The 72,089-nt window shown below is 36.1% G+C and overlaps 1 protein-coding gene across 2 annotated transcripts; it reads left to right on the forward strand.

Annotated features, from left to right (window-relative positions):
* The first annotated feature begins 9,925 nt into the window (after positions 1-9,925).
* LOC121320647 (male-specific lethal 3 homolog) lies at positions 9,926-45,108 on the forward strand. Of its 2 annotated transcripts, XM_041259168.1 has the most exons (14): positions 9,926-10,174; positions 14,844-14,926; positions 15,383-15,478; positions 17,536-17,636; positions 21,604-21,701; positions 24,312-24,407; positions 24,507-24,629; positions 27,631-27,791; positions 30,015-30,173; positions 32,925-33,187; positions 34,697-34,806; positions 35,404-35,503; positions 36,826-36,910; positions 43,923-45,108. In XM_041259168.1, exons 1-14 carry the CDS (start codon positions 10,076-10,078, stop codon positions 44,020-44,022), a joined length of 1,674 nt encoding a protein of 557 aa, XP_041115102.1. In that variant the 5' UTR covers positions 9,926-10,075; the 3' UTR covers positions 44,023-45,108. The 2 variants fall into 2 exon arrangements, with proteins under 2 accessions (XP_041115102.1, XP_041115103.1); XM_041259169.1 differs by lacking the exon at positions 24,312-24,407 and having other exon boundaries at positions 9,927-10,174.
* Positions 45,109-72,089: the final 26,981 nt, after the last annotated feature.

Raw genomic sequence — 72,089 nt, forward strand, 5'->3', positions numbered from 1 at the left:
TCCTCTTTAACCTGTCAAATATGCTGTTGTGTCACACTGCGGGGTGCTGAAAGTTTAGACATCATCACAACCTTGGAAGGATCAAAGTCTGCTACCAGACATTGCATAGGGAATAGTGCTACCACTGTTTCATTGGCTATTAGTGAAACATGAAACAACAATCATAGTTTACAGCTAAATTGTTTGTAACTAAAGTGCCAGTTCATATGAATAAAGGTTGGTTTATAATTAACTACACTTCCTATGGGAATTTGTTTAATTGCGACATTGTGTTTCCTGTGGCTTTTTCTATGCCAGTACCAAATTACATTACTCTCCTTCAGCTGGATAAGCCACAACCACCCCAAGCAATGTTATGACAGTGCAGTTGATATTTACTTTGTTGGAAATATATTTTTTTATTATTAATTAAATGTCATCCCATTTCACTACTGGTGTCCTGGTTTGGATGGTTTGCATTTTGATCCCTATTACTGCTTCCTTTTAGATTACCTTCAATTATTGGTGCGTATAGTACAGTGCAGCCACCAGTAAGTGGTGGTTCTCTGGCCTCCAAATCTTTTAACTTGAGAACCACTGACTGTGGTGAATTCATTTTACTAAAAAGGAAAAAGGCATTCAAATGCTTGCTACTCATGGATTCTCCGTAAGTACCAGGTCTTACTTAGGAGGCAAGAAAAGTGCTTATTAGTAAGCCTTTTTTCCAAAGCCCTGGAATGAGGCCAGTCTTACCGTAATGGGACATTTATAAACAAATACCTCTTGATGAACTATTAAAAACAAAAAAAACAATGTACAAAATATTTCAAGGCCTTTTTAGGTGGGTATATGCAGACTGGCATTTACTGTGGTGTCATTCATATTTAGAGGATACACCAGAAAGCATTAAGCAAATGCTTGATACATATAAATTATATGGTGATACTTCAGCTGAACCAAAGCTTAGATGAGTAACTGTTTTATTGAATGTAGAAGTTTGCATTCTCTGCATTTTTGTGCTTCAGAATAGGGTTTGTTTCTGAATAGTACTGTACATGTCATTAGTTAATCAAGCTGAGGATTAATGATCTAACATTCTGGGGAACAGACTTTGATGCAGTTTAATTAGAGGTGGATGAAGAATGGTCCTTGACAGCGTTCTAGCAGATTTATTTAGATTATTTCATCCAACCCCTCTGTGTTCTGTTGAATTGTTATTTCTTTATGAAAACAAATTAATGGAAAATGACTCTAGTGGCTTGTTATTTCTCTAGTTGTGCTGGTGCTGTGCAATCCCCTAGTTTACATACATGCAGTTAGTATATTACCAAGAATGTGGTATGTTTGCACTGATCACTTCTACTTTAGAATTGTCGTCAACGATTATATTTTATTTTCAGCCTTCAATTTTTTTAAAGCTAATATTATATAATATTATATAACAACTAATGCTGCTATGAACCCTACCAAATTATTTGCCTGTGGCAATTTTCCATTAGTGTCACTTTTTACAATTAATGGGTAGGTTCTCCAAAGTAAAATATGTGGCATCATGCATCACCCCCATCAAGGAATGTCTTATAGGAGCATTCCTAAACAGAATGAACCGTATAGCCATACATTCTGCTTTCTGTTTTGCCATCAGTATCCAGTAATTGACTTTGTACTGCTATTCACAGTCAGTTTTGTCAGGAAACAATTGACCGTTATAGTGCTACTGTACTATTTCGTGTTTTCGTGGTTGAATGGGTACAGTATTTGCATTTGAATACTGTGGAGATCTTAGAAACAAACAGACCTATTACAAATAGCAGGTGACTAAGGTTGGTATTTAAGGTGACTTAAATACCAAGCTATTGCACAGAAACAGAACTTCTGTGATTTGTTACATTATTGAAGACTATTTGTGCAAAAATGTAAAATAAATGAATGAATAGATACATGAATAAATGGGTAAATCAACAAATAAATGTGTATTATTCATTGTATTGCCTTTTAAAGTTATACATAGCTGTTTACATTTTCACTGCAACTTTTTTTTATGTTCAATTATTTTGCCCTAACTGCAGCAATACCCCCCTCCGATCCCACGACCTAACCAGTTTCCTCTTTACACCCAGTAACTCAGTAGGCCTTGTGAGGAGAAGGGCCAGCCCTGCAGGTGTCTGCCGGAGTTCACTAGGCACCTGGCTGGTAGGGTCCGCTGCAGCGCAATGATGAGAAAAAATCCCTTCCAGTTTTGTCTCCCTAACCCACTGGAGCGCAAGAGTCAGTGCAGAGCAGTAGCTTCGCACAGCCAGGACGCGAACCTGCACTCCGTTATTGTAGGACTTACGCTGCCACCATGCGGCCATGCTTTTACACAGAAATATATTTATTTATTTTGATTTATATTTATTTTGGCATAAAATATCCTCCATATCATATTGTCTATATCACAGGAATTAAATAGGAAGAGTAATTCCTATTTGCAGTGTTGTGGCAGGAAAACGGACTTCAACTAGTAGAGTGAAAATTAAGTCTATAAAATTAGCACACAAGAAAAATGAACAGCAAAACAAAGCCATGTGAGAGTATTGTTAGGTTAATGAAAGGCGAGGACATTTTGTGATGCTAAGGTTTTAAATCCATGGTTTCTTAACATCCACTTCCCACCCATAACTATAAAACACTCAAATTGGGGTTGTGGCAGGCTGGCTTGAGCGGTGATGTCAGAGCCGGAAGAACACACCGTACTGAGGGTGAATCACACAGCAGACTGGGGTATGAAAAATGCTGATGCACGTATTTATAAAACAAAATAAAAGATTTAACAAAACACAAAACACATGGCACGTGGGCCAAAACAAACAAACACAGATAATAATTCTAACAAGTACCATGCTGGTACTGAACCATATTGTTGCTTTTAATTATTATTATTATTATTATTATTATTATTATTATTATTATTCCTCCTCTTACTCCCATTCTCTATTCCTGAATACACTCCACTTGTTGCAGCCAAAGCTGTAGGTTTTTACAGTGTTGACCGTGGGATTAACTAGCTATTGATTATCTTGTTAACCCCTCTGTCACATTCTGCATTGGTTCACTAATCATATTATGTAGCTGACCTGTCATGCATTTTTACAAGGTAATTTTCAAAAAAACTAAAACAATAACAAATAATGGCGGCGGCTTTTCATCCACGCCGAAACTATAATACAATAATAACGGCACCAGTTATATATATATATATATATTATATATATATATATATATATATATTATTTTTTTTTTTTTTTTTAAAGTGAGATGAGATTTTTGACTGTAAGTCTATCTCACTTTACTTTTATGGTCTGAAGGCACTGAAAAATTTGAATTGCTTCTTGCTAAATATTACAAAGTATTTCAACATTTCCGTTTCACTAGTACCTGAGTCCCCCTGGGCTTTCTAAACGTTATTTATAATAGTAAAATGTACTTTATTTTTTCTTTTAGTTGAAAATAAATACATGCATAAATATTCTAGCAACATAGATTTTAAAATAACAGCAATATAAGTGTAATTTCTGCTGTGGTCTTTAATGTTGCTCCTGAAAAAAGTTGGAGTGACCCCAAACAGATGCTTAGTTTTGGGTTTTTCTGTTGCCTTCCTCATAACTGTTTATACATCTGTAAATCCTACTGTTTCAAAGCTGACTGGGTTAAAACGGTAAGCCTTTCAGGTTATGATACATAATGCCTGGAATTCAAGACAATATTTGAAGTATTTGCATGACGTATAAATATGTCAGCTGAAATTAGGTATGTTGCCAATAACATGTGAAGGTGATTGCTGTCTTTTTTCCCTTTTGCACAGAAATTCCAGAGATGGACATTTATAGGTCATGCATTTGCAGATAGCTCTGCTCTTCTTCGTTTATTTTTGTGGTCTATTCTTGACTTTCAAGTTGAAATAATGAGTATGGTCACCAATGATTTTTAAATCGTGAATTATCTGACACTCTGCTTTTTTGTTTATTTATTGCTCTATTCTGACTTTCAAGTTGAAATAATGTGTACTGTCACCAATGCCATTGAGTTTGCTTAACCTTATTTCTGTTCTTAGTAGTGTCATATACTGTAAATCCTTGTAAAACACTTTTATTGACGTCCTGCGGCCATAGAGGTCGAGGAAGTGAACCTGACTTACCCTCAAAGGTTGGACCCTGGGCTCCCCACATAATCCCACACCCATGGGGCAAACAGTAGTTCACGTGCCAATGCATAATATTTATGAAAAGAGGAAAAAAGACACACTAGACAAACAAGATGGATTCGTTTTTTTTTTTTTTTTTGGACAACAGAATGGGTAGAGTGAAAATATGTGTTTACCTGTTGCACAGTGGAGAGGGGAAAAACTTTGGTGGACCCGGCAGATCAGATAGCTCCCACTCCAGGCTCTTAATTAGATGACGATTGATGTTGGCTTTTGCTGCTGAGATGGCTGCTCCAATTCTAAAGGAATGAGAAGTGTAGAACTGAGGAGAAAGGCCTGCTTTGAAGATGAGCGAGGCAAGGTGAGTTGGAAACCAATATGTGAATATACCAAGTTGTGAATATATAGTGGAAACGCAGGCAGACATTTTTAGGTACACCTTAGTTGGACGGCCTAGCTGAGGTATACCTAAATGCGACAAGTGCAAATGGGCATAAGATATATTCCTGTATACACAGCCATCTTAAATATTTTTTATTGTACTGGTTAGGGGATTAATAATGAATGTTTTCCTTTTTGCTACAAATAAACACTCTTTATCAGACGTGATTGCTACTTCCCTAATTTAACTGGATTGTGATCATTCTTCCCATACATGCAGTCAATGGAGTAATATATTTAAGTGATAGAGCCCGTCAGCGCAGGCTCTACCATGTGGTAGATGACCGCGACCGGAGTTATGCATCCCGAGCCGAACGTAACAAAGGTCAAGGTCATCTACCACACAATAGAGCCCATATTGAGAGGGCTCTATCAGAGAAAAAATGATTTTTTTCTTTATTTTCTCTTAAAAAAAAAACTTTAAAACCTGTATTTACCTTGAACTTCAGACATTCACATAGAGAAAACTTTATTATTAAAATTATTATTATTGCTAACATATTTTTTTTTATTGGGGTCTTGCTCTTATTATAATTTATCTGGACATGTACAATTGTTGAATAGTCTGTGTAGTAATGAGTCTGACTCGAAACTTGTTGTTGGAGGTGGGTCGTCATTCAAGCAGTCATCATTCAGCAGAGCAACAGACCGCAAATCTGTTATATTATCATGTAGAATTCTGGAACTTTTACAATTGGATAATATAGAACTGCCCTGAAATAGTCAGTGACGGATGGATTAAATGATTGTCCTACAGTATATGAAGGTTTTATAAATCAGTCCCACAAAATCTCACTGAAATGTCTTACATTGTTATTTACTATGGAAATACTGTATAGTAACAGTTTGCTGAATTATACCTTATTTACTCACTATTTGGGCTCTGGATACAATGTGTTCCTGTGCCCTTACAGCATTATTAGCCTTCAAATCAGTATATTTTAATTGTAAGAGTTCTCATTATTGGGATCATAGTAACGTTATTAAATTCAATGCAAACTGTGCTTGGTATGCAAATGTATTAGTGCAGGGGATGATGAATGGCACTTTTAGGATTATCAGGTTTTGCCCATATTAAATATTGCCCTGAGCTCGAGCAACACAGGTTTGCAGGATTGGCTGGGTTTCACTTGGACCCCTCGATATGTGGATATGAGCTAGATACAGGAGTTGTCAGCTCAAGTTTCATTTTCAAGCTGACCTCTGGTGGCCCCTGCTGGATGTAGGGAGGCTGCTTTCCCAATAAATATTTAATAGATTAATGAGAACGCTTCTGTGCGTTATCATCCCTTGATTGACTGCAATATCAATATCAAATAACATCCACCTGTAAGAAGTTTTATGTTTATATTACTACTAGAGAGCATTACTTGTCATACACCAAGACCTACAGCAAAACATCTGAACTTATAGTAGTATTGATTATTATGGCTTGGTATGACTTAAAGAACTACCTGGTACTCTTTTAGCCAAAAAAAGGTTGGACAGCTCTGGCCTGTAAGATACTGCTGAACTTGTCTTGGCATGATATTGTATATTATACAATAACAGGCCTTAGTGAGTTTCTATAACACTGACAATTTGGAAGTTGCCAGCTTAAATGACTTATACGACATTGAGTAGTAGATGTGGCAGGTTGACTGGAAATGCTTAAATATACTGTAATTTTAAAAAGCATTCCAGAGTCTAGGCAGATGCACAAAAAGAAAAAAAAAATGAATAGTGGAAATAACTAGGAACTTAAATTGCAGAATGAAATAATCTTTAGTTCATGGAATACACATTTCATAAACAAAGATCCTACACTTTGTTCTATAGAACAAGGAAAACAATCACTATCTCCCCTGGGAACCAGTTATATCTCCCCAATGAAAGTGGTTAATTTAGGTATTATTCCAGAAAACGTTTAGTTTAGCCTAGTGTATCTTGATGTAGAAATGAATGAACAACAACAAAATGACAAAACTTGTATAAAGCCAACCACACTAACATGTTCTTGCTTTGATGAAGGCCAGTAACTTAGTTCAAAAGATATTCAACATGACTATGTATTAACTAAGAGTAAACATAGATGATAAACTGACTGTATTTTTATAGAATGTTTTAAAAAAATGCAGATAGTGTTAAACCTACTTGGCAAACAACGTTGTCTATTCTAAGCGTTATTGGTCATTGCCATGATCTATAAATAAAACTGTCAGCTTTATTTAAACAGTAATTATCCTTTTCAATCTGGATGTTTTGAGCAAAGAAATGGAAGAACAGATACACCTTGGTTAGAAATATGAAATTAGTCATGTAAGACACGAAAACCTATTTTCTATGTAGCCATTTAATAAGCTACAAGGGATGGGCATTTTAGTTAAGTTTTATGAACGTTTAACATGCATTGCATGGTGTAGCTTTGATTGTGTGTTTTTTTTATTTTTTATTACTGCATCAGATAGCAAAAATGTACTTCAAGTCCTCTACGAATCTTACTGCATATTTCAAGACCATAGCTCATTTAAACAGCCAACATGCTACTATTTCAGTTCCTTGCCTGACAAAGACTACAGCCAATCAGAACTGAAACGAAGAAGAATTAATAGTACAGCTTATGACCGATTTCCCGTTTGGGATATAACCTCAAACTTCAAATGAACTCCCACTTCCTTAGATCAACAAAATAAAAATGTGGGTTACATCAAAATATATTGTGCTGATATTGCTATTGCCTGATACATTAACTGCCCTATAACCTTAATATTAAATTATACTATTTATCATATAGTAAGTTACTAAATAACATCTGAGAATAATAAAACACTGATTGTATATTGTGTGCTAAACCATTGGCTCTAAAACATCACCTCAGTTGTTTGGGATTTGAAAACTCAAAATACCATCTAATCATTTCCAAATGCTTTAGTGTTTTCTTGGCAGCAGGGATAGGGTTCTGGATTTTTCCATGGTTCATTTCAATGCAGTAATTCACAGTAGTGTTCCAGCTGACAAATAAATGCTCCATGAAAATACATAAACATATTTATAGTAATGAAAATATGTCAAAAAATGTGGCTGTTAAACACAAACAAAAGTGTATAAAATCAAGCTTATATTAAGTTAACCATTAAAAATGAGCTGTGGGGGTTTGAAGCAACTTGCCAGCACACAGGCTTTTCTTTATTAATTCTAGTTATGCTATTTACTTTATAAACTAGTTAGGTCAGTAAAGTGATTTACTGCAGTTCAAAAGGGATTTTTCTTTACTACACATCACCTGTTAGTACTGATAGCACTTTTTTTGAGGGAGTATCATGAAAGCTACATTAAATAGTTTAAAACATATTTTAATCGAATAATACTGTATAAACAGCAGGTAATGCAACAGTGCAATTAAACAAATTCTATACAGCAGACTAGTTAAACAAGAGTGGACCCTGTTCAGATTAATGATTTATCACATTCTGTCATTGACAGATTTCTTTCAAAAATTGAAATAATACTTTGAAAAAAAAATGGACAGAGTGGTATGTGCTTTACACCACACACTCATCTCAGAATTATGATACTGAAGTTTCTACAGCTTCTACTAACAGCATGCGATCTCGCAGTGCTCCTCGACCCCCTTGCCATCGGCGTCGAGGAGGAACCTGTACGCGATGACGATCCACACCCTCCACTTCCCCGCCCTCGTCTCCCGCGAGACACCGCTTGGCGGGAGACCCTCCGGCCACCGGAGGGCGTCGATCCCCAGTGGGAAGCCCTATACTCCCCGCTGGTCTCCAGGGTAGCTGGGGAACTGGGATGGAGGGTCCTGCACGGAGCACTCGCGTCAGGAGAGATCCTGCGTCACTTTACCGACACGGACGCCGCATGCCCTTTCTGCGGTCAGTCCGAGTTGGTGGCTCACATTTATTTTCAATGTGCCAGGCTGCAGCTGTTCTTCCTTCTTTTGAAGAACCTTTTGCTGCAGTTCTGGCTGCATTTCTCCCCCACCCTCCTCATATTCAGGCACTGTTCGTGGCTCCAGCAAAAAGAGAGACCTCCTCGTGAATCTGCTCCTGGCTCTTGCTAAACTGCCCATTTATAAAACCAGGAAGCATAAGATGAGCAGGGAAGGTCTCTTTGACTGTGGGGCCATGTTCAGGGCCCTCATCAGATCAAGGATTCAGTTACAGCCCGCCCACGCGGAGTCTGCTGGCGACATGGCATTGTTTGTCGACCAGTGGACTCTAGGGGGCGTGCTCTGTACCACCTCCCCTTTTGTTCTAAATATTTAATTTGCAGTCTTTTCCCACCGGTTTTTGTTTAATTAGTTAAGGTTCATTTTTTTTAGCACCCCAAGGGTGATAATTTGAATTTTCTTCCAGCTGTCTTTGGACAGCTGGTGCAGTCCCACTTAACCGACCTTAAATAGGACTAACAGCATGCGCTTCATTATGAAAGCACAGTTCGGATGACAGGTCAATTCACCTGAACCATACTGGGGTTTGGATTAGTGGGATTACCTAAAATGGTACTTAAATTTTAAAAAAAAACTGTTTGGAGTAACACAGAACACATAACATACAAAAATGTAATTCAAGTGTCGCTTCATGCATCTGAACATGTTGACCATGTGTCCATTTTAGCATTGATTGAAATAAAAAAGATATATTCATTGATTGAAGCTAAAAAAAAAAAAAAAAAAAAAAACACACAAAAAACCCCATCCACTCATTTCCTTGCCATATAAACACAGCAACCTCATAAAGGCATAAACATTACACACTAGTTTTTAGTTTAAGCCGTCATTGACTCTCCAGGCTATTAAAATAAATACATTAAAAAAATAAAATAAAAAGCAAAACAACAACTAAAAAACAGCACACTGGCATGCTCTACCCGATTTAAACCTTCACGTAAGCGTAGAGGTTTGTTACTTCGTTCACTTACGAAAGACCATTATGCATTTTGTCTCGCCCGACCCAGGTACGTGGTTTCACTCTATTCGGAATTGCGACCCGGGTGGGAGCACCAGTGAGAAATAACCTTTATATTCGTGATAATACGGTAAACCAGATCGGAAGCTACCAAATCAAAGAGTACCCAGATTATTATTAGTGATGCTGCAGACCTCAACTGGGGTTGGTGCAAAATAAACTTGGGTAAAACAAACGTCTAAAAAGTGCGCTGAGCAAACTGACATTTATTTGAGGACTACGTTATTCAAAATGATTTGCGAACAAAAAACAAGCACCATGGCCTTCCCTTTTCTTTCAGTTTCCATAGACGTCTCTCGTTAATGCCTGTTTAAAAATACGTGTTCCACTACGGAAACTCAGAAGGTCCAGTTCTTACAGTCTTTAACGCGTTTCCATGTGTACTTTTGTATCCTAACATTAGCTCCAGCTTTTAGGAGCAGGATTGATTTAATAAAGAGCGGCGCGGAATAGGTTAAAGAGCGGGGGTCCCGATTCCTCCTCTCTTGTTCGCCATGATGAACAAATGAACTCTCGGGGAATGAAATTTAAATTTCACAAAGGAGAGAAAGTCCTCTGTTTCGAACCAGATCCAACCAAGGCCAAAGTGCTTTACGATGCTAAGGTGGGGTGTGCAGACCTTTATTGTTGAATATATTTCATTTAATGAGATTACGTCTTCGATTACCAGTAACTTACAGCCATTTTACATTTTTAATTTATTCATGTTTTAAAAATAATAATGTAGAATCATACGTCGTTGTAGCCGTTGTCCAGAAAGGTGAAACTGAGTTGCGTAATTTTTATATATATATATATATATATTTTTTTTTTACAAAATGCTAGAAATGTATTTGCATTTACGTAATATCCAGTTGGTGTTCGTATTTCCTTTTACTTTTGGTTGTTATTTATTTTTATTTATTTTTTGTCCGGGCCAAGGAACAGCTTCCCCAATCGTACACTGTACTGGGCGGTAGGGAAATACTGGGCACTGGGACTGAGCGAGCTTTTTTGTTTTGTTTTGAATGTAATGGTGTAAGAAATGTTACATATAATTTCTGTTTTGTATTACAAAGCACGGTAAATATTATATTGCGTGTGTGTGTGTGTATATATATATATAGATACACACACACAAATACATCTGTCTGTTTATTTTTGTTCGCTGCCATTTTAGTGAAACAGTGCTGAATTATGTTCACGTAATTGGTTAGCGGTCTTCAGGATTCAGTCTGTGTCAACGCCCAACCAAAATAAATACGAAGAAACGCAGATTCTTCATTAGCGAAGACAGAAAAAATATGGTGTGTAAAAAAAAAAAAAAAAAAAAAAAAAAAAAAAAAGTGTATTTTCTTTCCCCGCCCCATGCTTTGGACTTGACTGTTTGTGAAACACTTATATCAGATTCGAACTTGACCAGGAGGTAATTTAAAATGCCAGCGATAGAAGTAAGATGTATGTCACATTACATTTTTCCATGTAAGAAAGCGTTTCCAATTTTGATGAAACTTATTAACAGTAACAATATGTAGCAAAAGTTATTGAGCAGATTAGATTGATTGATTGTGTGTGTGTGCGTGCAAAAATTTACAGCCGTTTCTGCTTATATCTTCAGATGAAACTTGTTAACATTTTTTAGCATAATTTATTTGGATTGTGAGTATATATTTATCTGGCCATATGTACTGTGAGCTCATTGGCTTGCATAATGACATTTAGCTATTAAATACAATTCCAATAACATTTCAATGTTCATTGCCATTTCTTTTTCTATAGTATCCTCTACATACTGTTGATATAAATCAGGGGTGTCAAACTCCAGCCCTCTCAGGATCTTCTGGTTTTCATTTCAACCTAAGCTCTCAATTATCATAATTATTAGGCTTCCAAGCCAAAGGCTGTGAAGCCTATTGTTATTGCCCTGTTTAATTATTGTTATTATTATTATTATTATTCCGCCAAAAGTTTGTCCCAGAGTCATGAAAATGCATACATAAGTAGATGCCTATATGTAGACAACCAGACTTGTGTCCCCCAAGGTGGAAAAAGTTCACAGTTTGGCCACTAGGCTAGATCTTGTGAAAATATTGGACAATTTTCAAAACTCTTGTCAACAAAAACGACTTAAGATGGAGATCTGGCAATGTCACCAGATAGTGCATGAATAGCCTTTAAAAAAAGACGTTGAAACGAAATCAATTGGACGGTTGGTTTGCCCGTCGTGTTTGATTTGTGCAAAATACTCAAAGATCTTCTTGTCTGAAACCGCAATGTTCATCGGCACCAAAATTGTCACGTTAGCTCTTGACAAGGTCGTTTTTTAAATTTTGAAAAATCCCCGCTCTTTAGTTGAAAAACGTGGATGCAGCAGATAAAACAATTATTTCACGATACACGTTGGATTTGCACAAACTATTTAAAGATCCTCTTGTCTAAAACCGCAGTGTTGATCGGCACCAAAACTGTCACGTTTGCTCAGGACAAGGTCCTTTCTAAGTTTTGTAAAATCCCTGCTTTTTTGTTAAAAAACATAGAGGCAGCGAGCAAAATAACAATTTCATGAGTGCTATATTTACATATATTAAAGTATACATCCATACTACAATACACGAGACATGAAACTGAGTAAGATAGTAGAGGGTAATTTGAAGTACTGTCGATTTTTAAAATTGCGTGTTTTGGTCACATGGTTTGACGGCCATATTAATAATTGAAAAACGACTTATGACCCATAACAAGAACAGTGTTGCATGTATGCTCTTCAATATTGGTACAGTTGTTCTGTTCATAATAAAGTAATAACTGCTAAAATTGAAAGCAGATTGGTTAAAGTTTGGTGGCCATACTGGAATTTATGTTTTATATTTTATCTCCTAGGGCGTGCTGATATGGTCAAAGTTATAATGGAACACGTATAGGAAGTCATGTGCTCTATGAAAAATGTGATCACCTGCGACCTTTGACCTCTCCAAAAGGTCAAGCTAAAAACTGGCTCCTTGCGCCTCAGGGATCAGATAGTTGTGGTTCGTATAAAACACGTATAGGAAGTCATACGTCCTCTATAAAAAATGTCATTACCCATGACCTTTGACCTCTGCTAAGGTTCAAAACCCACAAATTGGCATATAGCTCCTCAGCTGTATCTAACACAGATCAGTGCACTTAAACTGCAGCGTAAGATTATGCTCTACCCGATACAACTTGAGTAGCCCATTAATTATAGGAAACGTAGCGAGCTGTATTAGCGATTGTGATGATTGAACAATGTTTTCTTGGAAGCCTTTATAGTTGCTAGCAACTCTAGTTGATCTAATTATTTGTTGAATTTGACATATTTAAAATTTTTCACAATTGGTGGTTTAAAAATGCACTTGAGTCAAGGTATACTACCTGTGAAACATTTTGAGGCCTGAAGAGAAGTGTTAAATGTGTCCAGTTAATCGAATAATTAGATCAATTAAGTAATTGAGAGCTTGGTGGAAGGAAAGCCAGAAGACACTCCAGGGCCCTGTTCCTCATAGCTGGCTAACTGAGTTAGCCAGATAACTTGACAGAAGTTTGGCTTTTTCCATTCCTCAAAGCAAGCTTAAAGTCTAGCCGACTAAGTTACCATAGCAACACATCCTTAATCTTAAACCTGCTCCAGCGCAGGCTAATTTAAAGTTAGCCAGATCTTTGTATAAAAACTCGTACTTCTACCCTGAAAGCACTTGACACACCCCTCTAAAATAGCAACGCCCTTCCTTAGAGATCCCATAGCTCAAGGAGCAATTTTAATTAGATTAGCTTTTCGTAGGGAAAGAGTATTGAGAGATTGCCAAGATCCTTTGCGTCATTCTGATGTTTTGCATTGCCCATACCACCCGGCACAGTTGTGCTTTGACAGTAACACATACTATATGCATAGGGCTGCGCTTTTTTGCTAGTGGCGCATTCCTATACTCAGTTGGAGATGCTGAAAATATCGACAAAGCCGCTGCAGGCCGTGCAGCCCGAAGGGTCTGTCTCGCCCTAAAGATATTTCTTAATGTGTTCATCACATTTCTGGGACATACAAGGGGAAACGCCATCAAAGAGGGCTTCTATGCAGTCGCAGGTAATTTACTAGGTTATATGCAATTTAATGAATAGGTAATCCCATCATTATCGTTTAGTAAGTAGGCTACATTATTATGCAGAGTTCCCCAATGTCATTGGTGCTGTGGACTGCAGTCAGATCCCCATCAAGGCACCCTCAGACCAAATGAGGTGGATTTTGTGAACAGGAAATCTCTTCACAGCATTAATGTACAGGTACTTATGACATTAACACGTACATGAAATTAAAAATGAGCTACAATTCAGCAACTGATTCAAATAATCCAACAGTTGAATGACAGTTATACAATGCCAGTGCTAGACAGTAGGTGTCAGACTTTGCATAATACTGTACATCATCCATGACTTGACCTCAATTATTCTCAGATGATCTGTGACAGATCCTGCGACGTCATTGTTGCATGTGTGGTGCTCCACAAATTAAAAAAAAAAAAAAACGTACGCATTTAGCTTATCTGCAATTTTTTTTTATGCTTCCTCTCTGGACTTGGCAGCAGTGTTGCATTTAGTTGTGATAATGCTTTTATTTTTCGCAAAACTTTCCATTATAAGCTCTTGCTCAGTCAGGTTGAAAAAAGTTGCTCTCTTTTTCAACGTCATCTTTCGTGAAGATCATTGTTTCAGTGCTTTGCGATTCTCTCTTTGAGGTAGCACAAGCACGCGCAATTACCCGGATTTCTGAAGTTGGAATCGGGTTGACGAGACACTTGGCCTGTATTCGCTGTCGAGGAATGGAGATAGCCTGACTTCAGTTATCGGGTTAATCGAATCTGGCTAACCTAGTTAAACCAGCTACAGGAACAGGGTCAAGGAACTGAGTCAGCAACTTTATTTTGCCATTAGCTCTTAATTTGGAATTAGAGCGTGAGTTGCATGATTTGCCCTGTGTTTCATTGAAAGTCATCACTGTGTTGTTGCTAAACCTAGTACTTGTGTTCACACAAACAGTAACCAAGCCCTAAAATGACAGTTTGGTCACACAGCAACAAGGGTATTGTGACATTAGACACTTAGTACAGCAGACTAAAAGTCTGTAATGGTATGTTATTGCCTTAAGGTAAACTGGTTGTTCAGAAGCATATTCCGTGTCTTATTAAAGAGTAAAATGTTGTACTTGGTTTTGACCCTGGCAGGCATACTAAAACAGGACTTAATTTAAAAAAAGCTTAACATGTGATCTTATTTTTCAACAGGTTGTAGATGTTCTCAGTGGAAAAGATGAAAAGGGTAGGAAAGTCCCAGAGTATCTAATTCACTTTAATGGTTGGAACAGAAGGTAAGATGCATTCATTGTTTATATATATGTCAAACCCCAGTGCACAAGAGCAGCCATTTTGAAAAGATCTTTGAAACAGACTTTAAAGTTAGAAGTGTAAAAAGTTGTCAGGATGTTAACATATATATTTCGGAGCCCTGTTACTTACTCTATGGCTGAGAGTAATTTCATTGAATTTAATTGGTAAGTGAGATGCTATTTCTACACAAAAGTGTTTATTTATCAGCATACATACTATAAATCATGTATGCATTCTGCTCACTTTGCCCTGCATTTTACAATGCCACCTTGCTTAATTCAGGAGTCAAATGTTGCACCCATGGGTTTCTGTGTCTTTATACGCTTGTCTGCAATCCTACCTCGAAAGTTTAAACAACAGTAGTGTTCAGTTAGAACAGTTCGGTTTCTCCCTGTTGTATCTTTTCAATTTTATCTTCAGTTTCTTGTTCCTTTCAGTTGGGATAGATGGGCAGCAGAGGATCATGTCCTTCGTGACACGGATGAAAACCGCACATTACAACGTAAACTGGCCAGAAAAGCTGTGGCTCGCATGTAAGGAGAAAGCATAGTGCACATTATTTGACAACTTGTGATGTTTGTTTAAAAACTAAATAAGTAAAGTAGGATTTTTAGTGATTGTTTGTTGATTCTGAACTGCAGATTAGATGTTTTAGGGTATATTTTGCTTTGTAATGTGCAATGAAGTAGTGCCATCCACCTGTGGTGGCCACATCTTGTGCTCCAAATGAGTCTTATATAGGTCTGTAGAACTGTATGACTTCTTTGTTGTTTTTGGGTACCTGAAGAATAGAAAGTGCTAATTTGAAATACAAACAAATTCTCTTTGATAATAGGAGTGTGATTATTTATTTATTTATTTATTTATTTATTTATTTATTTATTGGCACAATAGTATAGCTCAACTGGATGACAGAGCAAGAAGGAGACTGATCAGAGAGTCTACCAAGAGGCCAGTGGCAACTTTGCAAGTGCTACAGGCTTTTATGGGCAAGACTGGTCAAAGTGTGCATGTGACAACAATATCCTAAGCACTCCACAAATCTGGCCTGTATGGTAGGGTGGCAAGAAGGAAGCCATTACTCAAGAAAGCCCACCTTGAATCCCATTTTGAAGTATGCAAAAAAAAAAAAAAAAAAACTCAGGAGATTCTGTAACCATGTGGCAAAAAGTTTTGTGGTCTGACGAAACTAAAATGGAACTTTTTGGCCTAAATACAAAGCGTTATGTTTAGTGCAAACCCAACACTGTGCAAATCTAGGGTGCAAAGTTGGTAGAGACTCACAGCTGTAATTGCTGCCAAAGGTGCTTCCACCAAGTAAAAAAAAAAAAAAAAAAAAAAAAACTTTGAATTATGATCTTTCAGTTTTGTATGTGTGTGTGTGTCTATATATATATATTATATATATATATATATATATATATATATATATATACATACACACACACACACACACACACACACACACACACACAGTACCAGTCAAAAGTTTGAGTACACCTGCTTGAAACCAGGTTTTTCATGATTATCTATGCTTTTAACTGTATAAACTTGTCTATAAACACTTAATATTTCATTGATACGTGTACTTATATAAGCTGATAATCATAAGTGAATTGCATTCCAAAATTTTATTTTTAAATTAAAATGTAAATCTTGTCAGTTTCAATTAAATGGTCACCCAAAGCAAGGGGATTTCAGTCTGAAACCCAAGTCGGTTAAAAGTCTGAAATGTGTATCACACGGTGTTAGAACACTGGCCTAAATATAAAAGTGTCTTTGTTAGATGTTATCTGAGTTAATTAGCATGTTACCTAATTAACCTTTTGTCACCAATTATTGTTAACAGGTGAGGGTCCATGATTACTATAAATATAGGTAGCATAGGCACAAGTTTGTCATTCCTGAATGTAAGGGAGCAGAAAATGGCCAAATGCGCTCAGTTAAGCAAAGAAAAAAGACTAATTAATTTAAGAAATGAAGGTCAATCTTTAAGACAAATCGCAAGAACTTTGCAAGTGTATGTAACTGCTGTGGCCAAGACCATCAAACAATTTGAAGAAACTGGCATTCATGAGGACCAAACAAGGTCAGGCAGGCCAAGGGTGACCTCAGAATCAGAGAACAAGTTCATTTTATTTCACACATTTTATTTGGCCTATGCTTGCTTGTTCCTTGTCACTACATTTGCCAAATTTCAAGTTAATACAACATGCAGTAATTCAGGGATACAGTAAAGTGCACAATTATGAATCCATCAACAAACACTAAAACTGCTCCCACCGATATGTCACCAGTTGCTTTGGTTGATGAAACTTATAAACGTAATGTATTGAAAGTGGGCATATGTTAAAATGATTTAAAGGTCATATTTATGGCCACTACAAGTTGTTTTTTTTTGTACTGTTTGTTAAAGTTTGAGTATTGTTTTAAATAACTGTACTGTAGTACAAATTCAGCTTTATAAGAACTTATAAGAATTTATGTAGACGTGTACGTACTTGAACTGGGACGCTGCTTTTCACTGGTCTGGGTTTGGTTATACTTGGTGCTAAAAGTGAATGGCGTTGTAATAGTTTGTTTCTTGCAGGAGGAGAAAGGGCAGAAGGAAGCGACGCTGTCGTCTGCCTGGTGTTGACTCTGTGTTAAAAACTCTTCCTGAAGAGGAAAAAGAAGAAAATGATGACAATTGTAAGTTTTTTTTTTTTTTTTCGGATCGCATGGCAGTGTCATCTGCTGCACTTCTACTACCCTACATTTCTATTGAAATCTGGCTATGACTATAACTAGAGCAATCACTAGCTCTCTGTAAGCGATGTATTGTGTGCATTAGAAAACAATGCATATTTAAAACAAATGATTAGTTCCTGGTTGAAACCGAAAAACTGGACTGTTGGATTTCTTTCTATAGCCGGAATTAAAAAACATTTGACAGTGTCTTTGTCATTGCAGGAGGTTACACTTTTTTTCATAAATGAACAGTTCAAATCATGTGCTACATAATTGGAAGGAAATGCAAACCTTGGTAGATTGCAGTGGGGAAAAAGTCATAGTGCTCACATTTTGGTTATCGCTGATTTAAAACCTCCCTCCAAGAGCTTTGAAGCATGTCAAATTGAGAATAGGTCCATGAGATTACATTTGTATTCCACTTGTGATACCCTAGGTATAGGGGGATTAATACTGTATACTTACATTATTGTTTAACCTTGAAAGTAAACAAACTCTGGAGTCCACTATTCACTTTTTAGCATCCTTATGAGAGGTCCAGTCTTTGCGATATCGTCTCGATATTCATTTGACACACAAAACCGGTGGTCTTTTCTACATGTATGAGGATGTTACCTATTGGTGGCTATAGATGTTTATGCAATGGAGCCAAATGTAGAAAAAGGTGCCATGATGGCAATAAAATGCCATATTGTACTTGCGATAATTCCTGAACCACTGTAGTTCTCCATGTTATCGAACAATAAAGAAGAATGTATATGCAATGTCAGTATTACAGGGTAATTCATGGTTACTGAGTTATGAGTAAGGCTTTCTTGTCTCTTTGTTTTTTCCACTGTTATCATGGGTGTAGCGATTTACGTGAAATGTACCCATTGCCGTATAATGTGAAGTTCCCTTTGTTCTGAAAGAATAGTGTAAATATGTATATTTTTTAGCACTTAAAATAAATACACTATGTATGTCTTTTTGACATACTACCTGTTACTGTACAATACATTTAGAAATCAGGTTTAATTTGCTTCTGATAAATAACTGAACACACTGCACACAGTTGCACAATTTCTTTAAAATGTCCTCAATGAAAAATAACTTTCTGCTAACGATCGCTCTGTCCCATAACAGAAGGGGAAATTTCACGTGTGTGCAATTTTTACGTTTATTTGTTTTCTTTTGTTTGATAATTTACTGATGGTTGTAGCAGCGTTTGTCCCCTATTCTTGCCAGTAATACTAATACCATGACTTTTAAATAGGACAACAATGATAGTTAAATCTATTGCATTTTACTACAGCAATTGCAAAAAAAAAATAAAAAATAAAAAAAATTAAGCAGTTTAGCACCTTTTGTGCTATCGCAGCGACAAAGTTTGTAATTTTAGTTGATTTAATCCCTTTTTTTGGCAAATGTGGTGCACAATGGATATCTGCTGGAGTCCAGGCAAACATTCCTGAAACATTTTAAGAAAGTAAAGAGTTTTTTTATTAATTTCATTTTCAGGAAGAAATGCTTCTCTCCCCTGACGCTATTGTAACAGGCACAGTCAAAAACAGACACAAGTCAATAATACTGAGGTTTGGATACAGGTCCAGCAAATTTCCCCTGTAGATGTAGTCGAGCATCACATTGGCTGGAAACACATTTGTTTGAATTGGTTTCTAGGTTCATTCAAACACGCAGCCCTACGTGTGTGAGACACCTATACATGGAATCCATTTAAGTTTGCAGCCCTGACGGCACGCGCGAGCAGTCTTTGTTTTCAGTGTGTCGAAATGAGTTGAAAATGAATTAATTTTTAAATGTCTTGCCGTTTTTAGGTTAAATCACGGGTGACATGATTATGCAGCACATACTGGTAAACTTAAGCATGGCTTTAAACCCCCTACCCGTCTGTTTTTTTTTTCTGTTCGTGGCTTGTAGTGTATAGGTAAAATGGCTCATTCATTCTGGTGCAGACTTGAGGTGAATATAAGTTTAATAGTAACTGGCGTCCACTTTGGGGGGTATAATTCAGTAACCATTTACCCTGTAATGCTGACGTTGCATATGTAGTGTTTGTTAGATAACCAACGTCTGTTTCTGTCTGATACAGATGCAGTTACATCACTCCAAAATGCCTCATGCTTTCCGACACTGGCCCAATTTGTTGTAAGGGAAATGTTATGTATAGGATTCATTTTTAATTTTTTTTTGCTGTTGTGATTCTATTTTGTGCTGTATGGCATGAAATAAGAGTTCAAAATGGTGTTTTTTTTTCATATTTATTTTTTGAAGGGATGTTGGAAGTGTTTATTCAAGTTAAATTTGATTGCTTGTTCAGTTCGCTTCAACAGCTACTGTAAAAAAAAAATAAATAAATAAATAAAAAGGCACAGCAATCCACAGTAATGTTATACTTTATTAAAATGTGTCTTTGGGCACTTAAATGTCTACTTTATATAGCTTGTTATTTTTCCTGAAATACACACAAGAATAATATTTAACTGTGTGGCATTCACTGTTTTGTAGTTTAATGGGGTACAAGGTACAAGACCTTCTCAACCTGTTCTTATTTGTGGGATATATATAATTTTTACTTTAATACAATATTGTATGTAATTGCTGTGCTTACATTTTGAAAATTAACACATATTTGCATACTTGTCTGAATTAGTTAGAATAAATATCTGAACATGAAAGCTCCATGCATGTCCCAGCACTTACATAACCATAAATGTGGAAAAACTCTTATCCAGGGTTGGCTAATGGCCAAAAAAAACCTAGGAGCTTATACTAAACCAACCAAATGGGTTTGTTCTTGATCCCAGGGGTCAACGCAGTATGCAAAGGAATGTTCTCATGTTGAATTAGATCCTGGTTGAAACTAAGCTGTTGCAAATGAAATATAATGAAAATAGTAATTGAACTGTTTAATCCTTAGAGGTAAGAAGCTACTCCTATAATCTACTCCTATAATCTTAAGTATTATACAGAAACTGAAATGATCCCTGTTTAGTTCCTACAGCTTTGCAGGGACAGGCTGGCTGGTTTATTTAAATGTTTTAAATGTGTTTTATATATTAAAAATATATATATATATATATATATATATATATATATATATATATATATATATATATATATATATATATATATATATATATATATATATATATATATATATATATCTACATCTACACAGAACCGCAGACTGCTGTGTAGGAAAAATTAATTCCGCTTCACACAGCAGAGCAGAAACCAGTCCTGTTCTTTGGTATGCCCTTGAGCCCAGTCAACAAATACATCCTCCCATTGCTTTTTGGTTTGCTATATAGCGCTGATGTCTACGCTATTGTATGTACCACGCATACAGAGTAGCTCCTGAAGCCATGTGGCATCTTGAAACTAATGAAAATGTAAATAAAAAAAAGCAACACCTTGAAAATATTTACACTGTAAATAGTCACAGGTCTTCAAGGACCTTTGACCTGAAGCGACTTGAGCCATAGTGACGCCCCAATTTGGTGTCAAACATAAAAGATCTTAAGAATTATTAAAATGAATGTTGTAAACGGTGCGAACTAATGTATGCAGCTCCCCCAACCGCCCATTAAGGGCAGGGATTTACTTTTGTTTTGAATACAGTTTTCAAATTTTACGGCTGTTGCTTATTTATAAAAATTCTGATGTATTGTTTTCCAGGCATTGCAGTTTCTATCATGAGAATTGGTTTGTGGCATTCATAACTGCTTCTTTGCTTTCTGATTTAATTAAATAGCTGTGCTGCTTTAACAATATTTCATGATTGGTAGTGGGAAAGACTGGGAGCCAGAAAAAAGCATACCAAGAATATAAGTAAAAAAAAAAAAAAGAGAGAGATCCAAACGCTCAATAAGAACAGAGTTCTGTCAAGTTTTAAAATCACTTTTTTCTACTTTTTCCATTGTAGCTTTAATTTCATCTTCTGAAGACAGTGATGAGGATGATTCTGATGACGACGAATCATTAAAAAGTGAGGAGAGTGATCTTGAAGAAACTGCAGAAATGGTAATGAGTGTTAAATGGTTGTGGAATTAAGAATTTCACAAAACTATGGGGAAAACAGACATTAACTTATTAATGTTAGACAGAAAGGTGATACCCTTTATTGGACTAACTAAACAAAAATTGAACACAAGCTTTCAAGATGTTGGAGGTCTCTTCAGGTGAAAGTAGAAAGTTAACAGCTTGGATTAATTGAATTTAAAGTTTTCTTCTTTTGATTTGATAAAGGGTAAAAGTGTGCTCCACAGTGGCCATTTGACCTGACATTCACAAACACATACGTTAAGTTGAGTGCCCTAGTAAAGGCACAACAGTGTGGTGTCAAGTTGTCATCGTGTTTTGTGAGTCACAGGTGGCAGGGGTCAAGTCACCTCGCCACACTGCAGTGGATCCTTCTGACCGGACATAATTGGACAGTCTAAATAATATTGGTTTTATTGTGTGCTGTTATTTTACCACATTGAATTGATTGTTGTTCCTCCACCACCATCCCAAAACGGAATGAACAGTGAAGACATTATTATGGTTTTCTAGTCCGTGAAGCAAATGCCAGATTTCACTGGGGCCCTTTGTTGAGTTTGACGACTCCTGTTCTAAACACATGGAATTTAATAGACACTTTGTCAAAACATTTGTCTACTATTACAGTATATTAAAATTTAGGAATACAGCTGTGGCCAAAAGTTTTGCGTCAACCTATAGAATTAATTTTGTTTCATAGTTGAATGAAACCTGCTGAAAATAATGTTACGTTAACATATTGAATTACATACCGCTTTGTAGCTTTCCATATACTTACAAAAAACTGATAAATTAAAATAATTGACACTTCGACTACAATTACTACTATTGTGGCATACGGGAGACTCTTGCGATTTTATAATTTTGTAGTTTCTTTGATTTACTTGATGTTAAATAAAATATCTAAATTATGTTCATATAGTCTCAATCCTAAAATTCTAGCAGATGCAAAACTTTTGGCCATAGCTACTGGTATACACTTTAGCTTTGATTTAAAATACTAGAAAGTGAATTGCTTTTTTTGGCAAGATTTATTTTATTGCCAACGATCGTTGACTTTTGAAAGTTATTTGCAAAATTGAATTTAAACAATGTGCTAGTCTACTTCAAATATGCTGATGGAGAAAACCCAGAGCAACAAAATAAATATTTAAAAATACCGTATGCAGATAAATGGAGCATAAGGGTCATACCAGTCATCTATTTTATAACTTGTTTATGGCAAATGTGATTTTCATAACAAGGTTATCTGTCCTAATACACACACATCTATAATGTATTCTTTCATATCCAGCTTTATTTTGAGGGATGTGATCAATTACTAATTGCTCTGAAATACAAGGTTGTATTTAATTGTTTAACTTTTAAAGGCTGTGTTGTGGATAATGGCTAAAATGGCTGTGGATAAATGGCTGTGTTGTGAATTATTTTCTTTGGCTGGAATTACTTGGTGACCAGCCAGCAACACGATTACGTTTCAGAGGCGCCTTCAAGAAATAGCCACAAATGGTTTCTCCATTTTATATTTCATTTTGAATAGTCACTGCATCTTATTTATTATTTATCAACTTTATTACTTTTGTAGAGTTTAACCTTTTAAATGCTGTGCCTTGTTATGGTATAATCTGCATCATTTACACATGCACACATGGTGTTATCAGTTGCAGTTTTGTATTTCTTGAATTTAGGTGAGGGAATGGTTGTGGAATTCCCAATTGTTTTCTTCATAGTGTGATAACCAGGGATCCTAGTTTTCCGCAGTAAAAAAATTATCAGATTTAAAAAAAAAAAAAGTGTCATTCTGCAATTCATATAAAAGGTTAAAATGGAGTAGTTGTCCATCCTTGTCCATCACATTATGTGATACACAAAGTACTTCTGAATAACAGTTAACACAGGAAGTATTTATTGGTACACTTTCTAATTCAAATGAAGTTACATGCTCACCAAAGTGCCATATATTAGAAACAAACGTACTATTTTAATTTTAAACATTACAAATACGTCTGTGTAGCAGTAATTAAAACCAAAAAATAGTATTCAGATAAGTTTATCTTGAGTCAGTCTTTGTCACCTGGATGGCTATTGCCAAACTCATTGACCCGATCTTTATGGGTGATTTTTTTATCGTTTTCGGCATCTTTTAAACTGCTTTTTCAGTAGTAACAATGCAATGGATATTGAAGTAAACTGCAGCTATGTTTGAACACGAATGTGACACTGACAGTGCGCCTTGTTCAACCTTCTCTTATTTACACCAGAAGCATATTTATTAAACAAGTATATTTGCTAAATTTAAAACAGAATTGCCTGTGTTGTTCATTATATATGATAGGTGTAGACAGAATAGAAAATCTGCATTATTCCACCGCAAAAGGATTCTTAGGATCCCCGATAACTGATGGTCCTGGATAGGCAGAGATAAACTGAGTTTGTATACAGTGGATTTTGTTGCTGCACTTGGTGATAAATACCCAGTTACCCTTGGAATAGACAAGAAAAAATAACATTTAGTATCTTCAGAAACTAACGCTTTTATTTTTGTGTTCCTTTTATCTAACTGAGTGTGGTGCAACTCTTTTTCCTATTAAGAACGAGGATCAGTTCATACTTGGACAGGTTAGTCCATCCATTGCCCAGCTGATCCATCTGGATCAGTCCCTCAGAAATCCATGGCAAGGGCCTATTGTAAGTGTACTTTAGTGTTTAATCGATCTTACTTTCTCCCTAGAAAGGCCAATGTCCATTTGCAGTAACTCACAACATTTCCTTCCCCTAATCCTGTAGAAAGAAGAACAAGACGTTCACCCGAAAAAGGACATGGAGGATAAAGCAATAAACATAGAAATCCCTGAGGTCTTGAAGAAGAAGCTGGAAGATGATTGTTACTACATTAACAAGAGAAAAAAGGTAATGGACCAAATGCATAGTATAGTGTTTGAAAGGGAAATGGAACTCCTGTTATAAAAATAACCTCTGCTTCTGAAAAACAGGTAAGTGTTGCCAAGGGATTAGTTTATACAGACTTCTGGAGGGGGGAGAACAAGATGGGACATTATCTATTCCTGCCTACTTCAGATGTTTGGTAAGCTCATCATCTTTTTTGTTTGGCAGCCAGTGATTTAGTAATTCAATTTCTGTTCCATTAAACATAACTTCCATTTTCAGTGCACTTTGGTGGTTTTGTATATTTCATTATACAGTCGAGGTTTCAGAAGCTCTGTGCTATTAGGCATTCACCAGGACCAAGGAGCTGTAAAATATTAGCAATTTTCAAACAATTTGTCTAGCCTTGCTTCCTCTGACTTCTTTATGTACGTCCTGAGGTTTTTGCAATTTTTGTTCCAATGTAAGTAGGAATAGTAATTTGACTATAGATATAACAATATTATTGAGAACAGTAGGAGGACAAATTTCAATTTGTCAATCCAAGTTAATTTGGAAAGCATGATGACATTGGTCCATTGTTAAAGGGAAATAACTGTAGATGATTCACAGCATAAAAATCAAGTCCTAGTTTGAAATTGCAGAAATAATGAACTATAGTTCACTACTGAAACTATTTCCGTTTCAGGTTGAGGCTAGCAATGGATGATGTCACAAAGACTTGAGAGTTGTTTCCAGCAGTTCCATCATTTCTTTCAAAAGAATGTTACCCATTTATATATCAGGCAGTACTGTAAAAAATTAACATGCTCATTGTAATACACTAACCTTTCGTTGGTTGGATAGAAGGGTGGTTTCATAAGCCTTACAAGTTGACCCTACACACTTGGTCAGAAATCAGAGTAGCTCCAGAGCAACCTAATATTTGATAACAATACACATTTTGAACATTTTTATTTAACGCTGATGTAAGTTGTGTGAACATGCCATTTTTTAATGTGTAGTATAATCAATAACAATTAGGGATGCACCAAATCCAGGATTCGGTTTCGGATTCGTCCCGAAATACCTACTTTGAGCAGGGTTCGTATTCGGCCGAATACTTAGGATTCAGTGAACCGAATCCTGTATCTGCCCAGACGCACATCCATTTTAATACATCCCTCCAATGTGTGCAGTTCTTATTTAAATAAGAGTCTGGTATTGAACATAACTGTTGTATTTAATAACAGGAACACTTTTTTGATTAACTCTGTCGCAGCTGTCAACTCCCTAAATTACATACCCCTGTATGTAACGGCACATTCACATCACCCTTTTCTGGAGTAAAGTTATGCAGTAAACCTGTAATATATAGTAACAGCAAGACTGTTGTGCTTTGTTGTTTTGTCTGTCAGAAGTGTTCTAGAGATGATACTGAGATTAAAAAAAAATAAAAAAATAAAAAAAAACTGTCAGATGCGCAAGACGTTGTGTTAGTAAACTAAATTACGCTATTGTAATGTGCCAATACAAGTTGATTTATTTGGGAACTGCTGTGTTTTAATAAAATATTTTTTAAACTATTTTGTAGCCTGTTTGATATTGCACACATGGTGCATTTAAATCAACATGGGGTCTCCTTTCACAGGGAAATTCAGGTCACTCATCACAGTAATTTTTTCCTCACTGATCTCAGATAGGGTTGTCAACAGGCTCCAGAACTTCGGAACACTTTAAGGCAGGTCAGGTTTTTTAACTGTCCTCTCTAAACTGCAGTGTATTCGACATGTAAAGTGAGTGTGAATTGATTCAGCAGATTAGTAAATGTATTGTTTAATTGTGGTGGCGAGTCTGTCCGGAGAGCCTCGTAACAACGATTAATCATATTGCATGATTTTTGTTTGTTTATTTTTTTGTACAGTAAACAATATCTATCAAAATAGCGCAGCACCATTATTATAGATAATTTTGCACTTGCCTGCACTCTTTCATTTAAGCTTGTGACAGCAGATAAAGTTTCTATTTGTTTATTACTTGCTTCACACAGTCCCGTCCAGTCAGAGACTCAGAAATTCAATCAGCTGCTGTATAGGTCTGATTGATGGAAACGATCTTAGCAGGTATGTGTATGCCTTTGGTAACAACTAAGTAAAACAATTCAATTAATTTAGCGACAGTTCGCACAATTTACATTAACTTTACTGAATACATTGCAGTTTAGAGAGATGAGCTACAAAACCTGGCTTTCCTTAGTGTCCCGAGATTTTGGAGCCTGTTGGCAACCCTACTGTCAGATCAGGTGACACAGGTTGAAATGTCATTAAAGAAAATAGTGGGTTGCGGCAAAGATGCAGCTCTCCTTTCTTGTAAAGGTAAAGTAAACGGTTCTGTATTTTGACGTTTCTGTTGTGGGGGAGGGGGCTAGCGGTAGATTGTGCAAATTTCAAACTGAAATCTTATTTCAAGGATATAGTTCCATTCGGTAATAAAAACACTATTTAACTAAAAGGGTCAAAACTATAGATTGTACGCGTCCCTTGTTAGTAGCTGCCAGTCTGTTTTTGATTCAACAGTTTCCTTCCATTTTCTTGACAGTTTTTGAAGATTCTGTATTCGGTTTGGTTTGGCCAAATCTTTTGAGATGTATTCGGCCGAATCCCAAAAACTTGGATTTGTTGCATCCCTAATAACAATTGTCAACCCAAAACTGGTAATAAGTCCATTTCATCAGGTCCTGAACAGTGAAACAGATGAGCTCTGTTTCATCACCTATGTTTGACTATAATCAATAATCACTCTACCTGTAAAAAATTTTTGTTTCCTACTATTTTTTTATTTCAAGGCTTACTCATCCTTAATCCCAGAGAATCCTGTATCAATCTCTTGTGGTCTTTAAAAATGCAAAAAGGAAGAGCAGCTCAGTGAATGCAGAATAGTCTGCAAAAGGAAAAACAACTTCGAGTCTTTTTCAACAAAATAATTTGATGTATGAAATTCATATTTATTTATTTATGCTGGGCTCTGTCTTTCTATCTTTTAACAGCTGGTGAAACTTCCTTGCCAGATGAACATTGTCAACATCTTGGAGTCCTACGTGAAACATTTTGCGATTAATGCAGCTTTTTCAGCAAATGAAAGATGCCGGCATCATCTGACCACCCTGCAGATGAATCTAAATCCTCATTATGTCCCACCAGAAAAGAAGTAAGTTCCGGTTCTGTAGTGAAGACACTCTTGGAGTGTTACGTTTTATGCATAAGGGATTGCAACAGTGCTGAAGAGTGTAGTTGAATTTATAAGGAAATAAAATAAGTCTGTCATTAAGCATTATGCACAAAATCCAGAAGGTGGCACTGCTTTTCATATAGAACGATGCCATCTATTTATTTCACAAAGCAGTTTAAGCTCAACAGCATTCTTTTTTAATAAGTTAAAAAAAAAAATAGAAAAAAAAACGTTATGTATAGGTAAACCATTTTTTTAAACAAAGTAAATAAATAAATACTTGCACTTAAACTTCTTACCGTACATTTACAGTGGTTTATAAAAGTCACTTACTTTAGACTGCGTCGAGCCTTTTTCAGGTTAAACAAGTCGACCCATATCCATCAAAGTAAGCCATTTGTGTTTATCCATTAAAATGTCTCAGATGTCCTGCAATTAACAGCATATGCCTCATTTAGGCGAGAAAACATTTGCAATGTCTTAATGTGGCAGGCTGGCGAGTGGATAGATAATTTCTTCAGCTGCTGCTTGTCCTGCCTTTGCCGCTGTCTGCTCTTCTTTCCATGTTTAAAAAAAATAAATAAATCCCCAAAATTCCAAAAAAAATAAATACTGCTCTGAGTCTCTAGGTGGCGCTATCCCACTACTGACACCAAATGTGGCAGGCTGGCGAGTGGATAGAGGCCCAGAAACAGTCTGCAGTATAGTACAGTATGCATTATAAATAAACAAAAATACAGGTGCACAAGGGCAAAACAAAAAATCTTTAAACACAAATAAAACAAAAAACAAAATTCACAAAAATAAAGGTTTCCAGGCTGGGCAATGCCTTCACTGGATTCAAAACTTTCAAACTTTCAAAAATACCACAACAAACCAACAACCTGCTTCCTCAACTCCCTCCTCTTTAATGGGAAGCAAAGGCCTCCTTTTATGTCAGGTGGCTGGGTGCTGATTGATCGTTAAACTAATCATCTAATCAACCCCAACCACCTGAACACAATGAACCCAGGCAATTTTCTTTTGCTTTGGTGTTTAAATGTAGGGTTGACTTGCCATTTTGTACTTTCTGTTTTGCTTTGGGAGCGGGAGTGTTGATGACATTGTTATTTGAATGTTCAGTTAACAACGAATTAGGAAAGCGAGTCAAAGATAAACTGCATAACTTTGTTGTTTTAATTGGCCATGATTATTTCGCTGGCGATACAATGAGGGAAACTACAATGCTTATGTTTACGTTTGCTTGGCTTGGGAAGGTGGCAGACAGCGGGGTGGCGATATAACGGGTACAGATAGCACTGTTTTTTATATTGGTGACATTTGTTCAGAGAGAATAACCGGCAGTATGTGAGCGTAGTGTTATAAAGGGGGGCGGTATAACACAGGACAATTGTATATGCAAAGCTGGAAAATTCTGTATTGGAAAAACAATTCATTGGTGCATCATGGGGAATCAGTGGGGAATGGTGTAAAGAGAATTGTATGCTTTTTAAAGTCACAGTTAATTGTGAATGAACAAAGATGGTAACAAAGGAAGCTGAATTTTAAGCAGATGTTGGGCTTTGATAATAACATTACACTTCTCAAACTGAACTTTTAGCTTTCTTTATTCCCATAGAATATTGATTGAAAATAAACAACTGTGTTCAAGTCACTCGCACAGCCATGGTGCTTTAACCTACTTTTAATTATCCTGACAGCCATGACTACACACCTGATTAGAAATTTACAACCAGTTAATCTGTATTATTAAACTGGCTTAATCCAATGCTTACTAAGCAACCACTGAAATATAATGAGCTATTCCTGTTCAGACTAATCGATCTGCAGTACATCCTTGTATTCCTCCTAAGGAAAGAACAGAAAACCTTTTTTTATTTAGCACAGAATATAGGAATACAAGAAAGTGTCAAACAACTTGGATTTTTTTTTTATATAAATATGAGAATCTAGTCTGAGTAGTGTAAGCATTTCTCAGATGTAAACTATTCTGAGAATTGACTTTTACACCTTGAACAGTTGAAAAGGAAGCACAAATTTGATTGTTAATCAATTAGTTATATATATTAGTCCAAACTGCAATATGTTTATTTACACAGTGTAAAGTTACTGTAAATTGGTGACTTTTTGTTTTTTCCCAAATTAATTTTAGATTTTAAACAAGGTCAATTGCTTTACTAAATGGCGTCTTCCCTCCTATAGTGTTGAACTTTGTAAAGAAATGGTGGATGGTTTGCGGATTACCTTTGACTTCACACTTCCAATGATCCTGCTGTACCCTTATGAACATGCCCAGTTCAAGAAGGTGACCTCTTCCAAGTTCTTTCTACCAATCAAAGACAACTCTGCCAGTTCCAGCAGGTAAACTTAAATGAACACTATGGACAATGTAACTGTCACTCTTTTGGTAGTTTGCTGTAATACAGATGTGGTTATGTCCATTGAAGGAACAGAATGACTGAAATCTGACCTTTTTTAAATTGTACAGTGTTAAAAAAAATAATCATTTTGACATTTGTAGTGTTTTAGAAATGTTGCTGAAGAGCACATGTTCAAAGCACAGACGTCCTTGAAATGTTCACAGAAATACATTAAAGGTCAGGTCTGTTCCAGACTCTAGACCTTAATTGATTTTAAAAAGGAATTCAATTGGTGGTGTTCTATTATAAACTGAGTCACACATTGATATGAAAACACTACCAGACTTGCATACATAATCCAAAAGCATATTTTTATTTTTATTTTAATGTAATTGATACAGCCCCACCCCTCACATCAGTCTGTGTGTTTATACAAGGGATGGATGGATTTCTTGTTTTTAAACCATTTGACATTCAACTGTGATCTAGAATGGAAAGGGAAAGGCTAAAGTTCCTGTCGATTTCTATGAATGCAGGACTTGTTACAGTTTTATGCGTACAGTAGATGTATATTGTCTACGTTTTCCTGATACTAATGATCTAATGTTAAATTTACAGCCATCGTCGTTGTACAGCAAATTCCCTTAAATATTAAACCATTTGAAATTTGGCCTCCTGACTTTTTTGAAGTTCTGTAAACCTCAGGTACCCACCCCCTCTCCCAGACAATACTGAAATCTAAAGCTGTTTGAGCTGGCTTCCCAGCTTAATTTCATGATATTGAGGATTAACACACTAATACTATCATGGCCTGAGCTGTGTGTCAGTCTGACCTGTCGTTTTTATCTAGGTGCTGATCAAGGCAGATGTGACCTATAGTTATCCGTGCTGCATTGTAACAGATGAGCTGTATCTCCCTGCCCTAGATGGAGAGTATACAGATTTAAAATTACAACTAATACAAATAGTCTGCTCTGAATGCATTTATTTTCCAGTTATGTTAAAAAAATGTACTTCAAATAAAGGGCTCTGATCTTGCAAATACAAACTATTACATTTAAAATCCTTTGTTTGTTAGCATCTGAAAGGCTGTGTTGCATGTAGAATTCCTGGCTTGGAAAAGTCCTTGAATTGACCCAGTTTAGATATTGACAAAAGCAATTGGCTGACTCCACAAATCATCTGTTTCTCTTATAGTCAGTCCCTGTGTAGCGCTATCGGTTTGATTAATTGCTTGAATAAATGCTGAGAGTGAATTTAAAAAAGAGAGAGACATTTTTTGTCCAGGGGGAAAGCAATTTAATAACTTAATGGGGGTAGAGGGAAGAAGGTTGTTTTTGTAAATTAAAAATATTTAGTCTGAGTATATATTTTTTTACATTGCTGTTCCATTAACAAGCACAATTATGTGATGTTTGTGACACTGGTGAGTTTCCAGATATATTAGAAGACTGGAATGGTCACTTAACTATTGCAGCACTAAATAACAGAAAGACTATGTCCCTGTCCACACTATGCCTTTAAACCATATTTGTTGTCTTTTAACCAGCTTAAAAGTGCTAAATACGGTTAGCGTCTACACTGTGCAGTGTTTCATACATACTGGAGAACCAGGCTCGGGGTAGTCTCGAGTCCAGTTCTAAATGAGATCGCATCAGGTAGTGTGGACACTGTAATACCGAACTACATTTTTTGTGTATCGTCCAATATCCCAAAATGCTTTCTGATATGTTTTGTCGCGTGGACATTAGATACAACACTCAGAACAGGCGTATAAAGGAGTTGAGAGACTATTAATACACACATGATAAATTGTTTACTTGCATGCAAGAAGCAGGCTTTGAAAGAACGTAACCAGTGCAGGAGCCTATGCAAAGCTTGCCCATGTGCGAGACCATTGCTGCCTTCTCCATCTCTGGTACCTTTTGTTTTTAAGAAATACCCATAATGTTCATGCTAAGCAGTGCTATGTCTTCCATATTTGCAAGACAGTGCATGGTGGGATTCTGTCACATTAAGCCCCACAGTCCATTACTGCTAGGAACTGTAACCAAACTATTTCAATGTTTGTACACTTCAAGCTCGACTAAACGTGAAACAGCGTTTTAGTGTGGACACTTTGAGCTGGATTAATTTAAATGTTTGAGTACGGTTCTTGATATAGGTCCTGTCCACACTGCATAACCAAAGGCCCCTTTAACGCTTTAGGACCGAGCAACTGGCTTATTAGTCAGAAGTATTATAAATTGTAAGCCATGCTTCTTTTTTACAAATTAATTATTTCTTAATTGTTTGTGGCAGTAAACAATGTAAATATCCAAGTATGCTGTAGAATAGTTTACAGACAGGGGTATGTTAACTCTCAAAGGGCTCTGTTTTATGTTCTGTTTACCTGTCTTAACTTGAGCACTTTGGGTGGCGAAGTGCAGTGCTGGCAGATTTTTATCCCTGCCAAAGACGCACTTAATTTGCTCTCCATGTGATTTTATGGTTTTCTGGCAATTTGTCAACTGTGTTTCTTTGACCTAAACTGAGAAGATGGTCTTTTTATACCAGAAGAGACCTGGGCCAGATGTATTCTTTAGATTTGACTGTGTTCCGTTTGATAAATATTCTGAGCTTGTCAAATTTGTCCATTTTAATATTATTGAGACTTCTGAACAGATGGAATATCTTATAAACTGAACATTTGGATTTGCTGAGGGGGTTTAATGATTTATGATTTTTTTTTTTTTTTTTTTTTTTTTTGCAGGAGCCTTGAAGAGCTGTCTCCCAGCCCCCCTCCTCTGCACCCCTCCACACCCCAGTCCACAGATAGCCAGCCCACAGTGAGCGAAGTCTCCACTCCCAAGCGCAAGAAAGCTGAGCCCGAAGCCCTGCAGTCACTACGGAGGTCGACGAGACACTCATCCGGGGGAGACCGGCTCTCCGAAAGCAGTGCCTCCCCACAGCCCAAGCGCCGTCATGCAGAGACCCCCGCTCCACTGCCAAAGCTCTTCCTGCATTTAGACAAGAGTAAGTATGCAAGCGAAAAGCTTAATCCTTTTTGAAATGTAATGTAAGCATGTGTCTTATTCAGCATTTACAGGAGACAAGATGTGACTTTTAAATCCATGTTTTTCTTTCTTAATTGAATATCGATCAGGTATTGATTGACAATAATAAAGCGGTGATAATATGGATATGTAGACTTCACACAACGTTCAAGTACAACTGAAAATGTGTTATTAATATAATGTATACATGTACAATAGGAAATTAGAGCAGTGAATGGTTTGAGCTCTAATTTTGAAATAGAATGCTGAGTACACTTCTGGCACATTTATCCCTGTTAAAGAATGTCATTATCATTGTTATTAACTCTTGACTTTTTATGGGTTTTTATTTTGTCTGCAAAGGAAGTTAAGCATGCATAATTTAATGAGACACACCACTGCATTCTGTACCACAAAAGGCATGGATATAAATTTGAAATTAACGTACCAGTGGTTGGTTTTAGATCTAATTATTAGGCCTTCATTGCACTAGATAAAGAAGACTGGAGAGGCCGTGGTGGGTTTTGAGTTCTGCTAGGATTGTCCACTAATGTACGTTTTAATTGAAAGCCGTTGGGCAGTTTCTTCCTGTGTCTCTCTTCAGAGACAAGTACTGTAGAGAGTAGTGTGTCCTTTAGTTATGCAAGACATTTGCCATAACCGCCAGTACAAGTCCACTGAAAATTCAGCATCTTGTCAGCCTCGCGCTGGAATAATGTTTAATAAGGTTAAAGATTAAAACCCAATGGTACTGTATACCAAAAAAGGCTATTTCTTCTGTATCTCTTTCTACATTGGATTGTACAAAGCCCTGAAATCTGACCAGCCTAAAGGATGTAGTTTGAGGTGTGTTTTAGCAACTTAAATGTATATTCTGTGTTTAAGCCATTGGGGGACACTTTCTGAATTGTAAATCTGTGGCACAAAGTTTTGCATCACCCTATAGAATTAACAATTTTTCCTTTTGAAAACTGCTGAATAATGTTACATTAACATAATAAATTACATACTGCTTTGTAGTTTTCCATATAGGCCTACTTAATGTAACTCTTAAATTAAAAAATGTAACATGAAATACTGTACTACTTTTCTGGGTAGCGGTAGACTTTTGCAATATCATTTTGTATTTTCCATGATTACATGATAAATACTGAGTGTGTATGTATGTATGTATGTATGTGTATGTATATATATATATATATATATATATATATATATATATATATATATATATATATATATATATATATATATATATATATAGGACTGCTTGGCTTGTCCAATTCTGGTAAAACTTGGTTACAACATTCTTTGGCATAGTTATTGAGTTTCAACCTGTGGATTTATGTTGGTCTCTGTCAGTTAGTAATGTCACGCTTGCCTTGTAACAGGTGGTGATTTACTTTTTCATGAGACATAGAGCTCTATCTTTGTATGTATAGTAATTCCTGGGGATGTACTGTATCTCAGGAAATTCATTTTCTTGCAGAAACTCCTGTTCACAGCGGCTCCTCTTCTCCTCTTACATTGACTCCAAGCAAAGAGGGAAGCTCAATGTTATCGGGACGGGAAGGGAGGAGAAATAATGAATTGAATGAGGTAAAGTATGGAATAAAATGAGCTAGAATTGTTTTATTTGGTCATCTGGATGTTGTCGTGCCTTTCTGCAATCACATTTAGCATCATCTGTGAATTCAATATATTGTATACATTAGGTCAAGTGCTACTGCATTTGAAAACCATGGAATAAAAGAACTGACCATGGATGAAAATGTTATAAATGCAAAATGACTCGCTGAATGTTTTTGTTCACACACCAATGTCTGGTTGGAAACTGGTTTCAACTGCTTTTTCATCCAGAGTGTGTGTACTTGTATAGTCTTTTTGGCACACTTTTTAATGCAGACACGTTGGTTGAGATTTTACGTATTTTAGGGGTCCTCACAAATTTCTGGAGAGTAACTAGCAGACCTAGATTGGAGCCCCCTAAATTACCCATGCCTCGAAATTCAAACTAGCTGAGATCTATTGTATACGCTCTTAGAAATGGTGTTGTTCTGAAAGTCTTAGTCTTGCACTGTTTACAGTTATTTTGGATTACCATGAGAAGAGGCAGCTTGGGGTATTCTTGTAATCATAAATTGATGTTGAGTGGAAGTAAATCTGTGTTTTTGTTTTGTTTTTCCTGCTGTTTAGGTGCTGTGTTGGAAACTGACCCCTGACAATTATCCACAGAGTGATCAGCCTCCTCCTCCATCATACATGTATGGATCACAACATCTGCTCCGCCTCTTTGGTGCGTACGTGTGTGTATAAAATATATGTTCTTTTCAAGGAATCCCTGTAACCATGCTTAGAATCTCCCTGGACACTTATAATTACTGCTTCTGATTTTTGGTGTTTTACCCCGACTTTTATACTCTCCTTTTAAAGAATTCAATTGACACCTGTTTAGCCATTCGTGTATCTGTCACAACTGAGAAACGTCCCCCCCCCCCTTTGAAACAACAAATGGGCTTTTAAATCTTAAGTCTTTTACTTTTTTCATTTTAAAAGCAGAAGCGACTCATCTTTTAACCCTTAGTCCAATTATTCAGCACCTGTCAGGCGCATCAAGTCCAATTTGTTTTCACATGTGCTGTTTATTTTACACACGCTGTTTAAAAGTTTTTTTTTTTTCACAGTAACAGGTTTAAAAGGTACTACATATCAACAGGACACTCAGTATTGCATCTCCAGCCAAGCCCCACCCCTTGTTTGCCGTATTTATCACATACCTCTTCATAGTAGTGCATACTGATAAATCCTCTCCTGATCGCTTTATCACCAAACTCCTCTATAATGCGATCCAAGTCATTATTTCATTACTGTAACATCTCAAAGCTCTGCAAATGTCTGTGATATTCTTTGAGTGCTGGATGCGGAAGCAGCTGCTTTTGTTTTTTTATGTCTGTGTTAGGTCTGTGGTGCAGGGCCTCTGTGTATTGTTGAGATCCCCCCCCCCCCCACACCTTTTTTTATTCCGGCTCCTATCGGTCTCACTCGGCCACTGAAAGGTTTTCTCTGCTTTTCCTGGAGAAAAAACGACTAGAGACCTGTGCTTGACGTCTTTGATGTTGGACCGGAAAGGGAAAATTGTGATGTTGGACCTGGTTCGACATAGGACCGCAAAGGGTTAATGTAACACATAACGTTTGCAGTAGTGTGTGCAGCATAAAACTGTTTTTCATTATAGCTTTAATAAAGATTAGTTGCTTATTAACATGCTGCCATCTCGTTTGTACTCTCTGCTTGTAGATACAAAATTAAGGCTTGGGTGATTTTTAAAAGCTCATTTAGTTGTTTCACAGAAAAAAAAAAAAACATGTAGGTTAAATCAGTTTTACTATTAACTTGTTTTTCAGTTGTGATCGAGGTACACACACATGCTTAATGGGTATCAATTGAATTCTTAAAGGAGAGTAAAAAAAAGTTGAGGTAAAACACCGAAAATTATAATTTTATAATGTTTTAACTTTGTTTTGTGTTGCTACTTGTCAGCTGTTGAGATCAAATTGTACCTTGTGTGGGTTTAGAAAGGGGGAAAAAAAAAAGCTTAACAAAAATGTTTGTTTTCAGTTAAGCTTCCAGAAATCCTGGGAAAGATGCACATACCTGACAAAAATCTGAAGGCTTTAGTGAAGCATCTGGAGTTGTTCCTGAGGTAACATTTAACTTGTATTAATAACACTGACTTTACGGTCCCAGTAAAAATGAGCTGTGTCTACATTTCTATATCCATCTAATCTGTCTATCTGTTCTGAGCAGTAGTGTTATACAGAAGACTGTTGCTTTTAGTCAGTTTACAGGGTGCACTACAGTTTCCACAATTCATTAAGATTCAGTTAAGCATTGGTATGAATGTTCAGTCTAATACGTTGTTACTCATAATCAATCTTGATTAATCACTCTGCAGTATAGTACTGTGCTTTGAATGATAATGTGACTTTAGTGTATCTCAGCCAAAACACGTTGCTACACAGTGAATGGTATTACTCCCATGTATGCATATGATAGTGTTGATTAGCAATGCAGTAAAGTAGCTTGTTTGCAAGGTGGTGTTTCAATTCATTGATTTGATAAATGAACAACATTAGAAGTCCCAGTCTGAGGCTTCTATAAGGTAACACCATCCACAAAAACTAAGTGAACACCCTATGGGAATCAAGTGCAGTTCTTATACCTGAATTGTTCTGTAAGATTGAGTTAATCACCAGACACCAATATGAATCAATAAACAAACAAATAAATATGTATTACTTGTCATGATGCATGTGCAACAACATGTGAAATAAACTAAATAAGAAAAGCAATAGGCAAGTGTATGTTCATAAACTGTGATAATAAAGTAACAAACTGTCAAACCAAATTAACACAACACCCCTACACATGTTAAATGCAGCAGTAACATACAAGACATGCACATTATTTAACAAAATGATGAAGCAACTCGCCAGAAAGAGAAACACGAAATTGCTCAATGCCTTGATTCGACTTTTTGTAGCAAGAGAAACCGCACCGCATTTTGCCTCTTGTTTACATGCCGTTTTGCATCAATGAGGTGCACTTGTGGAAATCAAAATACAAAATAAGTGAATGGTGTGATGGCGGTTCTGGAAATATTGAATAAACCAATCTGGGTGCCTCAAAATACTGCTCGTGATGACAAGTCACTTTTGAGAAGTCTGAATAAACCATTTTAATTTAAGTTTGAGTTATCAGGTTATGAACAGTACTGTAACCTTTGAGAACGAATTGCTATCGGTGCCAAGAAGGTGTTCTTTTAAGCGAAGTGAAAAACCTGTTTCCCCACAAGGGCGTTCCCTTAAGCGAAGTGTTCTCTTAGGAGGTGTTCCTATACACAGAGACCACTGTATCTAAATAATTTGCATATATGTTTTAAATGCATTTCAGATACCTGTAAATAAATCATTTAACATCTTAATTTCATTTTAAGATGTCTAAAAATGCAATTGAAACCTCTAATTGATTTACATATATGTTTTAAATAATGTTTTGCTTGCATGATACGCCACACTGCCATTGAGATACCTCCTAAATCACTTTTAAGATTTCTCGACCATAACTCCCTGTTCATTGAGATATCTGTAAATTATTGTAAGGTATTTAAAAAATGGCTTCCTGTTAATTTTAGAGACATATGAAAATAACTTAGATCTTAATGATTTAAAAATATCTGAAAATGCATTTTGGGTATCTCATTTAAAGCCCCGTTTAAATATATCTGGAAATCATTTGAATTTATCTGTGTTTTTTAGATATCTTCACTTGATTTAGAGATCTTAAAATAATTAGAGCTATCTATACATTTTACAGATGACAGACTTGTAGCTAGACGATGCTTCTATAACCAAGACTGCACTATTGAGTCATGAGCAGTATGTGCTTCTATTATGTATATACAAATAGAATATATCTTAGAAATTGGCGGTGAAGGCCAACAGTTCTGCATTATTTGTTGTTCTCTGTAAAACTAGTTTAATCTGAATCGGAGAATGACTCAAATCGCTCTGTGGTGTGAGCATTTCTAATGGAATGCCTCAGCTAATAAGCTTCACATCTATGCTTTCCTATTTTGATTTTTAACTAGGCCTATAATTTGAGACCAGCTAGAAAAAATGAATAAAATGCTGTTGTACACTTATTTTTTTACATGTGTTTTAATTCCAGGAGGGGAACTGTGCATGAATTTAATTTTTTTTTGGTTATTTATTTTTGTTTTGTTTTAGGAGAAAATAAAGTTATGTGCTTAGTAGGCAAAGTTGTAGTATAGTCAAATAATGCATTTCTAAAAATATACAGATAACTGGGACAGCATCACCAGTGGAGCTAGAATTGATTTTCAGAGTGATGGTTTTTAACCTTCCTAGCGGCAACTTGGAGTGTCTGAATTAAAAAGGGATCGAAGAACAACGTTACTTTTTGATGTTTTAGTTTAGAACACAATGAGAAAAATGATCCACTGGGCAATGAAACACAGCAGGCAATTGTAAACTTATCTTTTTGCGACCTAAACTTCATGTTTGCTTTGATATGTTCTACAAAAACGTGCTTGATTTGTAAATTATATGAATAATGACATCCATAGGTAATTTGTTTAAGGTTATGATGTGTGGCTATTATTTATTTATTTATTTAGGCTAACGTTAATTATTTTTCTAATCACGTTACTTCATAACAGTACGGATTGCATTATTTATTTATTTTTATCCTTTTGCAGCATTGACCCGTCGTGGTCGTGTGTCGGACCAGGTCCGACATTACAAAAAATATATATATTTTGAATAGCGCATATGAAAATAAATTGGACCTGACGTGCCTGACAAGCGCTGAATAAATGGACCGCAAAGGGTTAAATGTCAAGTTTTTTTATTTTGTGTTATTCTTCAGAAACACAAGGTCAATAAAGTGTTGACATGTATAAAAATACTGTGGTTGTGTTGAATTCTAAATCATAAAATATATTGCATTTCAAAATCTATGTTTGTTAACTAGCCTCATGTGTGATTTGTCAGGTTGGTTCTTCTGGTAAAATGACAAGTTGTAAGTGAAGTAATTTCTGAATTTCTTTTTCTACAAAGTCAAGTTTCAAATTTGCTGTGGATAGTGATTTCAAACTAATTTAAACAGCCTTAAATTGATTAAATGTTTTTATTTGCTAAGGTTTTACTCTTTTTATGCTTTTTTATAAAACTGTTTATAAAACTTATTTGACTGCCAACCTGGGTGTTCCTCATTTTGAAATGTCTTTACCAGTGAGATGCAGTTGCAATACTGACAGAGAACAATTTTTTTTTTTTTTGTTTATAAATATCTCCAGACAGATGCAGCCATTTCCAGAGATGATGATGATAATAATAAAAATAACAAATTAAAGAAGTTTTATTTTATTCCTGCACACAAAAATACATAGATAAATGCCATGGGTCACAGTGACTCAAAACATTTTATTTGCATACATGCCCTGTTCTAAAAAAATAAACATCTCCAGAGGTTCTGTTTTCTGTGTATAAGTTCATGACCCCAACTTAGGAAAAGTCATAAAATATATTATACAGAAAATGAAAAGAAAAATAGCATTTAAGATATTTGGAAACTACAGTCGGGTCAAATAGACCCAAAATGTAATAGGAGGGTTAAAAGACTAATCTAACCTATGATTGTCCATTCTTGTTACGGCTATTCATGTATTGTGATTGCTGTACTGTTATTGACTAAAGTGAACGTGCCTGTGTCACCACTAGTCTATGTTAAAACCACGTTATAGACAAGTGGTTTTCAACCCCGTTCCTGGGGACCCACTGTGTCTGCTGGTTTTCATTCATAAGAACATAAGAACATAAGAAAGTTTACAAACGAGAGGAGGCCATTCGGCCCATCTTGCTCGTTTGGTTGTTAGTAGCTTATTGATCCCAAAATCTCATCAAGCAGCTTCTTGAAGGATCCCAGGGTGTCAGCTTCAACAACATTACTGGGGAGTTGATTCCAGACCCTCACAATTCTCTGTGTAAAAAAGTGTCTCCTATTTTCTGTTCTGAATGCCCCTTTTTCTAAACTTCATTTGTGACCCCTGGTCCTTGTTTCTTTTTTCAGGCTGAAAAAGTCCCTTGGGTCGACACTGTCAATACCTTTTAGAATTTTGAATGCTTGAATTAGGTCGCCACGTAGTCTTCTTTGTTCAAGACTGAACAGATTCAATTCTTTTAGCCTGTCTGCATATGACATGCCTTTTAAGCCCGGAATAATTCTGGTCGCTCTTCTTTGCACTCTTTCTAGAGCAGCAATATCTTTTTTATAGCGAGGTGACCGGTGTTCATTCCAAATGAACTCTCAATTATTTAACTAGACCCTTAATTGAACAGACAATTTGCTTAATTAGACCTTTTTACTTGTTTTCAGCTCTTAAACAGTTGCAAAGTTCAAGTTACTTATCAAAAGCTCTCTCCTCTCTCCATTGCTGATGTCTCCAGCCTTCTGTTGAAATCAACTATTGCCAAGTGACCCCTAGACCCCTGGCTGACCTAATCTTGTCCGTCTCTGTTCTTCTGATCTTGCTCCTTCCATTATGCACTCTCTCAACGTGTCCGTGAACTCGGGCTCGGTTCCTGCTGCCCTTAAGCTTGCCCGAGTTACATCTGTACTCAAAAAAAAAAAAAAAAAAAAAAAAAACCCTCCCTCCACCCGGCTGACTTACTTAATTTCCGTCCCATCTCCAATCCTCCCTTTTCTGTCCAAAACTCTCAAAAGGTCTGTCGCTGGGTGCTCCCTGTGTGCTTGTCCTGCTTGAACTAACAGCTGCTTTTGATACCATAGAATCATAGCATTCTGCTTGACCGCCTTCAGTAGTGTGCTGGGATCTGTCTCTCCTGGATGTCCTCTTATCTGTCCTGAAGCATGCAGTCTGTTTTCTGTGTTGGGTGTAGTGGTGTCGCAAACCCATTCACTTGTGCTATCCCTCAAGGGTCTGTTCTTGGGCCTCTTCTCTTCAACATCTACATGCTTACCTTGGGTCACCTCATCCGCCAACACAACCTCATGTTTCACTCCTATGCTGATGATACCCAGCTCTACTTAAAACTCAACCCTGGAAGCCCTTCTGCCATGGTCCGGCTCTCGGCTTGCATTCAAGACATCAAGGCCTGGATGTCTGCCAATTTGCTCCAGCTTAGCACTAGCAAATCTAAACTAGTAGGATCAAAAACTCAAAAAACTTAAAAATCTCAATATAGCTGCCCTGAACCTCGGAAACTGTCTGCTGTTGCCTTCCCCCACAGTACGTGATGTCTTCTTGACAGCAACCTCTCCTTTCGTGCCCACATCTCCTCTTCCATGGTCTGGTCAAATCTTCCTTCTGTTCGAAGCATCTCAAGTCCATCCCTCCTCTCGACTCAACTACTGCAACTCTCTATGGCGGTCTCCCGGCAAGCGTCATAAACCGACTGCAGCTAGTTCAGAGTGCTGCTGCCAGGATCCTTACCGTCACCCCTCATCTTGCCTAGCTGCACTGGCTACCTGTAAAGTTCAGGATTACTTTCAGAGCTCTCCTGCTCACCTACAGTGCCCTTCATCACACAGGTCCCGAGTACCTCCTGACCCGCTATGTCCCTGCCCGCAAGCAGAGGTTCTCCGACTCTGGCTTGCTTGTTAACCCCAAGCACTTGTACACCACACTTGGAGAACGCTTGTTTAGCTTCATGGCTCCAACTCTCTCACAGCTTTGGTGCGTGATGCTCCCAATGTTGCTCGCTTTAAATCAACTCTCAAGACGCACTTGTTCTTTCATGCTTTCCATGCTCTTTAACCCTGATAACTGTTATAGCTGTTGTGTTGTTGCTACCGTTTTTCTTGCATCCACAGTGTTTTAGAATTCTTTTTACATCCTAGCCTTGTATTTAATGTATTGTGCATTGTTTTTCACTATTTCATGTATTATGCTTTTTTTTTTTTTTTTTTTTTTACACTTTCATGTATTATGCATTTTTCACTGTAGTTCATGTATTATGCATTTTTTTTTTTTTTAACACTATCTTGTAAAGCACTTTGTCGTGGTGGTCCACTATGAAAGGTGCAATATAAAATAGTTTGATTGCAACTGTAGGTGATGTAAAACTTTGCCACAACTGTACACAGTGAAAGTATCGGTATATAAATATTTAGAATCTAATGCAAGCAATCCCTGTTTTCGCAAGTACTGATGGAAATGACATAAAGCAGTACCACCACCCTACTCTGATTTTTAAATACTGTTGCATAGCTACAGGCTATAAAGGCAACCAGATTTACATTGAAAGTATTTTCTGCACTTTCTGGAAACGCACTTAGTATGCATTTTAAGTGTTTCAGGGCTGGCGCATCTGCCTGAAAGTTACTAGCATAAAAATGAAAGTTAAAGAAAGTGACCTTGAATTGATTTAATGGGATTATTATTTATCTCTAAACCACTGTGCATACATATTTCATTTTTGTGTAGCAGGTCAAAGGTTAGTATAGTTTCAAAATTAACAATTTTGTAATTTTCGATTGAGTGAATTTCCACTTCTTATGTTAGAGTGGGTGAAGCAGGCATTTCGTGATTTCTACCCATGGAGAGCTCTGCTCTGAGCCTTCTGTGACGCTCATGAACCTTGCAGTTTTCAACTAGTTATATAATTGAATACTAATCAGTGAAGCATAATCTTTTTTATGGTTGACACTGACTTTCACAAAAACAGTTGTGCATAAAGCCCTTTATTTAATTTACACTGAAAAAAAATGGCTGTATTTTCTGGTTACGCTCCAATGAGGGCATTTATCTTTTACACCGGGAAGAAGTCTGAGAGGCTTTTGGACACGTGTTGGATTATAACTTTTGGATTTCTTATGAGGATAAAGTTAAGGGCAAAGCAACTGGAAATGTAATATAATTGAAGTAAGTGGTTTAACTTTGCCACCTGGGCTTCTTTCATATATATTTTTATTTTATTTAAATTGCAAAGTGTACTGTAGACTTTGACTCCTTGCATTGGTGGACAGCGAATGCTATATTCTGTAGTTTGTAATGGTATCATGACTGTGGAAGAGTTTGAGTTCTTCAGCATTGCAAACAGAATATGTTTTATGAATCACCTGCAGAAGCTAACTAAAAACCTGTGTGGATGTTTTTTTTTTTTTTTCAGGTTTTTGGCAGAGTTTCATGAGGATTTCTTTCCCGAATCTGCGTATGTGTCTGCGTCAGAGGCCCACTACAGTATGAAACACCCACGGGCGATCTACTAATTCAAAAATCAATAGTGAAAACCGATCAGAACTTTTCACTTAATGCACGACACGTTACAGCTTTTTTGCCCTGTCGCTAACAGCTGAAGCATTAGAGGACTTTGAGCGACCTTCATAAAATCAAGAGGCCTAGTACCTTCATAACAAACCACTGCTTGGAAGTGATGTACAGTGGTGGTGAAGACTGGAACCACATTTGGTCTTTTGTTGTTTCTCTGTTGCACTTCATCCTATTTTGTCTGAGCCTTGCATTGACATTTTAATACTAAATGACTGCATTCCTCTTCATGGTGTAGCTGTTCAGTTTTGTTTTTGGGCAGAAAATGTGGACAAGCATTACTGTAAATATGCTGTTCAATGTTTCATTATTTATTGTTTTCGGTGAAAGTTTTACTTTGTTTTTTAATATAGTTCCATGAAGTAGAACCATTTGTTCGTAATGGTTTAATGTAAAGAAACTATTTCATTTTCAATAGGAACTTGAATATAATATGAAAAAAAATCTTGTTCCAGAAGTATGTACCTTTCTTAAATAAACTCTCCTTCACATTGGTTGTTTACAGTACAACATCTCTTCTGTAAGACTTATAAAAACAAATAAGCAAGAGTCACAATTGATAATTTGAATGACTTCTAGTATGTGAATAAATACAACAGACTACAGGGCAGGTACTTCTTGATTACATAACTGGCCTTTTTTGTTTCTCTAAAATATTTACGTATTTGTTAGAACAAATATGTCTACAAAATGGTTGGACTTGGCTGGTCTGTGATGTTGCCCTCTCACATCAGTGCTGATTTTCAAACTGGCGTTGAAGTGCTTGGATTCTCTTGCAGCTCTGCTGAGCACATGGAAGACATGAGTGCATGAGGTACAAAATATAGAGGAACAGAGTGGCATTGGTAACAGACTAATAAATATATGATAAATGCAGCTTTGTATTTTGATATGTACTTTGCTTGCAAGCTGCGTAGTTGTTGGTACAACGTTATTGTGAAAAGTGTGCATTTATTTTTTTTCTTTTACCTGTCAGTAATAGGATGAGGTCCTTGCTGAAATGAACTAATCGTCTCCATCCACAAGGAGGAGGATTGTTACTGTGTTGTTATTATTATTGTTAATACCATTTATAAAACATGGTGAATAGTAATTTTGGCGTTTTTAGTCCAAGTTTAGTCTTTAGTCTAGTATACAATTGAGGTATGAGACCTTTGTATAATAAGATCAAACTGCTAACCTGTTCTTAAAAACAAACTCTGCCACCATTACAGGAACAAAACAATGTCAATATCAAAACAAAAAACAATGGCCTGCAGAGTTTAAATTTTATCTACAGAAGACAGAAATTTGTGGAACAGCAAAATACAAGTACTCTTAGAAAATAATAAGCAACATAAATTTAGTAAGAAACTACGTCAGCCACATACACTAAGCAGAGGCTCTTGAGTGACAAGGAAATCATCCAACTGCACTCGCCAAAAAAGCCAAGACACTGTTCTACTTAAATTCTTTGTAATAATATATGCAGTGACCCCCACCCAAAAAGATGTTAATAAAGTAAAAATAATACTGAAGTTTAAAATGAAATGTTAATTTTTTTAAAATTCTGTTTTCCAATGTTCTTCAGTTGTTAACTACAGCTAAACATTTCCGTGTGGTATGTCACCACATATAATTAATAATAATATCTCTGGCTTCTGGTGACATTGATGAATCACTCAAGTTAGCACTCTTATTATTTCTATGTTGCCAGAAACCCTCAATATAATTACAGCCTCATTATGCACAGCACAATTGGGTGTATATTATTATTAATGATTACCTCCACTTCAAGTAGCTGTTTCTCTGGGATCTTAAGGTGGGATCCAGAATTCTACACGGACCCTATCTACAGTGTTGGCAATAATTCTCTAACACAGTACAGTACCTCAATATTTGACCCAACCTAAAAGAAAATTGGTGTTATTGTAGTAATTGGATGCAGAGATCAATATGGTAATCCTGTATTTATTTCAAGCCAAGCCAAGTGCTGTCATCTTGACATTTTAAACAATGACTATTTTAATCGGCCACAAATAACAGGAATACAGTCAATCTTCGATTTTTATGTGAAGATTCTATTTAGTTTTATAACTGTGGAGAGGTAATAACAGGCAAATCTGATTTCATCTACAGATTATGTAAGTATAGCTATTTCCAAATGCCTTGCATCACCCTAAAGAATGAACTAATTATAATTCATAGTCGAATGAAACCTGTTGTGTTAACATATTGAACTACATACCAAAAAACATGAAACAATGGTTCCGGTAGACTTTTGCAATATAATTTTGTAGATTCTTTGATTACATGATAAGTAAGATACATATATTATTCTCCTAGTTTTCTCATTCTCATAAAATTCTAGAGGATGCAACATTTTTGGCCATAGCGTTTGTAGTCTTAACAAAAATAAAATACAACATCTAAACACAAGAGTTGGCTCTAGTATGTATTTTGCTTTTACTTTTTTTTTTTTTCTCTCTGTAACTGAACCATTGAGATTCTATTTTCTGGTTGGTACTTGTAGACAATAACTTTTGTATTGTTTAGAAAAACTTTTTTAAATTGAATTTTATGCAGCCTTACATCTTAATTGTCATTAATGTGAGGTGTGAAACTAATGCACTGTAAAAGTAGTCCAGGAAACCCGATATGCTTTTAATGCAGGGAGTTCTGCACAAGTCTCTTTCCTGAGTGCATCTGTAGCATTAACAAGCAAGTGGTTGAAGAAGCCATAACATCATTCCTATTTTTGAATGAATAACTGTATCTGGTCAAGGGTCAGAAACCTGTTTCCGCAGTGGTACATCTAGTGTACTTTTGTTATAGAAATACAGTCATAGACAAAAGTGTTGGCACCCTGTGCTTATACTAGAATTCAAGGTAACAGATTAAGGACAAGCATTTAGTAAATGATAACCACTTTTTAAAAAAAAATAATGAAAAAGAATACACAATTTCTAGTAATTTAACCAATACTTTTAATCAAAAACAAAAATGTATTTCATTTAAAGTATTCGTTCCTGACTAAAGTGTTGCCACACCTGCTTTAGTATTTTGTGTGTCCTCCTTTTTCTTCTATTACAGCTTTCAGACATTTATGATCATTCTTAACCAGTATGTTGCATCTTGTTTGTGAAATCTGGTCCCATTCTGTCTGGCATATTTCCTTCCACTCAGACAGATTGGATACACAATGCTTGGCTACAGCTTTATTCTAAAGTCTTTATTGGATTGAGATCTGGTGATTGCAAAGGCCATTCCAGAAAATTTTATCTTTTTTGTTATCTTTAAGAATTCCAGAGTTGACACCATATTCTTTGGGATGTTGTCATGTTGGAAGATTAACTGTCTGCCAACCAGCCCACAACCAGGTGTTTGGTGTTTTGTCATATTAATTAGTGGGTAATATTCACTAAATGCTTGTATTTAACATGTTTTTTTGAATTGTCTTATATGAAGTGTAGGTTCAGTTATACCATTTTTACAGGACTTTAATGTAAACGGGTCCAATACTTGAAGCAAAACTTGAAATTGTTGTTAAGTGTGTAGGATACCAATACTTTTGTCTACATTGGTACATAACAGCCAGGACCACCCAGGGATCTACTACTTCATATTCAGTTTCCCTTTTTACTTGCACTGTTGTGCACCAGGTGATCATTTCTATTTATGGGTCAGTTCCATTTATTATGTGGTGTGGAATAAGATCAAATGGAGTTTGTTAATAGTGTTAATACACATCCCAGATAGAATCGTTGTTTGGAGTCTGGTCACATCATACCCAATAATTACTACTGTGGGCTGAGACTTGTGTGCCTTTTCACTCTGAAGTAGCTGCCCTGCTAGGCTTGCAGTTTCTCCCTTTCTTCTGAAGGGTCACTAGTGGATCTGTCACTGAGTAATTTTACGTGCTAGGTCTGCCAAGAGCACTTTAATGGACTCCACCATCTCAAGTTTGAGAAGTAATTTCTTCACAAGTACATTATCATTTCATTAGGTGCACAAATATTGTATTTGTAGGTACATTGTAGCTATAGAACGAGGTGTAATATGCTTAAAAAAAACCACAATGTCAAATAGTTACACATCATGATGGATCTAATATTAAAACGATCACATGGACGTTGGGTCTTTAATTTACTAAATGAGTCCTCTGCAATGTCCAAAATAAAAACTACATGAGAAACTAGCTAGAGAAATGTTTTGGCTAGTGCCTTCATTCGTGTAATGCTATGAGTTTTACCTGCGCCGTGTGTTTTGTTTATGTATTGTTTATTGTATGACGGCGAACCGCCGTATGCTTTCTTTATTGTTTTTGTATTGTTTTGCAGCGTGAATGAGAAGCCCCATCCATATTAAAAACTCGTGCAGAAGGTGGCCATCTCACGAATTAAGTGATTAATTTGTTGCTAATTGGGAGATGGTCACCTGTATAGATACCGGCAGCACTCTCAGTTCCGGGTGGGGTGTTCAGAGGAGGAAATGGAGAGCGAGAGGAGAAATAGATATTTAAAAACAGCAGATAAAGGATCCGTGAAGGCTACTGCCCAGCCGGACCTTAACTTATTATTTGTGTTTGTGATTATTTTTGTTTAATTATTTATTTTCTCTGCTCTGTGAGCAGGGGTTTATTTTTGTTTAAACATTTTATTTATTTTTGTATTTAAAATAAAAACGGCGCACACCGCGTCTTTTTGTTGAAACTGCAACTACCTGACCTGTGTGCTTTCTTCTGGTCTCACGTCACTGCAACGCCATTTCCCGCCACACCAGCCTTCATAGGAAGCCATAAAACGCACATGTTTGTCATTATTAAATGCCTATTAAGGCACCATTTGTGTTGGCCCTTTAGAACAATTTCTAATAATCCAGAATAGTTATATAAATAGTTTTCTAACTATACATTGGTTTGCAAAAGTATTCACCCCCCTGCAAAGTTTTCACATTTTGTAGTCACCTGAGCGTACTCCGACACTTTCAAATTAGCCCAACACTACACATCACCCAGTCAATACCATCCCAAGTGTCAAGCGCGGTGGCGGCGTCATATTCAACAGGGAAGTTTATCAGGATAAAGGGGAGAATGGATGGTGGAAAGTACAGGTGAATCCTTGAGGAAAACCTGGTTGAGTCAGCCAAGACTGAAACTGGATAGGTAATTCACATTTCAACAGGACAATGACCTGAAGCACAAAGCCAAAGCAACACTGGAGTGGTTGAATAAGAAGAGAATTAATGTTCTTGAATGGCCCGGTCAAAGTCCTGACTTGAATCCAATCGAAAATTTATGGGGAGACTTGAAGATTGCAGTCCATCAACGACCCCCCACAAACTTAACAGAACTGGAGCAATTTTCCTGTGAAGAATGACAAAAAGCTCACCATCCTACTGTGCAAAGCTAGTAGAGACCTATAACAATCCTAAATTAGCTCAGGTGTAACCAATCGCCTTCAAAAATCACACACCAAGTAACCTCCACCTGTGTTAAATTGTAGTAATTCACATAATTTCAGGATAAATTCAGCAGTTCCTGTAGGTTCCCTCTGCTGGGTAGTGCATTTAAGAGCAAAGACTCAACCATGGGTACCAAGGTGCTTTCAAAAGAACTCCGGGACAAAGTTGTTGAAAGGCACAGATCAGGGGATGGGTATAAAAAAAATATTAAAGGCCTTGAATATCCCTTGGAGCACGGTCAAGACAATTATTAAGAAGTGGAAGGTGTATGGCACCACCAAGATGAGGCTGTCCCTCCAAAGTTTCACCTAACCGAGGCTCCGATGGTTCTCCGGTTATGGTTGAAACGTTCTCGATGTCTGAAAAATACGGTCTGACCAGTTTCACACGTACACTGTTATTATAGGAAGGGTTCGTGAGGTGTTTAAACAGAACATACCATCCACGTTCAGGAAGCCATTACTCAAGAAAGCCCACCTTGAATCCCATTTGTAGTATGCAAAAAAAAAAAACACTTAGGAGATTCTGTAGCCATGTGGCAAAAAGTTTTGTGGTCTGACGAAACTAAAATGGAACTTTTTGGCCTAAATGCAAAGTGTTATGTTTGGCACAAACCCAGCACAGTGCATCACCCAAAGAACGCAATCCCTACTGTGAAGCATGGTGTTAGCAGCATCATGTTATGGGTTGTTTCTCATCGTCAGGGACTGGGGCACTTGTCAGGATAGAAGGGAAAATGAATATAGTAAATTACAGAGAAGTCCTTAAGGAAGACCTGCTGCCCTCTGCAAGAAAGCTGAAACTGGGACGGAAGTTCACCTTTCAGCATGACAACAACCCAAAGCACACAGCCAAAGCTACACTGGAGTGGATAAGGAACAAAAAGGTAAATGTCCTTGAGTGGCCCAGTCAGAGCCCTGACCTAAATCCAATTGAAAATTTGTGGCATGACTTGAAGATTGCTGTCCATCAATGCTCTCCAAGGAACTTGACAGAGCTTGAACAGTTTTGTAAAGAAGAATGGTCAAACATTGTGAAATCTAGGAGTGCAAAGTTGGTAGAGACCTATCGCAACAGATTCACAGCTGTAATTGCTGCCAAAGGTGCTTCCACCAAGTATTAACTCAGAGGGGCGGAGACTTATCCAATTATGATCTTTCCATTTTGTATTCTTAATATATAATTGTTTTTCTCTCAATAAAAACTCTTTTCCCCTTAGTGTGGAGTATGGTGTAGAGAAGTGGAAAACAATCCTCATTTAAATGTATGAAACCCTGAGGCAACTGACACAACAAAATGTGAAAAATGTTCAAGGGGGTGTAGACTTTCTATAAGCACTGTACATTTTAAATATTTTTGCTATACTGGTATATTACATGCCAATGGATTGATTTAAGCCTTGAATACATACTGTCACTTGTGTTTACATTAAGTGATTAAGGTTTCCTGAGCAAGAACCAATCTGTTTTATATATATATATATATATATATATATATATATATATATATATATATATATATATATATATATATATATAGTGACTGATATTTTATTTTTTGCACACATCTGCTTCAGTTGAAGGCCTATGCACAGTTCCAGCATCATGCTGTCATTTGATTAATACAATAATGTGTGCAGACCAGTGGTTATCTCCCCTATCAGAAATCTGTGCTGTTACTTCTAGCTAGACTTAATGATTATGTTTTTACAATCATTTCCAGGGATTTTAACTAGTTTACAGTGAGAACTGAAGTTAAAAATATAGAGGGTCTGTGGCAACGTTGCCCTGCCCCTGTGTTATATATTGCGTGTGGTGTGTTAATGTTGTCGTGCACGGGATATAATATGGGTTATGCGCACAAGTGTTTAAAATGTGTATTTGTATTTAGGCACAAGGATTGCACAGCACTTCACGTGCAAGTGAAATGTAATAATATGTGAGCACAGGGAATTGCACTTTATTAGCTCATGTGCTGTTGTACCGAGACTCCAATTGAATGACTGATTAGCAATCGAGTCTCGGTACAGCTGCATAAAAGCAGCATGTTCTCATTCACTTAGGGCTGTGTGTTTGTTGAGTGGAGAACAAGTTTGGAGAGGAGAAAGTAACTATAAGTAAGTAAGGCATTGATTTTACAACGAGGACTATCTGTATTGACAGGATGGACTGCATTTAAATAACAAAGGAACTTGTCTACTCGGAGAAAAGATCCTTAAGCAGGTTCAGAAGCATTTAAACTAGAAAGGAAGGGGGGAGAAATCAACAAAAAAACAGAAGGGAGACCGCATCAAAACAAGAACAACAACTCAGGTAAGACAACCATTAAATGTATTTATCTAAATGCTAGAAGTATCAGAAACAAAATTCTAGAACTTGAAGCTACTGCACTAACAGGTAACTATGATGTGATAGGTGTTACAGAAACGTAGTTGTCTGAGAGTGATGGGGATGAATATAATGGGTATATTCAGTCCCAAATACAGTTAAGACTGATTTGCTTAAGAAAATAAAAATTATACAATCAAATGGCTTCTGTTCTATGCGAGTACTCAAAGCTTAGGGGCTTTCCTTAGTAATTTCCAAAATATTAACCCTGCTCCAACATTGCCAGCTGCAAATATTATGTTTTGCATTATTAAATGTTAGCTCGCTATCAAATAAATCTTTTTAAAATAAATTTTATTACAGATCACAACCTTAACATTATATGTTTAATGGAAACATGGCTCAGTGCTGATTATAGGATTTCCTTGATAGAGGCTTCTCCTTCAAATTATACTTTTTGTGTGGGCGGTCAAGTTGCCACTATTTGTTACTCGATATTAAACAAGAAAATAATGAATTTTATTCTTCATTTCAATCATTGATACTAATATTAAATATGCAGTTACCTGTTCTTAATTTAGTCATACACCATCCGCCTAAATTTAATTCATCTATTCAGACAGAATTTGCCAATTTCCTGTCACGCTTTCTGCTAAACACAGTAGGGTCGTTTTACCTGGAGATTTTAATATACATGTTGATGTTGAATCTGATCCGAAATCTGTGGAGGGTTTTAGATTCTCTTGATTACACTCAGCATGTTACAGGGCTTACGCACAATAATGGCCATACTTTAGATTTAGTCATTTCTCATGGTTTAGATGTTCAAACATTAACATTGGATCCTACTATATCTGATCATTTGCTATTCTTTTTTAGATGAAGTTGCCTTTACAGACTAAGAGTGCAATGCATTACATTAAAACTCACTACATTAAAATAAATACATCAACTGCATCCCGGCTCTCTTAAACTAGAATACAGATGGAGGACGACAAAACTGTATATTCATTCTGATACCTGTAAACACCATAGGCTGGAGTGTAATAACACTTTGAACGCTTTCATTTTTCTAAAAGTATTAATGCAGACAGAGATAATCATTGCTTAATTATTCTGAAAGTTCAATTACTAATTACAATACAAGATCTGAATAAGTCACTTATTTTTTCGATCCAATTCCAACAAAAATCCTTGAAGGCATTTTTAGTGATCTATGTGACTTTGTTTTAACTGGAACAGTACAAGCTGCTTTTAAAACTGCAGTGCTTAAGCCGGTACTCAAAAATCTAATTTAGATCCTGCAGTTTTGAGCATTTTTAGACCTATCTCCAATTTACCATTTATAGCTAAGATCTTGGAGACGCTAACCTTTTTCTGATACAATTGTGTACTTACATATATCGTGCAAAAATATTATTATCAATAACAGCTTAATTGCAGTTTGTTGAATGTACATCTTTTTCATACTCACCTGGTAAAGGATTATTGTTTCTGGTAGAAAGACACTGTGGTCAATAAGGCATGATTAAAGCATGCCACTACAGTGGCGGTGGAAGAGGAAGATGGGGCCCCACTGCAGGACCTTATTGTGGGGTCCTATTGAATCAAGTGTTCAATGTTTAACTGTATTTAGTTGTCAGAATGTTAGCATTTGTGAAACAGTATGTAATAAGAACGTGTTCTACTCACCTACTTTATTTTATTTTGCGTACATCTTTACATCCAGCACTACACTATTTTTTAATCCTAAACAAAGAGGTTTAATCATTAACCCTAACAGGATTCCCCAATTCTGCGATCACAGAAATAATTACAGAATTCACAATTCTGCACAGACATTTGCAGAAATTGTCTCACATAGGAAACCATTTTATATTATTATTATTATTATTATTATTATTATTATTATTATTATTATTAAATCAGAATTAAAGGCATGTTGATTTGCTGCAGTTTATTCTGGTGCCTGCAGCAGTACCCAGCAGCTTCCGTCTAAACTACAGGATGAATCGTGCACACAGAATATAACTGCAAATGTTTGTGCTGAATAGTACCCCAAAACCTTCCATGAAGACGTGCCTCGTATCAGCCTCCGGGGGAAAAAAGTTAGTATAATTAAGACAATAGCAATACCTGTTGAATGAGGGAGGATACAATCTTAATTACTGGCACCACACACCGGCAGCTACAGTTATACAAACGTGTAGCATCTGCAAATATAAATGTGAAATATATTATCATTGTATAAAAATAAATAAATAAATAAAAACTTTCGAACCCCTCCGGGGCTTTCCAAGTGCATGGGCCTGTGTGCAGTTGCCCCTCCTGCATCTGCTATTGCTCCGCCTCTACGCCACTGTAATACATTATTTGCCTTCACTTGAAATGTCCTTCACTTCAAACAAGCCTCTATCACCCCCTCCTCAAAAACCCCAACTCCCTCCAGAACTACCAATATATTAAAATCCCTTGTGCAGTCTAACAGACATTGTAGCATTTTGGGGAAAATAACAGTTTAACTCGTCATGCAAGGCCAATAACTACTGTAATCAATTCACAAATGAGGATAGTCACATGATTTGTTTATGGCAATCCTGAATTAGATATTTGTGAATATAATTTTTGTATCAATTAGAAGTTATTTTATTATTTCAGTACAATAACAATATTGAGTTAGAATCTATATATATATATATATATATTATATATATTATATCTTATATATATTAGATATATAGATATATATTATATATATATATATATATATATCTATCTGTCCTGTGGGTCGACTAACATCCGAAAGATAACCGTAATACCCTTTATAATAGGTCGTAAGTTTATTAAAGTAAAAAATACTCGCGAAATATAACTCTCCCCATTAAAAAAAAAAAAAAAAAAAAAAATGTTAAGAAGGCACACAGCACATTAAAGTATCTCATTTCTAATGCACAGAATTCTGAAGTACAAGTGGCCACAAGGTATTGATTTTATTTTCCCTTTGCCTTCCATTTAGGATGCTTGCTTCAGGAGAAACTCAGTGCTTCTCTACAAACTTAATCTCACCCTGAAAAGAGAAAGCAGAAGCTGCATTCTGCAAGGCTCTGCTGAGAAGCTTAAACGGCCTCTGTGATTATCATGGAATGGAATCAACTGCAGGATAGAAATGTGGAATTAGAGGAAAAGCAACCTTCAGCCTGGGAATTCAAGAGCATGGACGAGCCGACTGCAGACCAGCTGGAGTGAGTTCCTATACCTACTGCACAGTTATTGTCCCAATGCTAAGACAGAATTACAGAAAGTAATTGTATTAGTTATATTAACATGATCAATAATTGATATATTATCATATATATATATATATATATATATATATATATATATATATATATATATATATATATATATATATATAGACACACACACACACACACACACACACACACACACACACTTCATATTATTATTATTATTATTGTTATTATTATTATAACATGTTGTTCTGAAGTAGGTTGGATAAGCTGACGACTTCTGTGGACAGTTTTCACTTTGTAAAAGCAATGTTGCACCCTCAGTGCCAGTGCCTCAATATCACAAAGTGTCATTTGAAAACGTACAGATTTGTCGAAGTTCCTTCTGATACATTATTCAAAATTGTTATTTAATTTGGCCATGAACTTGACATCCAATTTGTGCACTGTTTGGGTATGATATCCTGAGACAATGCAGTTGAAACTGATCCCTATAAGCAGACCAGTTTCCCTGCAGATGCAGTAAACTTCCATGCAGCATTCCGTGAGCATTTTATTGCACTGAATATTGCGTACATGTTGAAAATGGTCAAGGCAGTTTGTTCTGTAATTAAGTTCTTTCTACTTCACCGGATGCTGACTGCACACAACAGGAGTGACTGGTGTCTTTACACTTGTGATATGGATTAGTTATTATAAGCCTGTAATTTACACAGGACTGGAGGGGAGACATGTCCCCCTCACTTTGCAGCAGTATTAAAGTCTCCACTAGGACCCAGCAGAAATGGCATCTGAAGCAGCGCTGGAGTGTAATACATTATGGGCAATCTCAAGCAGAGAGGAGAAAGAGGAGCCCAGTAGTAAATGAACTGTTTTGACAGTTATTATTATTATTTAGTTTCATTGTGAAATTTGAAGAGTGAGTGCACCACCGCAAAGGCATAAAACTGAATGAAATGAACATGTTTTTGTAATTGTATTACTATATGATCCAGCTACAGAAACTGACCTCCCACCACATTTCTTTTAACCAATGTTACACCACTGGCCTTATAAATCATAAGATTGCTTCTATTACAACTTCTGTGTTATGCATCTACTACAGTAGCCAAAGGGGCCAAATTGCCCAAACACCTATAATGCATAGCACACATCTATAAGTAAATGATCTGGCCTTAACTTGAATACAGTAGTTAATTTGTTTTGCAGATGGTATCCCTGACATGTGCTATAACTGTTAAAGAAATGCATCTTCCTGTATTGCCAGTCAGTTTCAGACAGGAGATCTGACAGGAGGTGTATTGTTGGCAGGTGCTTCTGTTTCCAAGACTGCACAAATTACAGATGTCTTATAAGGAATAGTCTCAAAATTGATACGTTTAACTAAAATCAGTTCTGACGAACATTGATTGCTGAAAATGTTCCCTGAAGGAATTACTGGTGAATAATCATTAAGATCTTATTGCTTAAGAAACTTGCTTTGGTATCAGTGCTCTCCTGGTTGCCATTGACCCATTGACAGCATTATAGCAGAATTAAAACTCATGCTGTTAAGAGAGGTTATATTATATACATCTTTATTGATGCATTACCAGTCCAAAACCAACAAGAGACATGCATTATTGTGATTATAATATTTTTCACTTGTAAGTTAACAAACAAAAAACTTTTTTCCCCTGTACACCTCGCTTCTCTCACTAAATGCAAATATGAGCTGTAACAGGCAGGCAGTGTTTTGTGATTTGCTGCTGTTACAGATTCTGTCGGTGAGATGTTAAGTTGCTAGTTCATGCCCAGCCTTTCATCTTATTACTCACTGTTTCATGTAGAAAAATGTGAGACCTGTGAAATTATAACAAAAAGGCCTCACCACATAAATGAGATTAAAAATATATAAAAATGCCAATACCTTTAGTAAAGGGCAAAAGCAAATTTCAATTGTATGCTATTTTTGCAAAAATCTCCATGCTTAATGTTACTAAAATGCATAAAAGTATTTTAAAGCACTGATATGCATGCAAGCAGATTGGTAAAATAAAAACTGTTAACAGCAGACATGCTGCATTTTTAAGCGCCAGTGATTACATTTTGACCTTTCAAGCTTACCGTTTTTATATTGATTTTCTCCTGCATTACAGATAATTGCTGGTTACACTGAATGCAATCCTCCCTCTGCACCAGAGATGGAAGGTTTGAGGTATTTGCCCTGATATCATATGTCTGGGATGCAATAACTGGAAACATTATCTCTTTTATTGTGCATATACAGTAGACTACAAATGGGTTATGTTACTCATAGGAAAAACATGTTTAAAAGTGGCTGCAAATGAGACAAAGGTTAAGAAGTACTATGGTCATGCAAGATAAATGTTGAAAAACATGAACAACTTTGTTGACAGGACTGAAAGAATGTTTTATGTACTTTATAGAGCACTGTGACCTCTATTTATCAAATCAGTTTACTCCAGGGTAGAGATGTCACTATTTCTTCATGAAAACACATTTAAGTAGATTTCAATGCAGTCTTCAGAGTAACCTCTCACTGGTTTATTAATAAGTACTGTATATCATAGGTACTTTATTTATTATTGAATTTCTTTACACAGAGCTGTTCTTTCAGTTCCACAAGCTGATGTACTGAGCAATGATCTTATACCCCTGTTTAAATCATTTAAAACAAAAACCGAGGATTTTCCAGCTCCCAACAATGGCAACCCAAGACACAACGTAAGTTTAAAAAAAAAAAGATTAGTACATAATTGGAAAACAGCAGGCAAAATCAATATTGAACTGCACACACTGTAAATAAATGTAGCAGCAACAAAGTAGGCATATTAATACAGCACAAATATTAAAAGACCAACTGTATGTTCGCATATGTACTGTAAGGGTGATGACACTAATACACTCCCAAACATGTATTTAAGTTCCTTAGTCATTTTTAAACTAGCTATGGTGTCTCCTTACACAATATATAGTTAATAAATCCATTATCTGTTTACACGGAACCGATTTCAATTTGCTGGTATTTAACTGTTTATTTACTGGTACCCCCCTAGCCATGTTCAATATCATGTGTTGTAATATGTATTTAGGCACAGGGATTGCACAATCACTTCACGTGCAGATAAAGTGTGTAATAGTAAGTGAGCACTGGGAGTGCACATATTAGTTCACGTGCTAGGATTCAAGTGAATGATTATTTAGTAATTGAATCCCAGCACAGCTCTGTGTGTGTAATACATATATATATATATATATATATATATATATATATATATATATATATATATATATATATATATATATATATATATACACACATATATATATATATATATATATATTATATATATATATATATATATATATATATATATATATATATATACATACACACAGTATGGGTGTGTGTCGGTATGTTGGTGGGCCCAAGGGAAAGGATTGGGAGAGTCAGAAGAGTAAAAAATTTTAAATAAAACACTAAAACAACGATTGGGACCAGTCCAGCACGATACTTGTTTGTTTCGTCCACTGTTTGTTAGTGTCTGTTCATTTATCCATTATGCCTTTTTGTTAAATCTTTTTTTATTTTATTAAAATGCACAAGCAAGCACATTCACATTTTACTCTCAGTGCTGTGTGTGTTTCTTTTGGGTCTGACATTACCGCTCAGGCCAGCATGTTGTGACCAGTCGAAAGCACAAGCCGCCACAGGTTGAAATGTATGAAATGGGCTGGATAGGTCTTTAAAACGTTGAATGTAGCTAATAGAAATCCAGGGCAGGATCTTCTGAAGGAATGGTAAATTGTGCTGGCGCTGGGAGCGGAGGAGGGGCTCTTGATTGCAAGCAGAGTAAAGAAAGATTCAGTTGACAGAGTTTTGTGGTGGATTTAAATAGAGGAGCTATGGCAAGGCAAACTCTGATGACGGGAATGTCGATTTCTTGTTGAAGGAGCTTTGAAAGTTTTAGTGGAGGGCCAGTCTGTCTAATAAAGATGTGGACAAGTTGAGTAATGAAACTACGGGTTGGACGGTGCTGTTGCTGGGCTGGATGGAGCAGGAAAGCCTAACGCTGGAGCTCCTGCAGCCGAATAGAGAAGCTGAATGATGAGAAGAATAACCGGAGCAGGTAGGAAAATAATTGATAATATCTTGGGAGCGCTGCGCAAAAAATTGACCTCCAGTGAAAGGCAATGAAGTGCAGATTAGCGGTGAAACACTAGACAGCAAAGGTGCAAGTGATCAGGGCTTAAATAGAAAATAGGTACTAATTGACAGGAAATTGGAAGTCCCCTGCTGCACGTCCCCCAAACTATGCAGGATAACATTTATGACACCATGCGAGGAGATCAATCTAGTACCATGTTTCCATGAACCACATAACCCAGGTATGTTCTCGAGTTGTCTCCCAATTCGGACGGGAGTCCAAATAATCTGGTCCGATTTAACTCCTCGGGCTGGCCTGAATTCTAAAGTCTGAATCTGGCTGGGAGGAAATTGCATCAGTGAATGTCAGTCAAAAATGTTTTAGGGGATGAGAACATAACATAATGGGACATTTTGGCTAGTATTACTGTCGGCGGATTTGCTATTTTGGGGGATTTTGACAGTTTTTTAAATTCCGTCTTTCACTGTCACAAAAAAAACTGCAACGCATTTGGCTGTTACTTAATTAAACCCCTGTAAAAAAAAAGAAAGCTTAACATAAAAAATTACAGCCCTACTACAGTATCAGGTGCAGTTTACACTGCCTCTGGGTTTCTGGTTGCATCAGATCAAGTCCAGATTTTTTAAATCCTTTGATGGAAATGTCCGGTCTACTTTTAATGTTTTTAAGCAAATTGGCTTCATCACTGCCATTTTCATATCCATGTTGACATCTGACACATTATTTCCCTTGTCCACCACTTCATTCCCTGTTCTGCATACCAGTCTGCCAGAAAGAAACCGCATGAAACAAATGCGAAAAAACATATCTAGACGGATTTATAAATCATTGACAATTTGACTGTAATACCGTCTGCAGCGAATGCACGTCTTGACCTTTAACTATGAAGTATTTCCTGTCCAACTCACGTGATAACTCTGGTAACTCGGAAAACCATGAAAATGACTCCTTTTTCCATCAACTCGAGCTCTGGGAGAATTAAGACTAATTCGGGCGCACTCCTGTAGACTCGAGTTCGCTGTCCATGGAAACAAGGTATAAGAGGATATTGATGTGAGCACGTACACAGTCAGGATTCGATCAATATTTTCAATTTGAGCATTTACAAATTATCAAAGAACGAAATGAAACGCTATTTCGGCCCTTGAGCAAGTTATTTTGATCAAATTGCTAAATGAGAAATATCAAACAAGCAAAGAACAAGGCATAATAGAAGCGACAGCGTCTTCGGTCTGGAGGATCTCTACAGTTGAATGCAATTTCAATTGTCTGATACTTCATTCCTAATTTGGAAGAAGTATCCAAAGCAAACAAACTTTCTCTTCGTACAGCCGCATTAGCTGATTCTTATACAAGGCTTCATTTTTGTCATACAAAGAAGTGCTTCTGTGTGCCTAAGGGTGTTCAGTGCAATTCTAAATGCCATAGCAACAAGCCTTGCAAAAATAAATCCAGTGATTTGTATGTTTCTAAATCTAAATTGTGATTGTTTTAAAAATATATATTTTGAAAATTAGCTCTCATTATGTTTTCTTTATATGTATTGAATTTGATTGAACTACTTTGATTTTGCCTGACTTATTATCTAAACAATCAAGACAAGTGTTTTAAAATGAGACTTGGCCCAGTGGAGCTCTCAATCTGGTTTCTTTTGAAAATGTTGTTTAAGAAGGGTTTAAGAAGGGTTTCTTGTTGTCAAAAAGCAGTCTCTGTCTTTATTCCACAGGCAAGGCACTGTCTGGTGCTGAACGGAGTCTGCAAAAGTTCACTCCTTCCTCTGATTTACTTTCTTTCTTTCTTTCTTTCTTTCTTTCTTTCTTTCTTTCTTCTTTCTTTCTTTCTTTCTTTCTTTCTTTCTTTTAAAAAACAGTGATTAGACAAACGTAAATTGACATTTGATTTTGCTGTTTAATTACGGTGTATACAGTAGTCTTACAATATGAATAAAACAATCAATTTTTTATTGTGTTCATTTTGTCCTCTTAAACTATTTTCTAAATAAAGAGAACACGTCAAATGTTATTTCAGACTTGCTTGAAGTTTAATGTTTGAGGTCACTACAGTATCCTCCTAAATTGCTTACCACGACCCCCTTGCAAATGAGGCTACGGTCTCTACTGGATAACATCCTCTATAAATAACAACTACATAAATAATGATCATATGTGGAATGTGGCCAAGTGATAAGTATAGCAAAGAGGAGCTGGGAGACGGCTCAAAGAGCTTGGTTTAGACAAAGGCCTGTGCCCTCTAGCCTGCACAGAGATACTTTAGCCTTTGCTTGGGTGCTAGTTTACTTTGGCTACATTTTTATTTCTTTGTTTACATCTACTGTTTGTTTTTGTTGTTAATGAAAGTGTGTTTAAAGCTCTCTGAATTACAAAGCGCTTCAACCCTTTCACACCTTCTAATGCGTTTCTGAGATTGGTAACACATTTAATCTAAATCATTAACATTGTAATTACCTGCTACAATTACATTGTAGAAAAAATATGTGTAAATGCAATGGCAATATGGACAGCTATATAACTATTGCTACTGTCTCCACCATATACTACATATACTGTGTATGGCTACTTTATTAGAAAATATGTTTGGCATACCACGAGGGAGTGTTATGGAAAGCAAAGGTCTGACTGGCAGTGCAATACTTGAAGCCTAGCTATCAGTATAGTGACTGATGGATGGGCTGACTTATTTGCCTTCTTTATCTAGTTTCTTATACTACGGTACCGATAACCAATTAGAACTAATCTTGGACTACCTAACGTAACATATGCTATAGCTAAACAGAATGCTTCATGTCATTTTGTGCAACAGCAAAAATTCAATTTTATTGAAGAGAAAACAGGTTCTGGAGAGGATATCATTTAACTATATTTGCAAACATGAATTATTGTGGCCCACTGTTTCATAAAGCTTCAAAGGCTGAAGAATGTTGCTGTTAAGGTGAAGTCTCGCTGAAAGGTTGTGTAACTGCTTTGGATTTAAACTAAATTAAGAAGGGTAAAATATACAACCAGATTAAATACAATATAGTTCTACATTGTATCATTCCAGTAAATCATTCCAGAATTACGCATGCCAGTAATACAGTTGGAGCATTAAGTGCAGTACAATATAAAACCAAGCTTACTACGGGCAGGGAGTCAGAAGGTCAACATAATGAACAATGAAATTAATATGAATATTGAATAGGGTCGATCAATCTAAGTGACTGCTAAGGGATCTACAGCCTAATGCTATAAAATCAAGTGCACTTTACAGTTAGGACCAAAATTCAATAATATGTAACACAAGTTTCTGATTAAAAATAAATAAATAAATAAAAATATTTGAAACAAAAATATGTCCTATCCTCCTGAGCAGAACACAAGACATACTCAAGTAGATGATATTATTATAACTGAATCATTACTGCAAAAAGCATAATAACAACATTGGCAAGAATGGCTAAAATATCAATCCTGATTCCCTTCGCTTTCTAAGAGCTCAGGTACTCTGCTTAACCAAAAACCAGTCCATGGACTTTACAGGCCAGGCACAATTAGGGATAATATCGGAAAACCAAAAATTACATTTTACATTTTACCTAGAGTAATAATAAAAAATTAAAAAAAAAAAAACGAAACAAAAAAAAACTGTTAAATAATTTAAACATCCCAACTAGACATCTTTGTCTTTGCTTTGTAGTATTAACAAATATTGCATACTGGTACTGTAAGAACTGTGATAATAAACTTGCTCAGTGTCAATCCTTGTTTCCACCATTGCTAATACTTTTGCATACTGAAGTAGCTTTATCCATCTTTCAATTCATCTGTGCTCTCAAGTCAATTTTTTGTGGAAAAACAATATCTCACAATAATCCGACAGATAAAAACTTAAATATTAGTTTGTATAAAGAAGTAATCCACTTTTATAACCAGACATTCCTGTAAAACTATTAACCCAAGTTTCATTAAGCTTGAAAAAGTGGGGCAATGCTTACTTTAAACCTCTTTTCATACATTTTGCCAGATTCTTGTAATAATGGATTTGACAGCAAGAAGTAATAACCTTGGAAAATAATAAAGACTTAAATCTGTATCAGGTTCAGGGTTGGTAATTTTATGGACTGAATATTTTTTCTAACTCAAATTCTGCTTATCCAATCTATATGAAAATACAGTTATCAAACATGGAGATCTACGTATGACTCGAGCCTCATACAAAGATTGAGCAAACAATTTGAAGTACTTGCAATTTGAATCACACACATTTGCGTGCATCATTAGTTTGTTATGCTTAATGGACCCCTGTGGCCTAAATAAATTAGATGCAGTAATAATGAAATAATAATGTGTTTCTGTATCTCCAGACTTGTTGAATCAGTCCTCTACTGGCTGAAGAGTTATTGAAGAGTCTTCATTCTCCAAGGTACAGGAGATCCAGTACAGGGAGAGACAGATGGCCCATTTGATAAAGTTCAGTGACTTCTTTAAATGTTCCAGTCATTCTTAACAAATTATACCAACAAATTATTTCTTCTTTGTATAGTCTTTTAATAACTTATCTGTGTACCCATTCAAAATGTTGTTTATGCACATATGATGTAGTCTATACAACATTACTACCAGAGTGGAATTTTAATAACTTGTCCTCTTCCTGCTCAGTAGTTTTGCTCCCTTAATTCTTACTTGCAATTAGGTCCTTGTGAATTTAGTGTCCCTGGAAGGTGAGATAAATTGACACTGGTACTGTGTCAAGTTTCAACTTATTAGATTCCCTAATTCATGGGTCTCAGCAAACTGTGCCAGTGTGTTGTGGTTTTGTGCTATAGATAAAGTTTATTGAGGGCTAACCTGACACCCTCAAGCCATTTCTGAACTTGGTACAGACAGGAATTGTACCCTGTTGGCATGGTTAACCTTTCTCTTTGAATGGCAGTGCTTTAATTGTGGATCCTTGCCATTTAACTTGTGAAATGAATGTGATTTATACCTAGGCCTCCAGAGGAGAATGGCCCTAAGAATGTAAATAGTAAATTAGGCTGTTATATCACCTCATACCCTCACCAAGTAATTCTGGCAGCTTTTAGAGTTACTGTCTAAAGGCTAACATGAGATACACTGTATACAGCAAATTCTTGTCTGTCCTTAAGACCATTAACATTAGAAGCGACTTGCCGAGCAAAAAATTGATTTAAGAATGCTGGTTTTATTTTTACATTTGTATTATTTGAAAAATGTTCGCTTAACTATGCACTGCGCACCAGCCTGTTGTTTATAGTGAAGACATTCACTTTGGTTTAAAGCATGGCATGTTTTCTGTGGATTTGAGGCATGTGAGACAAAGTTCGAGACTTGTTGGTGACCATTTGATGCTTTTAATGTTTTTGTTGCTGGTGTTTATTTGTTTTTGTACATGCATATGCTGATCAAGAAGATTCCATACTGAAACCCATACATACTTACAAAAAAATGTTATTATATATATCAATTCAATTTGTAGGTTGAAACACAATCATTAACTGAAACAGAAACAGCTGTGTAGGAGGAATAAAACTGGGTGAGGAACAGCCAAACTCAGCTAGCAAGGTGAGTTTGCTGAAGACAGTTTACTGTCAAAAGTCATACACCATGCACTTTTGCACAGTACTGTGTGTGTGTGTGTGTATATATATAATAAAGATGTGTGTGTATGTATGTATGTGTGTGTATATATATATATATATATATATATATATATATATATATATATATACTATATGTATATATATTTTTTGGTCATGTATTCAAAGAAAGAAAATGTATACTGGAAGCCATGCAGTATAATTTTAGATTTTGAAATGTTGAATTTTTGTCACTTTTGCATTAAGTAAATTTGGCTTTATTAAGAAGTAAAATTTGTTAATTCTTTAGAGTGATGCAAAACTTTTGGCCATAGCTGTGACTTGATAAGCCGATGAGTAAAGAACAAGCTGGTTTCTGGGGTAGGGGCTGGGGACTTTACAGATTAATGTTTGCTTTACAACATTTATTGGTACCCACTGGTATTTTAATATTTATTTTGAATACCGGTACTTATAATTTACCCCCTATTTAATGGACCTTGTGATTGCCAGCCTAGTCAGTGTCCTAATACATGTACAAACCAGCCGGTTTGTACAATCACTTAAATAACTGAAATATTACTCTATGTGCACTGGCTTCTTTAAACTACAGGGGTCAGTCTTGTATGGACTCTCGCTGTAACTCTGTAAATTTAATATATTACAATTTACAGATCAATAAAACGTATCACACAGAAAGGGTTTTGTAACACTGAGAAAACACCACTGCTGTAGGTGTGTCACCAATAATAGACTTTCACATATTGTGAATGCATAACTAATAATAGTGAATATTAATATTACAATAATAATTGCTCACTGACGCGACCTTAACGTCATCACTTCTCTTGCATTAATTTTCACAGATTTTGGTGTAGCAGGTTAGTTAAAATGTCCTACTCCCCTATTTGGCTAAAATGTACTACTTCCATATTTTCTATTCATCTGTGAAAGCATGCACCCTACTGGTATAATCAGATGGATTTAGTTTAAGAATGGTTTTATATAATCCCTTATTGTAATCAGATAGGCGTTTATATCTCGGAAAAGAAGGTGCTGGCTCTCTCAACTCATGCACATACCTCTTATGTATTGCTAGGTTATGCTGTGCCAAAGTTTATTTATACCTAGGGGGAAATGTTCTGAAAAAGATATGCATTATAACTTTATTGTGAATCATCCATCACTGGATCCATGTTCAGTAACTAGAGCAAAGTATTTGGCCACTATCCAGAAGACTGAAGTATTATTAAAGATGGTTGGTTCAAATAAGCACTGATCTGCCACAGGTCATTTTATTCTTTTAAGTGGTGTGGCATGTACCAGGATATGCTGGAATCATTTACATGCGGATAAGAGTGTAAAGCTTAGAGTTTTAATATTATACAAGGCTTTTTTGTTGAAAGAGCAGTTGTGCCAAATATGTTCAGTGAAAGCCTCATGCTGACATGTCAGCATTTATACCAGTTATGGTGCCGATTATTATTGATGTGGGAGTTTTCAGATTAAGTATATTATGAAGGTCTTAGTCAAACAAAGCACAATAGGGGCTGACATTTTTAATGTAACAGTCACAACTATTACAAAAATGATATACTTGACTTGTCCATTTTAATCTCCATACTATTCTCTGAAAGCATGCCCATGTTTCCAGACCCTGGGTACTCATGTAAAACAGGACTTGGCCATGATACATTGATAGGCTTGGATTAGAACATATATCCCTGTTGTTTTATCTTAATTATTTTTACTTATTACTAATCCTACAATTATGTATTATGCTTTGTTTCTGTCTATATTAATTACCATGAATTACTCCAGAAACATAGCTTTTGAAGAGGTTATTCTCAAAGCTGAAAGAGGACATGTGATGAAATGATGTCAGTGTTATACATAGGGTACACTTTCTTCAATTGATTTTTCATCATGACGTGATCATCGTCGCCGCACGCTTTCAAAAAGAAAAAAAAAATTAAACAGATTTGCTAGCCAGCAGGACAGATACTTGAATGAACACTCTACCACTCTATGTTATGAATCAGCATGAAACCATTTAAAAATGCAACATGTTTAGTTTATTAAGAAAAGAAAGGGAAAACAGTGGGTGCATTTAACTGCTACAGCCTTCATCAACATTAAAAAATTTAAAAAAATTACAATACATTAAGATCAACAATAGTGATTACTGTGGTTTAAAAGCTGCCCATTATTTAAAAAAATAATTTCAAAGCTAGACTTTTATCGTATCAATTACTACAAGTGGCATTTTTTTCTGTTGCAGAATGGATCAAACTGGTTTTAATTTACCATGACAAAACTTTATGTAACTAGCGTGGACAAAAGCATGACTTTAATTTATCTTCTTGGGAGTAACATTCAAAAACTCAGTAACTTACTGCTTTCATCGTCTACATTAAGAAAATAATGATATATTATTTCTCTGTAGAGCGGTTCCCAGAAATAATATTTTACTTTTTGAATGGATTTTATTTCACATGCCTCTGAAAACTTTTATATTTGACAAGATTAGTAGTTGATCAGGGGAGGGAACTGACTATGTTATTGACCAATCATATAAATCAATAGGCGGATGAGACAAATCCAATTGATTTAATAATGACTGGCACCAACGCTGCCAAATAACTAATCCTCATGAGCTTGCTGCCAAGAACTAAGGTGCTTTGATCATCCATTGCATTTTTGTTCATTTCGAGAATATTTAATGATTATTTAGTTTCTGTAACAAGACTGTTTTCTAACAGAACGCTAGTGGACTGTATAAATAAATAACTGTAAGAGTGAGCGTTGCATGAAATGCAGATTAAATAAGTCCTGGTACCCAATACCGGCATCAAAATAAGTCCTGGTGAGTGCCGGTAGAGTTTCACCCTTGACCTTATATAAGTACATGGTAATACGATGGTACAAGTCATTTGCATTTAATTACACACTTATTCTAGCTGTAGATAGTGCCGCCCACAGTTAAGGGAGACCCGAACATTTTTTTTTTTTTACAGCTGAAAGGAAGAATGAATGCCGGCATTACTAGCACATGCACAGCTATTACAGTGATTTACCTTTTGCATTCCAGTAATGTGTACTTGTTGTGCTCAAGCTTTTACTTAAATGGAATAACTGCAATGACATTCAGATAATCTTGTCTCGAGAGTGGATGGGTATAGGCTATTGGATGTCCCAAGCCTAAAAATGTCTGTGGGTGGCACTGCTTGTAGTTACCATGTAAGAACAGATCACATTGGTAGTTACCCAGTTAATACAATGTTATTACAAAACCCAATGTGCATTTGTATTAAATATTTTTTCAGATGTAGCAGATTATGCATTACGACACTCCAAAAAAAGGTGCCTAAAATCACAAACTTTAAATTCTGCAAAAATTTACAGTTACAGTTTTATTTTGTAAAATGGCAATCTCGTACGATTATTTCCTTATAAAAGCCAGGCACTCCTGCCGAACTAGGACAGGTGGCAACGTCAATTTATGGAGGTACGTTATTGAATGGCACAATAGTGCTGATTTATAGTGGTGCTAACTTAATTCTGCTGTTGCTTTAACATATCCCAGTGTGCGTTTCTCCAGTTACTCAAATAATTTTATTTAAAATATATGCTTTTATTCTACTGGAACTTGCGTTCCATTTCAATTTAATTCATTTTAATTCATTTGAAAAAATGCACTGTTTTATAGGTATGCTTATTTCTGTAATACTTCATCAACCTAAGTTTACACATCTACTGACAAACGACAAATTAAACAAAACAGAAACTTTCAGAAATATTCTTGATTCTCTTATCTATTGAATTCTAATCACCTGATGTTCTGCACAAAACTTCACAATAAAGGCATGACGTAGTGTAATTGGCGGATTGTGAATAGTGGTTCGGAGACACATTTTGTACACATTTAACTTCATCATCTGTAAAACAGCTGGGAACAATACAAATTGCAAATCTGTATAAAAGGTAAAGTTAAGGTGTAAGTTTAACTAAAGAAGTTGTTATAGATAGCTACCCTTCGCTTTATAATATACATTATTATGTTGTTTTGAAATTCAAGAGACAGGACCATGGAATAGGATTGGTTATGCCCTTGGATGGCTTACAAGAATCTGGCCCAAAGCCCTCCTCCCGGTGTATCAGAGAGTCACCCAATGGAAATGATGATACTCATGCCAAGCAGACATAGATTCCCAGATTGACACATTGCGAAGGTCTCATTGAAATGCAGGGAAGGAAAGATTGCAAATAATATATATAATTAGGGCTGTCAAGTGATTAAAATCTTGAATTGCATATTAAATTGATACAGTTACTACATCCATCTCATTAAACTTAGTTTTATTATTGATGCTATTATTATTATTATTATTATTATTATACTAGAGGCAATAATTTAGAAATAAAAAATATAACAAATATAATAAAACATGAGGTTTAAGCATGATCAGCAGCATACAGAGGTCAGAAATGTGATTGTGATCTGCAATATATATATATATATATATATATATATATATATATATATATATATATATATATATATATATATATAGAGCTACTGTAAGCACTTCTAGGTAAAGTGGCTGAGTGGATACAGTTGCATGGGTGATGCAGTGTGGTAATGAAACAGACAGAGATGTTTGTAATCATGTTTGGAAAGGGTTTTTATTTTATATCCAGGTCTGGCAACCAAAGATATAATCCCTCGGCAATACATAACAATGTGTACTGCACAGGGCAAACAATAATGGCATTGCAGCCCCAAAGAATAAACATTAAATAGTCACCCCACAATCCCACACAGTCACCAGTCTTGAGTACGTGTAGCAGTGCTCGTGGTGGGTGATACAGTTTATTTTGTGACAGTAGTGTAGTGCTGTTCCAGCTTAGTGCTGGCCCTTGGTGACAGCTCCGGAATTGTGTTAGCCACCTAGTAATTTACAAACAAGACAAATTACACACAGACAATCAAACAAAACACTCACAATACTGTTTAATTCACGGGGTCTCTCACAGTCCGTCTCGGTTCAAAACACAAACCAAAGTGAAGGAACAGATTGCGATTCTCCTTCCCCTTTTATGTTGTCACACATGATCCCTTGATAAACGAGTGCAACCGCCTCTCCAATCTTTGGCTGCCACGTCGCTTATCTTCCGGGTTAATTCATTAATGCAGCGGAGTCTAGCCCCCTTTCTAGCTGGCCGACTTCCCTTGAACTCTGAGAAATAACTGGCCAGCCGATCCAGAGAACTATGTTCTTCCTGCTTAGCACCCTTACAAGTCGGGAGGGAGATTTACAACCAAGAATCGTATTTCTGTCACAATATCCGAAAACTGCAAACAAGAACAATTGGTAGGCTTTATATACTACATGCATAAAAAAGCAGCAACACAGTCGCTTTAAAAAAAAAAAAAAAAGTATTTGTGCCATATTTGAAATTTCTTTTTGCGTGCCACAATCCGTTTTGCGCTGTGCACAAATATAATGTATGCATAGTGCAAATTGGTGGGAGAGGCCAACAATTTGTGAGATCCTAGCCATGTTCGAAATTATGCACTAAACACGAAACCAGTTTTGTGAGGCATAAAATAACGCTTTTAAAAAGCAAGCCTTAAGTGAAATGCAGGCACTTTCTAAGGTACTACAACAACAGAAAACACCCAGCGATCATGCAAGGTTCTGTCCACATCTATATGATTTTTTTTTTTTTTTTTTTTTTTAAACGACTGTGATAGCAGCATCACTAGTTTTAATACATTTTTTTTAAAAAATCAGGGAAGCTGCAATCATGATCGTTCTTTTGGGCCGAAAGAAAACTTTCCCAAGCACGCTTTCTTGGTGCTGAAAGAATAACTCCCAAAACAGAATCAAGAATACAGCATGGTATCATAATACATACTTCAATATCAAAGACACTGCTTATACAATAATAGGCTAGACTACTGATTACTGTATTGGTAAATTTTACTGGTGTTTTGAATGTAAAGTTAATGTATGAAAGGTGCCCCTTTCTTATTCTACTGCCCATTCAGCCAGTTTTAAGTTGAATTAATTGCCCCCAGGTATGTCAAGCAAGTTGCTGTTGTTAATGAATGTATGTATTTATCAAGGGCGGCTTCTTACAAAAAAAAAAAAAAAAAGTCCAGATCAGTCCAGACATGGAGCAATAGTGGTTTGATAAGCGGGATCACAGCTAATACTGAGAAAAAAGAAAAAAAAAAAAGATGTTACTGTAACAGAAAACAAGAAAGTCAAAAAAATGTTCTTGTTACACTTGTTGCGTCTCTTCATGTTGTATTTTAGTTTATAACTTTAATTATTCGTGAACTGTAACCTTGTATTGCAGTGTAACGTGTAAGTCGCTTTGGATAAATGCATTGCTAAATAAATAAATAAAATAAAAATGGTTACAGAGACACACATACATATACACACCAAAAGTCTTGCGTCACCTAGAATTTTGGATTTTGAGAGAATTAAAAAAAAACAAAAAAAACACTGAAAGACAGTCGCTCTCACTACCGTTCGTTTGCCCTTTAACAATGAGACCCAGCACATAGAAATAGAGATTTAAGCACTAACGCAGACTTTTAATAATGCAAAATAAACAAAAACTAAATAAACACCTAAACAACTAAACTTCCGGGAACAGACTGTAAAGTTGGACGACTAGGCCATTTCCTCACAGCACAAAAACAAAACACACGGTTTAACACAAATAATCACTACATTGACTCCTCGGAACCAACGCACACAGCCCTCTGCTCTCTTCTACTCAGCAGTCCCAAATTAACAACCTGTGAGGTTTATATGCCCCACAGTAACAAGTATGGGCAGCTGGCTCTAATTTACAATTATTATGTCAAAACAATTAACAATTAAATGCACGTGTGTGGCAGGGAGGATTTTTAACCCCTTTCCTGCTCTGTTGCAGAAAATAATTTGGATCTTATATTTAACATCATGTAATCAAAGAAACTACAAAATTATATCGCAAAAATCTACCGGAAGCATTAATAGTAGTACAGTATATTGAACACTACAAAGCAGTATGTAATTCAATATGTTAACGTGACATTATTCAACAGGTTTCATTCGACTTTATGAAGCAAAATTTGTGAATTCTATAGGATGATGCCAAACTTTCGGACATAACTGGATATAGATAAATCAAATGAAAAGATTTTTTTTAGGTGTACAC

The sequence above is a fragment of the Polyodon spathula genome, chromosome 9 (assembly GCF_017654505.1).
Source record: "Polyodon spathula isolate WHYD16114869_AA chromosome 9, ASM1765450v1, whole genome shotgun sequence".
NCBI lineage: Eukaryota > Metazoa > Chordata > Actinopteri > Acipenseriformes > Polyodontidae > Polyodon > Polyodon spathula.

Bases quoted from the DNA above. Each gene is read 5' to 3' on its own strand.
- LOC121320647 (XM_041259168.1), top strand. From the start codon at position 10,076: ATGAACTCTCGGGGAATGAAATTTAAATTTCACAAAGGAGAGAAAGTC. The intron at 27,792-30,014 runs GTAAGTTCCGGT...TCCCTCCTATAG, and splicing joins TATGTCCCACCAGAAAAGAA to TGTTGAACTTTGTAAAGAAA. The intron at 35,504-36,825 runs GTGCGTACGTGT...GTTTGTTTTCAG, and splicing joins ACATCTGCTCCGCCTCTTTG to TTAAGCTTCCAGAAATCCTG.